The sequence below is a fragment of the Emydura macquarii genome, unplaced genomic scaffold (genome assembly GCF_026122565.2).
Source record: "Emydura macquarii macquarii isolate MOO-44397 ecotype Brisbane River unplaced genomic scaffold, CSIRO-AGI_Emac_v2 contig_1348, whole genome shotgun sequence".
NCBI lineage: Eukaryota > Metazoa > Chordata > Testudines > Chelidae > Emydura > Emydura macquarii.
In genome coordinates this window covers 9,144,900-9,215,781 of record NW_027131485.1, presented here as the reverse complement: position 1 = coordinate 9,215,781, position 70,882 = coordinate 9,144,900, and the positions used below count along the sequence as shown (strand labels likewise).

The following is a 70,882-nucleotide window of genomic DNA, read 5'->3' as shown; positions in this document are numbered from 1 at the left end:
AGTCTCTGTGATCTTAGGCAAATAAATTAGGCCTAGAGCCTCTCAGGTATTTAAGGGCCTAATGCCCTCTCTGTGCCTCAATTTCCCCATCTGCAAAATGGGGAGAATAGCATTGCCCAGTCTCACGGGGTGTTGTGAGGAGAAATCAATTAAAGATTATGAGGTGCTCAGCTGCTACAGTTTTCTGGACCATACAAGTACATAAAAGCTAGACTAAGAGATGCCAAGCCTGAAACGGAAAAGCTGTGAGTTCCCCAAACCCTACAATCTCCCCCATCCTGCCCCCCAGGCACAGTCAGAATTCCGGTACCATTCCCTATTGCTGGAACTGGAGTTACTAGCACTCCTGTGCTGCCAGAACGTGTGCAGCATTCCCTGCAGCACCTCCTGCTGCTGGCAGAGAGTGGACCTGGGTCTCACTGAGAGCTCCGCGTAGCCACAGCTGGTGACATCCAGTAGGAACATGCTGGAACCAGAATAGCTGGGAGCTGTCTACAGGAGGAGCTGCCTTTTCAGGGTTCAGCTGTGACTGACCACGCTGATTGAATTAGCACCACCGAGAATTGTCTGACCTGTGGCCCCTTGGCACAGAATCTCAACACACCTATTCAAAGAGAAAAAACACATTGCAAAATACATCCCAGTTAATATTTCCTCAGCAGGATGAAAAACAACATGTCAGTCACCACCACAGCAAGCGGTTCGGAAAGAAAAAAGACTAATAGGAACACCAACAGAGTGGAGAAGGGGCTGTGTTTGTCTAAAGAAGAGAAGCCAAGGGGGCGATCTGAACCGGGTCACTAACCCAGCTCAGACCAATCTACACACGCTGGCGAGCAATGGTCAAGTTTGGGCTGGGAAAGAGGCGCAGTGTTTGGAAACCACTTTGAAACACAGCTTTGTTTCCTGGTACAGACCATTGTTGTGCACAGGTCTCAAAGCCAAACTCCTTTGAAGTCTGGGGTTTTCTAGTGATTCTGATCCATCTCCACTGCAGACACAGGCCTGGCAGACTTTGCTATTTCCACTAAAACCCCTTCCAGTAAGGACTTGTCTCGCAAGTAGGATTCTGGGCCCAAAAGCTGATGCCTCGCTGTATAATTTGTGGCTACACTGGGCATTGTCATTCAGACCTAGGCTGCCAAATAAGCCCTGGCCCAGAATCACCACCCTCTCCGGAGGGAAGAGGAGACTTTCACCTCCAGACTCATTCATTTGCACCAAACAACTGCATATAAAATGAAGGCCAACCTGGAACCTAACCACACTTCTCTGAAACCTAGGTAAGACTACAGTCCTCTGTCCAGCCAATGGAAACACCTTACTTGGTAGCCAGACCCTGGCAAAGGAATCCAGCTTCTCACATAAGGCCCCCACTGTTCTCTTACAAGAGCCAGGGTTCCAGGAAGACAAACAGGGAGGAAAACAGACGCAGAATCAAATCTCATGATATAGACATGCCCATGGAGGGCCCTAGGCTCTAGAAGGCCACCTCTGACCTTCCCTGTTTAAATACCCTTAAAACAACTGAGTCACGATCCAGGGGAAGCCAGTATGGTTCCAAGAGAAACATATTAGCGCTGGCCAGCCTGAGCGTATTGTGCTGGGAGGCCTCCACCTAGCAGGGTCTCCATGGACAGCCTGAGAGTTTGTCCAAGTGTCTAGAAGCTTTCAGCTCCAAGTAACTTTTCTTTCTTTTTTTTTTTTTAAACACATTGGTAACCATAGCAACCATGGCTGGCAAGAGGGAAAATGCATTTCTGGGCCCTATTAGGAGACATTCCTGTCAATGACCTCACCCGCTCACCCAGCCCATCATGTCTTTCTTTCACAACAGACACAGAATTGTGGCAGGGACCAGCAGGACCTTTGGCTACTAAAACTCAGGAGGCGCACACAGCCTCCTCCTCCCCCCGCTGGAATTAAATCACAGCCCACGGACCATAGGGAGAGAGCGTCTCTAGCCGGCAGAGCCTGGAACAGTGGGGGTTCTTTCCAGCTAAGCCACCATGACATTGGGCAAGTCGCCATTGTGCCTCAGTTTCCCCTCCTGTAAAATGGGGCGATATCTCCCTACCTCATGGGGTCATGGTGAAATGTAGCAAATAATTATCAAATGTCTTCAAGACCCTCTGGTGAATGGTGCAGTAAAGTGCAAAGTATTATGATGTTTTCAAGGTGATGTGCTAATCTGCTGGGTATTGCACTAGTCTCTTGTGCATAGTGAAGTCTATGCACCATTCCTTGGGAGGGGGAAAACACACAAACTACAGTGGCTTGAGCACGGTACAAATTATATGCCAGTCTGGTCCAGTAGCTAGGGCACTAGGCTAGAATTCAGACCAGCCTTCTATTCCCAGCTCTACTACTGGCAAGTCACTTCCTCCACCCTGGTTCCTGTCCCGTCCTTTGTCTGTTGACGTTCTTTGCGGCACGGCCAGCCCCTCTCTATGTGCATGTCCATCACTTAACACCACGGGGGCCTGATCTCCATTGGAGCCTGTACGAGCCAACATAGTAGGAATACTAACATCACTCCTGCTGCCAGCATGCAGGCCCCAGCGCCAGTGGAACGGCTTGGCTGTGTGTCACAGGCTCTGCGGCGCCAACAGCACGTAGCAATTCTCCCAGAGCTCACTGAGCAGGGCCTGTGCCGGAGCTCTAAGCGGCCTGCTGCCAGGCTGTTCTGAGCAGCTGTGACGTTCCTAACAGGTCACTGAATTGTCTTTAGACTTAGTCAAGCACTGCGAACACCGGCTCCGAACTGGCCCCAGTGCAGCAAGGCAGCTGGGGCTGAATCCACGGCCCTTTCAGTCAGCCCCCCAGCCCTTGTGACCGCTGCGCTGTGCTCCGCCACCGATGGCAGGGAGCTCGAGGGGCTGGAGACGTATCTCCCAAGCTGTGCTCTGCGAAGCATCCCTAAGGCCCATGAATGCCGTGTGCAGAGAGGGACCCCCTTGTGCGAAATGAAAAGGGGAGCCGGCTCAATAGCCAGCGCCCTAAAGAGCTCTCTGCCGATCAGTGAAACCCTCTCACAGCGATTTTCCCAAAGCCCGACAAAAAAAACTCCAGCAAAGAATGTGCCGCTTGTTGGCGAATTTTCTGCCGAGGCCCCGGGGGCTGCTTCTCACACATGATTAGTGTGTTTACCCTTGTAACACGGGCAAAGCCACACAATAGGGCCTCTGAGGAGACATTTCCCGCCATTTTCCCCCCCTTGTAGCCCTTTTCTTTCCTCCTGCCCCCCTTTTCCTTCCTTCTTCCCCTTGTCGAGGAGATAAAAGGCTGAATTTGTGAATCACTTGGCTCCACAGAAGAGAATCACAAAGGCTACGAGAGCGGAGCCCTTACATGCTGGCTGTGAAAGGAGCTGGGCCTAGCCGCTGAAGAAAAGCCTTTGGCGGAGCAGATGATTTCCTCTTGCCCCCTATTGTGGAGGTACAAGGTCTGGGGGCCGGGGGAGGTGTATTGTGACACCACTGCTGGGATTCAGGCCCCTCCAGGGACAGATCATAAATAAAACAACAGCTGGGGGATTTCCTGAGGGTCACCTCGCCCAGCCAGGGCACAGGCAGCTCTGCGAGAAGCCGGCGTCCCTGCCGCTGAATTCAGCCTCTGGCTGTGCAGGGAGCCCGCCCAGCCTGTGTAATCGCAGGCAGTGTGGAAGTGGCAAAAGGAAAGGAACGCCTGCCACCGGGCACGATGGGGGCAGGATAGCAGGGGGCTGGGGGCAGGGATTGGGAACAGGATAGCAGCAAGCACTGGGATTGATAACGGGAGGGGGGGCAGGACAGCAGCAGGTGAGTCCGGGCAGAGAAGTGGGATCTGCACGGGAATGAGGGGCACAATAGGGAGTGGGACCCTGGGGGTTTGTCCCTGTGCTGAGACTAGAAGCCCAGACTGGAATGAGACGAACGATGGGTCTAGTGGGACACTAGAGAAGCAGCCAATGGAACAATAGGAGGCAAGATCCCAGCTGCTCTTGGGATCTGGGGAGGCCAGGGTTTCCCCCCATCCTCTCCAACAGAGATGTTCCTGGAACACAGAGCAGCTGAGTGGCAGCTTGCTGAAAAGCAGGTGATGGAAGGGGAACACAGCTACACCAATAATGCTTCTCTCTGCTGACAGACACCTTTCAGCACAGATCAGCATTCGCAGCCGGGCCACTCCAACTGCACCATCATGCACGTCCGGGGGCCCCGCCAGGTGTCCCCTCAGAACCCGGGGCCCGCTCCCATAGAGGAAGTGGGATTGCTAAACCCAGCACTGGCATGCAGGGGCTGCGAGAGCTGAGAGCAGAACAGCTACCAGCTCCATGCCTGCTGCAGCGCCAGCAAGTGATCGAGCCATTGATCACCAGGTGAAGAGTGACCTGGGCAGAGTGAGGCCATTACTGGGTTGGGAAGGGGAAGAATAGCTTATATGTATGGGGGACAGGGCTGGGAAGGTATATGGCACAGGACACTGGGGAAGAAGGAACAGAGATTTCAGTCTTACATAGCAATTCAAGGAATAACATAGTGGGCATGGCTGAGGAAGGATTTCTGGGGTGGGGGGGCATATTGTGGCAGAACTGATGAAGGGGCATGGTGGTGGGATGGAACAAAAAGGACACAGCTGGCAAGGGACAAAGGGTTCCCAGTTGAGGGAGCTGCAAGGTGAGGTTCAGGGTAACCTACACAAATTGTTGCCTCCCTGGCAAGCGAGTGTAGCATTTTTCCACGTGGGACGCCATGTGCATTCGCTCAGTCGCGAATGTGACAATCGAATGGTTACTCAAGTGCAGATAAGGTGGCTCCCGGGCTGCAAGGCGCTGGGGATGGCTAGGGAGCTCACCATTTGGATGGGAGGCGGGTTCCCCAAGAGTCAGTCCTTACTTGAGATTAAGATGATGCTGGCTTCTTGTCTCTACGATCACTCACTTAGGTCTGATTGCTGGTCACCCAGCAGTAAATGGCAAACACACATTGACTTCAGTGGGAGCCAGAGCAGACTCTGTGCACAGACAGCTATTCTCCAGCCTTGCTGGCTGTTTTTCACCTTGTTTCCCTTTGCTGGTGTTTGGCCCCTCCCGGCTTTCCCCACAGCAGGGCTGCTGACAGCTGGCGAAGGCACAGCTTTCCCAGTGCATAGTGACAAATTCCTGAAATTCACTGCTGCTTTACAGCCTCTGAGAAAGGGGAGGAAGGAGGGAGCGTCGGGGAGGGGGGAAGCAGCCAGTATTCAATGAGGGCAAATTAAAGACGCTTTCGCCAGCACAGAGCTGCCTCCACTGTTCTCACTGGCCACCTGCGGCTTCCAGGCTCACCTGCCTTCTTAAACACCCCTCGCCCCATGACATCCAAATTGTGCCTCTCTCAGAGTCTGATCCAATGCCATTGACATGGCGGGCATCTGCGACTGACTCCCAAGGGAGGTGGATTGGTATCTCTCTTTTCCATCCTCACCTTCTCCGGACCGGTACCTTCCTCTCCTCCGCCTGCATTTCGGAGGAGGTGAAATTGGGTTCCTGGCTCCAGACATATCTGGTAATTTCTCTCTCCAGCTAACCACAAGCATAATCTAGTCTTAACCTGAATCAAATCCTGATTGTGGATTGCTTAGCTAATTAATTAGATAACAGGCCTAAATCAACCCTGGCATAGCTCCATTGACTTCAGTGGGTTCACACGGAGGATGAATTTGCCCAGAGTCTGTGCAGCGCTTACAAAGAGCAGAGCACTGTGAAAGGGCTAAGTGACATTCACTCCACTGCTTCATTCTCCCGCCTTCCTGTTTCTCTCCCTCTGTTCCCTTCTGCAGCACATTTGTCTCACTCCTTTGCATGTCCTATTTTCATTCTCTGTCTCCTTCAGTTTCTTTGTCTCCTTCCCTCACCCACTTCTCCCTCTTTCCCCTGCTTCTATTTCCCCTTGATTTTCTGGTTGCTAGCAGCTTAATTGGCTCCACCTGCCAGCAAGAACCGTAAAATTGGAGAAGATGCCATGGCCGGCTGATTTGGATATGGACTGCTCTCAAATTGTTCAGATTAGCGTCACCCTCACTACCTCTCTCAGCACAGAACCATCATGCGGCCACGCCAACAGGCACAGGGGATACACTCAGACTCACAGACAGTGAGTATGTACAGGGAATAGCACAGCCAGGTCCTGATCCCTGACTGGCGCTACAGTGCAATACAATTTGGGGTCAGTGAAGAGGTTGGATTTCCACTTTGGCCATAGGTGAGACAGAGCAACACTGTCTCTCTGGGCCATTAGAGCATCTTACGCGAAGGAGAACTTATAGCATCACTTGGCCCATCCATTTTGAGCCCCCTGCCTGAGTGTTTTGGTACTTCCTAAATCACTCAGCAACATGAAGGCCAACTATACTCTTTAGTTCTGTTTATCCACTGCTAAGCACACTGGGTAATAATAAATAGGCTAAGTTCTGCTCTGCTGTAAGGCCAGATCCTGCGTTTCCTGAGTTTCCACTGATTTCAGCTGGATTTGCAGGGATCTGACCCTTACACACATGCAACCCCATTGATGCAACCGAGTCTGAGGTTCCAAGGCAACATGGTTCAGTAGGTAAGGCTCTGAAGTGCGAGTCAAGAGATCTGGGCTATTCCCCCCTCTGCGTCTAAACCACAGTGTGGCCTTGGTGAAGTAAACTTATCTGTATCCCTTTCCACCCTTTGTCTTGTCCTTCCAGCCAGGCTCCATCGCTCCTATAGCCCAGTAACAAACTGAATTAAGCAAAAATGATATTAGCCACACTCTTAATGTAATTAACAGTGTCCACACAAGAGGGTGGTACTGATTTCACTACATTAGTTTAGAAAACGGCTTAGTGAACTCTGTGCTATTTGTGTGTGTCAACAAGCCTGATGTTTTCATACAATGCATAGCACAATGGACCTGACTGTGGCTGGTACCTCTCAGTGTTACTGTGGGATTGGTCTCACTATATTTTCTGATACAGGGTATTTATTTTTGTGCATGTTGCAGGAGTGGATTTGGTCAAAAAATGAGAGAAGGAGAAATCCAGTTTGGAAGGGGGATGTATCAGTAGATTTTTTGGGGAAAAAAATACAGATATACAATTTCCCCCATCAGTAAATTGGTATGTACCAATGCCTGCTCTTCCCTTGCAACCCACACCATCCCAAATACATTTCTAGCACTTATATATTTAATATTTCAATACTTAATAACCAATTCCATGTACTCTGCATGTACATCACAGCCATGAGTGGGAATAGAACCCATGACCTTAGGCTGTAAAAACACCAGGCTATAGCACCTGAGCTAAAAAATAAACTGCATTCACTGTTAGTATTAAGGCTTTTATTCACAAGGTCAACCAGCACTACAGAGCAACCTAGGCACCTAGACCCATAGCCAGTATGGCTCACAGGAAGGGGGTGGGAAATAGAGCTGTTCTCCATGCTGAATGATCATCCTCCCCATCCATTGATGGCTATCTTGCTGCAACAGGCCTTAAGTTAGAAATCACCGACTGCTGGGCAACCAACAAGAACAACCCGCTGGCAATTTCTTTCCTAAGTCTCAGGCAGAGCTCACGTAGAACACACTTCTCTGCTGGCTGCACCTTCAGGCTCTGCATACACACAGTCAGTTGCTACATAATTTTCCTCCTTGGTGTAGCAACAGCATTTATAAACCAACACAGAACCCAGCCACATAAAGAGATGCAGAGAAAGAGGTTAAGTACGTTTCTTTGTTTAAAAGTTACTTTTCATCTGTCTTCCCTGATTGAATTAGGGTTTGGGTGGGTGCCGCTTTGAAATGTAGTTATGCAATTGTCTGGGTTTAGGTTACTGAGTGTTTTGGGTCCGTCTCTCTTTCATTCCAAGAAAGATCAGAATATTTTGTTCCCACGCGTAAGCAAAGGATCAGAAATGAAACATGCACTCAGCTTTGGCAGCTTCTTTGGCTCCTGCCTGTGTTTTCCTAACATGAAACTGGATCCTCACAGGAGACACTGTCTTGGGAGACAAAGCACTGCTTGCATGTTTATGTCAGAGGAGGTGAAACCCAGCTTGGGGCTGCCATGGGCTCCAGGCAGACACAAATCTAACAGCAGGTCAGATGCAAGATCTGGCTATACTTACATACCTGTTCACTTGTAAGAGCATTACTGCTTTGGGTGTGTCTACATTCAGACCCCATTTACACTAGGCAAAAAGGCATTGCAACACCCCATACCCTGCTGACATGGCGGTAGCCTGGTGTTGTGGGTCTCTTGCAGCACCTATTCCCTTGTGTTGGGAACATAGGATTTGGGGTAATTTCCAAACAGGAGGCACTGCATGCCAGCTAAGCCGCTGCAGATGAAATATTTGTAGTTTCATAGGAAGAAAACTAGTAGCCTGCACTGATTGAGTGGACCCAAGATAAAGGTCCCAGACCCAGCAAACCACCACCATTTGTAATACACCTGGGACAGCTATTGCAGAGACACAAGGTGTTGGCAGGCATGGCCAGCTCCAGGCATTCAAGCAATGGTCTGGGGCCGTGCTCTTTTTGCCTAGCGTACGCAGAGTGTTAGCGTGCCAGTGTCACAAAGTGAAACTGAGCAGTCCTGGAACCGTGAGGATGAGCAACACCATTCATTTGACAACCAAATCAATTATTGGGAAGAGGAAGAAGAGGGGCCCCAGGGTGGGTCTTAGCCACACAACTCGTATAAAGAGAAATAGCAGATCGGTACAGCTGAAGAGGGGAGTAGGATATCAGTGACACCCTTTGAGCAGTTGGAATAGGAACAGGAATTCTTGCTGACTACGCAATATCCCAGAACCTCCTGGCTAGAGAATACTAGCGCCAGCAGTAGCACTTCAGGGTGCTGAAACAGTTCCCCATGTATCGTTTAAAATCTGAAATCCTGCATCTTGGCAGGGGGTTAAACTAGATGATCCTTGCGGTCCCTTCTATCCCTATGATTCTATGATTGCTGTTGTTGTTGACTCCCACTGATAGCAATGGCAGACGCACAGGTTGAATTCTCTGTGCCATGTGGAAATTGTACCCCATCATACAGAGAAAGGGCAAATTCTCCTCTCAGAACCAGTCAATGGAGTCTGATGTGGCTATTCTCCTCCCCTTGCATGCAGAGATCTGCTAGGGATGGGCCAGCATGTGCAAAAAGAGTACAAGCTGGGCATCAATATCTGCCACATTTTTCCCCATGTGAAGAGATTTTCCATCACCCTCCACCCAGCTGTCTCAGAGGCTCATTTTAGCTGCCCCTTCTTGGAGCCCTTCAGATCTTGGACTGTTTCTTCTAGTGCTGCAAATGTCTGGGAAAATCCCATTGCTCCTACTTCCTGAACAGCTGCCAGGCAGGTCCCGTGACACCCAGAATCCTCTGGACTTGCCTACAAAGCAGGCTTTGCTAACCATGGACATCCGCTGGGAGCATTTGTAGGCCATAGGAAGGGCCCCTCTATGCCCGTTGGCCTCCTGCAGAGAGGAGAACACCATAGATGTGATGCTAGCTGATGGCTTGGCAGATTGGATGGACAGAGGGGACAAAGTCAAGGGCAGAGTCCCTCAGAAGCAAAGGAAAAACTCAAGTAATTAAGGGTCACATCAGGTAATCATCAGCCTGGCGGAAAGGTAGACGAAAACTGGCTATGGGGAGCCCAGCAGGAGGCACTGCACCGCTCAGGATAAAAGCTGCGGCTGGGGGATGGTTCACAGCTCCCCATGTCTCCGCAGGAGTCACGGCCGAGAAATGCACTAGCTGGGCTACAGAATGCAGTTACACCCCCACCACCCCTCACTCCAGCTAGAGTGGAGGAAATGCTGCCAGGCCATGCTGCCTAGGGGCCAGGTTTCACAGCTCCTTACGGCCTCCACCATAAGGGGCTGCTGCTGCGGGAGAGTCGGGGGAGGAAGCTCAGTAAATGAGTCCGACGGGGATAAAGGGACACTGACAGCAATCAGAGAGATGATGTGCCAGCAACTAGCAGCCCCAAGCAGAGGTGCAGCCTATGCTTCTCTTCCGGCTCCCCTGATTGACTCATTGTTGTTCCATCTTTTCTTAATTGCAGGTAGGCAATTTGCCTCCTAAACAAAGAGAACAGCAGCGACTAAACTGGATTCCACCCCCTGGCTCTCCTCCCCCACCACACACAAACCCCCTCCCCTTTTCCTCCCCCTCCCCCGGCTCCCCACTGTCTTCCCACATGCTGGAACTTTCCCACAGTCTTAGCCTCATTCTCAAGCCTGTTTTCATTAAGAGGGAATTCTAAGCTCCGTTCTCAATGTGACACTGCGTGGACAACCGCAACAGGTGGTGTGAGTTTCAAATCCACACACACACACACACACACACACACACGGAAAAAGAGAGGCAGCAACTTCCCTTCTTCCCTCTTCACAAGGCAGCGAGGAAATGGCTTTGAACTACCCCAATCTTTCACACAGATAAGAGCCAAAACAATGAGACCAACACCAAATCTCAGGGGGAAAAGGCAGAGTCCAACTTGTACCCAACGGCCATCCTCAGACATGAGCCCCTGATGTCGAAATGAGCCTGTCAAAAAACTGGATTTACAGGGCTCTGGTCTGCACAGACGCTACTGTCTTTAGAAAGATCCTTTTAAAATGGGAGGGGGGAGCTCTATGCTGAAATAACTTGGGGGGGCTTGTGCCATAATGACAAGCCAACCAATGCCAGGAAATCCAGAACAGAGGCCGTCATCCCAGCTGGCCTCTCCCTGCTGTAGCAATGGCCAGAGAGCAGCCTATTACTTTTGTTTCAGGCCCTTTCCTCAGACTGGACGACAACTTGAGATAAACAGATGATTTTTTTTTTTTTTAAATTGCAAAGGCTTTTATGGCGAAGGAGGTTAGCAGAGAGTCTAGTGGGTGTACGAGGATTCTGGTTCTGTTACCGACTCACTGCGTGACCTTGGGCAAATCATTTCACCTCTCTGTGACTCAGTTTCACTAAAAATAACGTCCCTATCTACCAGAGGAATGGGAAACTTAAGTGCTTCGAGATTCTTGGATGGAAGTAACAACTACCACCATGACCCTTTAACAGGCTTTGAATCCAGGACCTTCTGCACAGACCTGGAGCTAGAGGTCTAAATCCATTAGCCAGCGGCAGTAATAACCTCACCACCTAACCCTAATCTAGTGTGACCCATCCATGCCTACGGTAGCCCACCTGAAAATGCCAAGATCAGGGCCGGCTGCAAAGGAGAGCAGATTCTTTCAGAACTGGTGGGTAACACGGAAGTTAGATTCCCTGACCTGTCACAAACAGTGTTCCTCATTTCCCACACTGGTTATCAAGAAGCTACAACAAGAAATACACAGCTCCCTTCATTGCATTTCAGTCTCTGGCTCCCAATTGGCAACTGGGTCCAGTAAAGAGAGAAGTTATTTAAACTCTGTTCCCTTTACCAAAATGTTCTCCTGACACCAAAGGGTCAGCCACATTGTCAGATCAATATAAGTTTGGATCTTATCCAAAATACCACACTGCCAGCCAATCCTTTAGTAACTAAACCTAATGGTTTATTATAAAAGGAAAGAAACAAATAGTAAGAGAAATGTTAAATAGTCAAAGCAATCAGATACATACAAATGACTTCAAAAGTCCAGATATATCAGGTTCTCAGCAGAACTGTGGAGTTTGCAGGCTTGTACAGTTTCTCTAGTGTCCATCCAGTACCCGGATGGGTCTCAAGTCCTTTGTTTCGCAGCTTCAGTTGCGGATGAGTTGATCCAGAGGTAGGAAGCAGGAATTAAGACAAGATGGAGATGGTGAAGCTGCATTTTATAGTCTCTGCTTTGCCCTGTGGCTTGTTTCAAACACAAGCTCACTGCACATGGGCAGGGAAAAGCACTTGCAGCCCCCCTGACCACAGGCATGTCCCTACATGTCCTGATGACTCCTAGGTGCCATCCTGGCTTCTCTCCCTGGGCTCGGTGAGTCATCAGTGCCGACACTGATCAGCCTGGGAGGGTGTAAGCCAGTAGAATAGCAACGTGTTTGGATCCAGTTCTATCATACATATCCATAACTTACAGTACAAAGACGCTACATACACATGAACAATATTATCATACTTAGCAAAAGAAAACCTTTCCACTGGTAGCTGATGTGGCCTATCTTGTAGGAATCATTGCAATTTTGTCCTATTAAATAATATTACAAATGATCGTTCCTAATCCAGAAAACATCACATCAAACATTTTAGATGACAGAGCACTTTACAAAGGAGGTCAGTCTCCCTGGCCCCGTTTTATAGAAGGGGTAACTAAGCACAGGGTGCTAAAGGGCACCCAGCAGGCCACCCAGGAATAGCACCCGGGTCGCCCAAGTCCCAGTCTGTACCAAACCACACTGCTTCCCTGTAGGCAAGACCAGTCCACTGAGGAGCAGCAGCTGGGGACACGTGACAGACCTTGAGCGTGTTACGCTAGAGATGCACAATGTCGTCATTAGGGGGCTGGGAGGGGGAAAGAGGTTTTGGTGGTTTTATTTTGTCAAGTCCTTGAAACAGGTGACTATCCGCAGGCTAGCACTGTCTGTTGCCTGGGAACACCGTGTTATTCATATTTCCCCAGTGCCCAGAGGTGTGCTGGGTGCTTTACAGGGCAAATAGAAAGGCCCAGTCTCTGCTCCGGGCCTTGAGCCCGCAATGACTCTGGGTGGGCAGACCACAGTGCCCACGCAGGGCCCTGCTGACGTCACCAAGGCAACATATGGGCACAGGGACCTAGCTCTGTGATGCTCATTGCAGGGTCGGGGCTCAGGGTCTATACCAGCTCCTGATTTTAGACCTGCCTGGCAGGGGTTGGTAGGCCTGGGACTTCTCTTTCGCTGGGTTTGCCATCTCTTCCGTGTGGTTCCCTGCGCTGTACAACATGCTGCCGGGAAGCAGCAGATGTGTATTAGGGGTCTAGGCCCTCATCATGTGTTCCCATCTATCACCCCTGCTGGCTGCCTAGCACTCGCAGAAGGACAAGCTGCAGCTGGGGTACTCCTTTGAGTAGGTCTTTCCTATGACCCACTGGTAGCCAGACAGGGGCCATAACCAGCCATTAAGATTTCCAAATATACCACGGTGTTTGCTGGAGAAACCAGGGAGACCTTCCTCACTAGCAGGGCCTTATGACCACAGATGCGGCTGCACCCAGACCCCAAAATCTGAAGGGCAAGACGGAAAGTCAGAGCACAAAGAAAGATCCAGATTTGAACTTTGTAACTGACCCTTAATTCCAAAAGAGGCCAGAACAAAACCCATATCTGAATCCTCTTGAGCCTGGGCTACCTGGAAATCCACATCCACATTTTGTGTCCTGGGCCCATCTTTCAAAATAACATCAATGGTGAAGGTGCAATGCTCCTGCTAGCATCATCGGCTTAACTTAAGTGGAAGCACTGCTACAGTGCATCTCAGAGCCAGTGAGTCAGCAGTACAGGGTGAATCTACAGGACCCTTTGTAAGATCCAACCCTACAGGCTGATGTAGTATTTGAAGGAGTAAAAAGGGAACAGATGAATCATAACATCATTTTATCCAACACTCACTGTAGGGGCCATTCCTGGGTAGGCAAATCCCTGTGGCCTGCTGTGTAGTTACTACCATCTGCTGAGTAATTCTCTCATAGCTTCTAGTCCGGGTCTCTCAGCTCCTGGATGGTGGAAATACGGTGAGAAGACCAGACCTTGTGCCCCATCAATTCCTCTCTGGGGCATTTTAAGGAATAGCCAGTGAAATGTATGAGCGTTGAGATTTTGGACTGTTTGACTTTCTACAGACACAGACCCAGTGTGAGCATCTACTCAGCACTCGCTAAGCTCCCACTTGGCCAAGTGGATTCTCTGGAATAGTCACAGAAGAGCCTGGTCCCTAAGCCCTATTGGGCCTATAAAATTTGCCTCACTTTAGCCTGAAATGTAAGAAGTGAAAATTCATCAGATATTACACTAACCTACATTATTTGCCTACTTGGAAATGAACCCTGAAAACCAAGTGAAGTTGTTTTCAGGAACTAAATATTACACACAAGTGCAAAGAGACCCAGACAAAGAAGCTAGATTAGTCCAAACACAAAGGCCCTGTTGAGATGATTCAAGGACTATGTTGAAATCATGCATGGTAAAAACAGAAGATGTGGAACCAGAAGTTAATGGACCACAGCTGGTGTGACAGATATTAGCCTAACTGATGGAGACAATAACAAGGTGGATACACTATGCTGCCCACTTTCCCTCTTTTTGGGTTTCTTAAAAAGAGACTTGGAAAAAACCTCTCATTGCTCATCCAGCCTTACATCACTGCTTGTCTCGTCCAGCTCAGCTCATCTTCCCTGGCCAAGATAGAAGGAGCAGACCAGATGGAAAGACTTTCTTCCCAATAAGAAGGCCAGAGAGCCTTGCTCTTGTTTCAGGAACTTGAAAGTCCTGAAAACCATCATATCATCCAGCCCTCAGCCTATCAGGGGAGATACCCAATTGCCAGCATCTCAGAGGCACATGAGCTCCGGTTCTGTTCCCACCCTTTTGTGTTTCCATCTCCCCCAACACCTCACTCTCTTGGCTTTTCATCAAATCCGAAAATAGACTGCACTGCACATCAACACCGCAAGATGAGATGACCACAACCCTGCCTGCCTAAGGAGAAAACACCCAACCAGATGATGTCCCTGACCCAAGGTGCAACCAACTGGTGTCATGGTTGACCTGCCAGCCAAAGTATCCATTTGTGATTGACCAGCTGTCCAGCATTCCAAAGACATCAAGAAAAGCCATCTCTCTCTACACCTTGTCTGTCCATTAGACACAGGAGAAACTAATACCCTTTACACATCAGCCTTGAAAATAAAATTAGTCTTTTCCTTTTATTCAAAGCTTGTTCTAAAAATCAGAGACTAATGTCTTGCCTCAAAAAAGGAGAGACTTAAAAGGTTTTGCTTACATTTGTTTTACGTAATCACTCAGTTTCAGTATATATGCTTGTTTTTATTTCTTCTTCTTTCTTGTGTCTGATCAATAAACTATCAGCTTTACAATGAGTGCTTTTGGGTGTCTACCAACAAAATTGATTACACCAAGGTCTCTGTATAAAAAAACAAAACGAAACACCAGACGTCTTTGTATCACTATTTTTATGTTGGACAGTGGAAACTTTATAACACCTTTAATTGTTTTCATCTTTGACATTAATTCACAGTCTTTGCTAGGGAATCTGAACGCAATCTGCACAGTACATTGCAAGATGTATCTTAAAAGGCCCTCTCTCCCCACACATTAGCCACGGGACTGAGACTGGAGGGGCACTAAGGGTTGATTGCAGAAGATCACACAATACCTGGAATTTCCCCACTGGGTTACATATAGATCCTTTTGAAGCCTCTCCCCCAGATATCTGTGCACATTTACTAGGGACCAGCTTTACGAACAGTTCCTCCGTTTGAGAGAAGAGTCAACATTTCCCTTTCCTGACCTTGTCCCAGCCCTGCTGGGAAAGAGACACTTCTCAAAAAGCTGAGCAATCTCTCCAAAAAGCAAATCATAGAATCATAGAAGATTAGGGTTGGAAGAGACCTCAGGAGGTCATCTACTCCAACCCCTGGCTCAAAGCAGGACCAACACCAACTAAATTATCCCAGCCAGGGCTTTGTCAAGACAGGCCTTAAAAACCTCTAAGGATGGAGATTCCACCACCTCCCTAGGTAACCCATTCCAGTACTTCAACACCCTCCTAGTGACAAAGATTTTTCTTAATATCCAACTTAGACCTCACCGCCTGCAACTTCAGACCATTTCGCCTTGTTCTATCATCTGTCACCACTGAGAACAGCCTAGCTCCATCCTCCCTGGAACCCCCCTTCAGGTAGTTGAAGGCTGCTATCAAATCCCCCCTCATTCTTCTCTTCTGCAGACTGAACAAGCCTAGTTCCTTCAGTCTCTCCTCAGAGGTCATGTTCTCCAGCCCCTTAATCATTTTCATTGCCTTCCGCTGGACTCTCTCCAATTTGTCCACATCCTTCCTGTGGTGGGGGGCCCAAAACTAGACACAATACTCCAGATGTGACCTCACCACTGCCGAATAGAGGGGAATAATCACTTCCCTCGATCTGCTGGCAATACTCCTACTAATGCAGCCCAATATGCTATTAGCTTTCTTGGCAACAAGGGCACACTGTTGACTCATATCCAGCTTCTTGTTCACTGTAACTCCTTTTCTGCAGAACTGCTGCCCAGCCAGTTGGTCCCCAGTCTGTAGCAGTGCCTGGGATTCTTCCGTACTAAGTGCAGGACTCTGCACTAGTCCTTGTTGGAACTCCTCAGATTCCTTTTGGCCCACTCCTCCAATTTGTCTAGGTCACTCTGTATCCTATCCCTACCTTCCAGCGTATCTACCACTCCTCCCAGCTTAGTGTCATCCGCAAACTTGCTGAGGGTGCAATCCAGATCATTAATGAAGATGTTGAACACAAGCAGCCCCAAGACCGACCCCCAGATCATTCTGCTTGATACCGTCTACCAACTAGGTATCAAGTTATTGATCACAACCCGTTGAACTTGATGATCTAGCCAGCTTTCTATCCACCTTATAGTCCATTCATCCAACCCATACTTCTTTAATTTGCTAGCAAGAATAATGTGGGATACCATATCAAAAGCTTTGCTAAAGTCAAGATATATCACATTGACTGCTTTCCCCACATCCACAGAGCCAGTCATCTCATCAGAGAAGGCAATCAGGTTGGTCAGACATGACTTGCCCTTCGTGAATCCATGCTGACTGTTCTTCATCTGGATCTCTCCATCCAGCTTTTTATCCACCGTGAACCAGGCACACTGCTGCTACATCCAGCTCGTCGGTCCCTGCAGGTGCCTTCCTCTCTTCCAAGTGCCTCAAAATGGATTCCTTGAGAACCTGCTCCATGATTTTTCCAGGGACTGAGATGAGGCTCAATGGTCTGTAGTTTCTTGGATTCTCCTTCTTCCTTTTTTTAAGATGGGAAATCCAATCATCCAGGACCTCCCCCAATCACAATGAATTTTCAAAGATAATGACCAATGACTCTGCAATCACATCAGCCAACTCCCTCAGCACCCTCAGATGCATTGCATCCAGCCCTAGGAGTCCTAAACCTGTCTTTCAGCACTGGGGGCTGCTTACCTCCTCTCCATTCTGTGCTGCCCAGTGCAGTGGTCTGGGAGCTGACCTTGTCTGTGAAGACAGAGGCAAAAAAAGCATTGAGTACTTCAGTTTTTTCCATAGCATCTGTCATTAGGTTGCATCCCCCATTCTGTAAGAGGCCCATACTTTCCCTGATCACCTTTTTGTTGCTAACATACATGTAGAAACCCCTCTTGTTACACTTTACGTCCCTTGCTAGCTGCAATTCCAATTTTGCTTTGGCCTCCCTGATTTCACCCCTGCATGCTCGAGCAATAATTTTATACTCCTCCTTGTCATCTGACCAAGCTTCCACTTCTCGTAAGCTTCCTTTTTGTGTTTAGGCTCACCGAAGATTTCTCTGTTAAGCCAAGCTGGTTGCCTGCCATATTTGCTCTTCTTTCAGCTCATCGGGATGGTTTGTTCCTGCGCCCTCAATAAGGTTTCTTTAAAATACAGTCAGCTCTCTTGGACTCCTTTCCCCCTCATATTAGCCTCTCGGGGATCCTGCCCATTAGCTCCCTGAGGGAGTCAAAGTCTGCTTTTTTGAAGTCCATGGTCTGTATTCTGCTGCTCTCCTTTTTTCAACTCAACCATCTCATGGTCACTGTTGCCCAGGCTGCCATCCACTTCTACTTCCCCTGTCAATTCTTTCCTGTTTGTGAGCAGCAGGTCAAGAGGAGCATGGCACTTAGTTGGTTCCTCCAGCACTTGCACCAGGAAATTGTCCCCAACACTCTCCAAAAACTTCCTGGATTGTCTGTGCTCTGCTGTGTTGCTCTCCCAGCAGATGTCCAGGAGACTGAAGTCCTCCATGAGAACCAGGGCCTGTGATCTGGAAACTTCCATTAGTTGTCTGAAGAAAGCCTCGTCTACCTCATCCTCCTGGTCTGGTGGTCTATACCAGATGCCCACCACAACATCACCCTTGTTGCTCTCACCTCTAAACTTAACCCAGAGACTCTCAACAGGCTTTTCTCCAGTTTCATACTGGAGCTCTGAGCAATCATACTGCTCTCTTACACACAGTGCAACTCTTCCACCTTTTCTCCCCTGCCTGTCCTTCCTGAACAGTTTATACCCATCCATGACAGTGCTCCAGTCATGTGAGTTATTCCAACAAGTCTCTGCTATTCCAATCACATCATAGTTCCTTGACTGTGCCAGGACTTCCAATTCCTCCTGCTTGTTTCCCAGGCTTCTTGCGTTCGTGTACAGGCACCTAAGATAACTAGCCAATTGCCCGACTTTCTCAGTATGAATCAGGAGGCCTCCCTTGTTGCACCCTCCTCCTTGTGCTTCCTCCCGAAATCCCACTTTCCCACTTACCTCCAGGCTTAGCTCTCCATCCCCCAGCGAACCTAGTTTAAAGCCCTCCTCACTAGGTTAGCAAGCCTGTCTGCAAAGATACTTTTCCCTCTCTTCATTAGGTGGATCCCGTCTCTTCCTAGTGATCTTTCTCGGAACAGCATCCCATGGTCAAAGAATCAAAAGCCCTCTCTCCAACACTACCTACATAACCACGCATTTTACTTCCACAATTCGATGGTCCATACTTGGGCCTTTTCCTTCAACAAGGAGGATGTGCCACCTGTCTGCATTCTGCTCAGCTGCCCTACCTGGAAAGGAGGAAGTACAATTCCTGGACATGGTAGCCTAGTTCCCTCAGTCACAGATGTGACTAGATTTGCTTAAGATCTGTCCATCATATAGGGCCCAGTCTTGTTTGGTGCTGAAGATTCTCTACTCCTGCTGAAGTCAATGGGAGTGGAAAGTGCTCAGCACCACAAAAAATGACACCTTTAAGCCTTATCTGCCAGCTGTAGTCTGTATCCTCCAATTGCTGACAACTGGCAGGAGGGATGGGGCAGTGGGCACATGCAGATGGATTAGGACTAAGTGGGGATTCACCAAATTACACTCTCCACACACCAGACAGACTTGTCCTTCTGTAGCCCAGCTCCCTGCATCGCCCCTCCCCCCCAAGGGATTATTCCCCTTCCCATTCCTGAATACGCGCTCGATCTCAGCCCACCGCAGCAAGAAGCCAGGTGGCACCAGACAGCTGTGGACTGCACTGGCAGGCATCGGCTGCCCTGTCTCTTACTCATGGGTCTGGCTGGTCCCCCCCCGGCCGCAGGACCCAGATTCCACAATCCTGCCATAATCCGCCCCAGCTTTACTAGTCTGTAACAGCCAAGTGGCCCCGGGAGCAGAGAACACCAGGGGCATGTCATGAGAGAGGCAGCTTCAAACAGCCCAGCCCTCCCAAGCTGGCTGGAGTCTCTTGTGCTTTCTCTCATGCCCCTGAAATCTGGTCTAGTTTAGAGAGAGGACTAAATGAAACCACGCCGTTTGCGAACCCGCAGCACACCGTCTCCTGGCTTACAGCACGGCTCCCTTTTCAAGCCCTGCACCGAAGCACCAGACGTGAGAGTCCTCCCAGCAGCGCACTAGAAATGCCACCTGCACGTGAGCAGCGTGACCATCCAGAGAGTTGTCTGCAGCTCCAGCACTGTGAGCTCTCAGTACCGCCTGCTTCCGAGCCGCAGCGCAAACCTCCCTGGGGTGATGCCCATGCTCTCCTCAGAGCGGTCTCCTGCTTCCACCAGCTGAGACTCCAGCAGACCATGCCAATTCTGAACACCCCCCCGGCAGGAGCCGAAAGTGAAATCCAAAGTCACCCATCCCAGTTCAGAATCTGTTTCTAATGAGAAAGCGACCGCAGTAGGCAGGGGAGGAAGTCCGTAAGCCCCTCAAAGCTACAGGGTGTGGTTTCCTGCCGACAGAAGATTTTTCTATTTTGGGGGAAGGATGACTTTAAAATTAAAAAAAAGCCCACTAGCTCTCCAGAAGCGGAGGAATGTTAATACGTAGCAGCTGTAATTTCCATCACTTCAGCCACATCCACCACGCATTAGCCCAGCAGTTTCAGAGAGATTTGCCAGGAAGCGAAGAATTTCCGCCAGCCCAGTGGCAGGAGTTCTTAACCCTCCTCCGGGCCTAGCCCTCAGCCACAGACTGCAGTGGAGCGGCACTGATTTATTTCTGCCGGCGCCCAGGGCCCCCGTTCTCATCTATGTAATAGCATCCCTGAGAGCAAAGAGCTTCCAGCTGTCATGGCCTCTTCCATTCACTGAAACCACAGCAGGAGGGGCAGCGTAAGACAGGTGGGGTCCAGGGGCCATGGAGATTTAGGGGACCCAATAGAGCAGTGGAGTTCAGACAGATCTAGGGCCTGATATTAAGCCCACTGGAGTCAATGGGAGTCTTTTCATTGACTCCAGGGGTCTTTGGATCAGGACCTTAATGTCCCTGTATGTAGCAAAGCAAAGTAGTAATCCGCTGTGGTGTTGCATCAAGTTTACACTGAGACTCATGATGGGGAAAACCCCAAATCTTGTGCTGACATCCACACCAGGCAGCCCTCTCTCCAGACTTATGAGGTTGGACAGGACCTGAGTCAGCATGGGGTTTTGTCCCAAGATTTAATGCTGGGATTTCACAGAGTGACTCAAACCCTGGGGGAAAGCTCAGTTCAGCTCTTGTTTTATCCACACCAGCTTGCCCCTGCCTATGGGGCAAAAAGGAGGAGGAGGGAGGTGGTGCCTGCTAGGGGCCCTCGCCCCCAGAGCTCTGTCCCAGCTGGAGACTGCAACCCGAGAGTCAGAATGACATTGTCTGCCTACTTACTCCAGCCCCTTCAACAGGACCCCAGACACCATGGTATAAGCTGCCCAAAACCACAGAAGCTACCAAACTCTTTTGCAATTCACAAAGAATGGAGATGGGCCAAACCAAGAAACTCTCATCTGGCCCCCTCCATGTTCCAGGCTGGGATTCTGATCCGGGTCCCTGGATCAAAACCTGCTTCTTCACATGAGGCTAAAATTTTGCAGGAACAGCTCATAAGATCACAGCACCAGCAAACCCACCCCCCAGCCTTGACATGGCCCTGCTCTCTGGGAGGCCCAGCTCTATGGATTCAACACAGCACCACTCCTCAATGCTCCCTGGAAGTCTGGCCTAAGCCTAGCCTAGATTTGAACCCCACCTCCTTGGTCCATCTGTTACACACCTCGGCTCCTTGGCAGTGACAATGCATAGGACAAGGCCACACCCACTATCACCCAACTCCCCACATCACAACATTTTAAAAAACAATAAAAGTCAGGTTATTTTTCTTGCCTTCTGATTCTTGAATCTTTTCAAGGTTTTCTGCACAACCAAGAGGCCTAGAAACTTGATTGTTTTTCAATGAAAACAGATTTTCACATATTCACATGACTCCTGGAGATGGAGCTTTTCGAGAAACAAAATATTTTTTGGAGTGTGTTGGAGATAACTTCCTGGTGCCGGTGCTGGAGGAACCAACTAAGGGCCGTGCTTCTCTTGACCTGCTGCTCACAAAAAGGGAAGAAATGGTAGGGGAAGTGGAAGCGGATGGCAAGCTGGGCAGCAGTGACCATGAGATGGTCAAATGAATATGGACCCAGGACTTCAGAAAAGCAGACTTTGACTCCCTCAGGAAGCTGATGGGCAGGATACCCTGGAAGACTAATATGAGGGGGAAAGGAGTCCAGGACAGCTGCCTGTATTTTAAAAGAACCTTATTGAGGGTGCAGGAATAAACCATTCTGATGTGCAGAAAGAATAGCAAATATGGCAGGCAATCAGCTTGGCTTAACCAAGAAATCTTTGATGAGCTCAAACACAAAAAGGAAGCTTACAAGAAGTGGAAGCTTGGTCAGATGAACAGGGAGTATAAAAATACTGCTCAAGTGTGTATTCAAGATGGCCAAAGCACAACTGGAGTTGCAGCTAGCAAGGGACGTGAAGGGTAACAAGAAGGATTTCTACAGCTATGTTAGCAACAAGAAAAAGGTCAGGGAAAGTGTGGGCCACTTACAGAATGGGGGAGGCAACTCAGTGACAGATGATGTGTAAAAAGCTCAATGCTTTTTTTGCCTCTGCCTTCACAGACAAGGTCAGCTCCCAGTCCACTACACTGGGCAGCACAGAATGGGGAGGAAGTGAGCAGCCCTCAGTGCTGAAAGAACAGGTTCAGGACTATTTCAAAAGGCTTGACGTGCACAAGTCCATGGAGCCGATGCAACGCACTGAGGGTGCCGAGGGAGTTGGCTAATGTGATTGCAGAGTCATTGGCCATAATCTTTGAAAACTCATGGCGATCGGGAGAGGTCCCGGACAACTGGAAAAAGGTAAATATAGTACGCCTCTGTATGAAAGGGAAAAAGGGGGATCCAGGGAACTACAGACCAGTCAGCCTCACCTCAGTTACCAGAAAAATCATGGAGCAGGTGCTCAAGGAATCCATTTTGAGGCCCTTGGAGGAGAGGAAGGTGATCAGGAACAGTCAGCATGGATTCACCAAGGGCAAGTCATGTCTGACCAACCTGATTGCCTTCTCTGATGAGATGACTGGCTCTGTGGATGTGGGGAAAGCGGTGGATGTAATATACCTTGATTTTAGCAAAGCTTTTGATATGGTCTCCCACAGTATTCTTGCCAGCAAGTTACAGAAGGATGGCTTGGATGAATGGACTATAAAATGGACAGAAAGCTGGCTGGACCATTGGGCTCAGTGGGTAGTGATCAACAGCTTGATGTCTAGTTGGCCGCCGGTATCAAGCAGAGTGCCCCAGGGATCAGTCTTTGCACCGGTTTTGTTCAACATCTTCATTAATGATCTGGATGAGGAGGTGGATTGCATCCTCATCAAGTTTGCGGATGACACTAAGCTGGGGGGGGAGTGGTAGATACGCTGGAGGGTAGGGATAGGATACAGAGTGATAAATTGGAGGACTGGGCCAAAAGAATCTGATGAGGTACAACAAGGACAAGTTCAAAGTCCTGCACGTAGGACGGAAGAATCCCAGGCACTGCTACAGTCTGGGGACTGACTGGCTAGGCAGCAGTTCCGTGGAAAAGGACCTGAGGGTTACATTGGACAAGAAGCCGGATGAGAGTCAACAGTGTGCCCCTATTGCCAAGAAGGCTAACGGCATATTGGGCTGCATTAGTAGGAGCATTGCCAGCAGAGTGAGGGAAGTGATTATTCCCCTCTATTGGGCATTGGTGAGGCCTCATCTGGAGTATTTTGTCCAGTTTTGGGCCCCCCACTACAGGAAGGATGTGGATAAATTGGAGAGAGTCTAGAGGAGGCCAACAAAAATGATTAGGAGGCTGGAGCACATGACTTATGAGGAGAGGCTGAGGGAACTAGGCTTGTTTAGTCTGCAGAAGAGAAGCGTGAGGGGGATTTGATAGCAGCCTTCATCTACCTGAAGCGAGGTTCCAGGGAGGATGGAGCTAGGCTGTTCTCATTGGTAGTAGAGGACAGAACTAGAAACAATGGTCTCTAGTTGCAGTGGGGGAGGTCTAGGTTGGATATTAGGGGAAAAAAATTCACTAGCAGAGTGGTGAAGCACTGGAATGGGTTACCTAGGGAGGTGGTGGAATCTCCATCCTTAGAGGTTTTAAGACCCATCTTGACAAAGCCCTGGCTGGGATGATTTAAGTGGGGTTGGTTCTGCTTTGAGCAGGGGTTGGACTAGATGATCTCCTGAGGTCCCTTCCAACCCTAATCTTCTATGATTTTAAGACTCACAATAAAACTAACAGAGCTGACAACACTGTGACATCACTGCATTTTCTCAGTGGAGCTGCCTGGGTCCCTTCCTGCTAAAGAGTGGGGGTTTTGAGGTGGAAATGAGATTCCAAGGGAACAGCCTTCATTGCCCAGGCACTCCCTGGGGAGCTGCAGAGCGAGGTTACACTGTGGCTAATCTCGGCAGCTGGTTTACATCACAGAGCTGTAACAGATACTGTGGAAGAGCGAGACCATGGCAATCTGCTCCCAGTTGGCCCCTTCACTATACTGATTTTCTTCCCTTTCACAGTCAGGTTCTGAGTGAAAGCAAGTCTCGAGCCACCCTAAAGCCTTGAGGCCAGCTCCCCTTCCAATTCAGTATTTTAAATAAATCTTCTTCATTACAGAAACCAAAGAAAGGAAACAAAGCTATGTACACCCAATTGCATCATAATGCTCTGACAGATCTCTAGCCAGCTTCACAGATATCACTGCACAGCAGCAGAAGGAATCAGACAAGTTCTTGCCCGTTGAGCTAATGGGGAATGCCACTCACTGTAAGCAGCAGGGAAGCTGTAACACACACTTAACAATTCTGATTCCATCCATAGAAGGCAGAGTAGCACACCAGCCGTAGGAAGTTCCCTACAACAGTACTCCATAGTGCACAATTTAACATCCATACAAGTTGCCTTAACATTGACTATGACAGAACCCGGGCTACAAAGCCACAAAGATTAGAGACTAAAAATCACAAGCAGCAACAAGAACAAATCAGTTATCTGTAGCAATTTCACAGCCCTTCAAAAACCCACAATACTAATTTTAACCAATGCAGTTTGGGTCAAGGTCCATTTTACATCCCAGTTTCCTGTTTCTTTGAGAGAATGTCCCATGAAAAGCTTTGACATGGCAGCTGTAATGCATGCATGCTTCCCAGCAGTGATGAGGTTATAAGTAAATTGAACCACTCAAAGTGAAAGGGGGGGCACACCAGCCCCTGCTGACATGGATGGGAGCTGCACCTGCTTATTCTGGGTCAGAATTGCTGATGGTCTGTTAGATGCATGAAACATGTGCTTTACAGTGGATCACTTCAGGGCTCTAAGAGGGGCAGACTGGGCAAAGCCCCAGCTAATGTAGGCAGGTGTTGTACACACTTTCCCTGTGCATCAATGGCCAACCAGCTCAATTCTAGTTTGCATACCCCCAAGAGACTGCCAGTCAGTCAAACTTTGCAGTAGTTTGGTGTTGTGGAGAAGTCTGGCGGTAAGGCACTGGGCTAAGAAATGGTGTTCATTCAGGGGATGGTGTTCATTTCCTGGCTCTGCCATAGACTTCCTATTTCATTCTGCACAGTTCACTTCATTGCTCTGTGCCTCAGTTTCCCCATCTGTAAAATGGGAATAACAATAGTTCCTTTCTTCCCCACAACCAGTGCCTGTGCAGTGACCCAAACTGGGATTGGAGTAGCAGTGAACTACCCATAGTTAGAATTCTTTCATGGTTCCCTCCTAGAGAGCAAGGATGGTCCAGTGGTTAGGTCATTAGCCTGGCACTCAGGAGATCTGGGCTCAATTAATTGCTTCACCCCAGATCCCTGTTTCACTTTGGGCAGATCATAACATTGCTCTTTGCCTCAGTTTCCCCATCTATAGTATGAGGATAACATCCTTCCTTTCTCTTGTATCTTGTCTGTTTAGATTGTTCGCTCTTTGGGGCACAGACTTTTCCCTCCATGTGTTTGTACAGCTCCTGGCACAATTGAGTCTCCAGTTACTACTGTAATACAAATAATAAAATGAGAAAACATCCACTAGCACCTGCATTCATTTCTCATAGACTAAGCAGAGATTGGCCTGGTCAGTACTTGGATTGGAGACCTCTACGGTACACCCGCAGTGCTGGGGTTGGTTATTCAGTAGAGCAGTATAGCCAACTCCACATGTCCAAAAATCATGAGATTTTTCAAAATAATAATGTTGGGTTCTTTTATTTGCCTTCTGGGTTTTAAGCCTTTAAGAGTCATGTTCTGAAGATTTAAAATTGCACAATCATGAGCTCTAGAAATTTACTTTTATTTTTATGAAAGCTGACGTTCCCATCTAATCACATGACTCCAAAAGGAAGGGCTTTAAGGGAAAAAAACTACACACCCCAACTACTGTAAGATTCTCAATACAAAATCGCAAGTTGGCAACATTGTTAACGGTGCTCTTCCCTTCATGTCAGTACAGAGCTAAAGGGTTGCTGCTGGAAGTCCAATTGTTCAGGGGAGATTTAAAAAAGAGAGTGCTCCTGATGACTTGCAGTCATTTAAGATCATTAGAAAGCTGTTCACTAGAGATCCGTGTTAATCCAGTGTTCTAGTTAAATTCCACACTGTGTGGTTCCATTCTACCTACCTGAACTCCTTCCGCAGTTTCCAATCAATATAATATTCTTCTTCGCTTCCTGTCCTAACATGGTGTTTAATACTCTGTAAGTGGGCATTTGAGCCAAAACAGCAGGTATCAGAGATTCCTTTATAATCTCCTTTCATTTGTACAGATCTATATAGCTAGATCTATATTGATCTGAACTGTTTCTTTTGATCCGCAGCAGGAAGCCCAGAAGGAGTGGGACTGGGGAAGATTTCAGGCAGAGATCCATGCAAAGTAGGTTTAGAGTTAACTCTGTTATCTGTTATTTTAAGAGAGTTCCTTGTTCAGTGTTAGAAGAAAGTGACTCACTCTGATTCTTCACCATTGACGCAGCTCACTATAGTTATATGACACTGTTACCAGCCATTCCCCTTTCACAGGTCTCACACACAACACACTACATTAGCTCTGGATTAACAGGTAGCTCTTCTGCTCTCCATGACCAGGAAGTTGGGCACCTTGTGAAGGCCTCCTTGTGGCCAGTTCCTTGGACAGGAGCTAGAGCCATGCTGTGGACAGAGAGACGTTAACCTAACCCACTCACTCTCAGAAGATGATGCATTAAGGAAAGATTGACTCAGTTTAGCTCCCCCAGGGAAGTCTGCCCCAGAGCCCTCAGCTGAAGACCCGGCTTGTAGCCTCCCCTGTCCCTGTCCACCCGGGTTTGTTTGTACAGTATGTGTGCTGTAAAGCTATTTGTATATGGTGAGTGATAGGCTTCAAGCTGAGCCAGTTTGTCTAGTAAGCGTTAGGGTAATGGATCTTTCCCCACTGCAGTTATCAGTCTGTAAGGATTGCATTTCCAACCTCCAGAAGACAGAGTGGTGCTTTTACCAGCACAGGCGGAGGGCCTAACACTCTTGTTTATGTAAGCTTTGCCTCCCAAGCCCCTGGTCTCTCTCTGTCTCATGGCTAATCTCCCCACTCAGCTTTTGCGGTGTATACTGTAATCTGAAGCTGACTGTTTAAATATCAGCGTAGCCAAGGCTCAGAGGTCAGTAAAGTTAGTGCAGATGGGAAAGCCAGGAAACTCTGGGCTCTGACCTACTAAAATGGAGCAAAAGCTCCATCGCCCAGGCAGGAGCCAGGACTAGAATCCATGTCCAGTGGCTGGAAGAATCCATTGTGGGTGTTTCTCCTCCCAGTGGCTGCACAGCGCTTGGCGCCTGTTCAATGTAGGCCTAGGATCCATGTCAGGACTTTGCTTTTCATCACCGCTGAATGAAGACTGAAAGACGGTCTGTTTGCTGTTAGTCCAAAGGCTATTAGCCAGCGTCTTTCAACTGGGACAACCACAGAGGAAACCCAGACTGAATTTTAGGCCCTCCTGAAATGGGGTCTGAGTTTCACCCACCCACCGATGCATACCATAGAGAGCCAGAAACTAATGAGGGTTTTGATCCTCTCTCAAGGGACCCTTTCGAGCTGTACAGAAGCTTCCGAAACCTCTGCCTGAATCTCAACATATGTCAGGATGAGACTCACCAGACACAAAAACCGAAGATAAATGGCTGATTCGAGAGAAGCTGGTGTGAGTGAGCTGTTGATAGTGCAGGACAGAGAGGGGCAAAGAGGACTGAAAAAGAACAATGGATGGGGTGGGGGAGTTGATTAATTATGCTGGACATCGCTGAAGCATATACAGCCCTAAGCCCGAGACAGTTTGGCTGGCTGCTCTCAAGTCTACATAAAGATCAAGATTTTGTTCTTTGGATTTCTGGCCAGAAATATATTTCCTAACTAGTTTTAGGGAAAAAACACAACTAATGCATTTTCAGAAGATACCGGTAATTTATGCCTGTTCTGGTCAGCCCATCTCAAATGGATATTGTAGAATAATGACTGACATAAAGAAGGTAGCTCAAGAACATCTGTTCTCCCTGTTTCACAATACAAGAACAAAGGGACGTTAAATTTAATTGCAAGGTAGTAAATTCAAAACTGATAAAAGGAAAATAGGTGAAAAAGTAACATATAAGATTATGCAACTCATTGTCACAGAATGTCAATGAGACCAAGAGGGACTGGACAGTTCTACAGATAAAAATATCCAGGGTTATAACAGTTAGCAAAAGCAGAGTTTGCTTCAGGGTTTGAGCCAAACTATTAGAGAGTAAGATAAGGCCTTCATGAGGGGCTGCTTATACTACATCTGCCTACTGTGAGTTCTTCCTCATAATTTTCTGTCCTACAACCATCATCACCAGACACCTCCTCAAGCCCTGGACAAAGTTTGGGAGCCTGTTCAAAATGCTGACAGTGCAGCAACTGGTTGACAATTGAGAAATGTGCATAAACACAAACAAAAGTGGGCTGGAGGACCTGACCAGTGAACACAAGTTAAAAGGACAATTGCCTGGTCACACGTGTCCGACAACACGAGTTACCTTTTTCCTAGTAAAGACAAGGTCTGAGAAGGCTTTGCCTCATGTTTCGCTAACGTGATTGAGCAAAACTCCCTTTGTGAGCCAAGGCAGGGCCTGCACCGGTGGCCCATAGAGTGACGGGGTTTGCCGCCTGCAGCACAAAGGGGAATGCACAGGGTCCAAAATCGTGGGGTCTGTTGGGTGCCAGTCTCAAAGGATTAGTGGGGAGCACTACCGCTCCATGCCACTGATTAGCGCCCCTTCCCTCAGCTCCTCCCCCACTACTGCCCCGGTACTGCCTTCTGCCCCGGGACCCCCCGACATAACCTTCCCCAGTTCCACCTCCAACCCCAATACCCCACAACATAACCTTCCTCAGTTCCCCCTAGTACCCCAGCACCCCGACATTACCTCCCGCAGTGCCCCCTCCTACCCTGGGACTGCCCGGGGTTATGCCCTTAATCTCCGAGTCTGTGGTCGGGCGGGGGGGGGTCCCGCAGTCTCCCTAGGTGGGTCTCGTCCGGGTGCCAGGGGGGCGGGGGTGACAGATACCGACCGACTGGCGAGGCTCTCAGCGCCGGAACCATGGTGCCGGGACCACGCTCCGCACGGACCGCCTACCCTGTCGGACCAGACCAGACCCACCCCCCGAACAGAGCCCCGCCCCCTGCTCTTCGCCACACAGCGGTGTGCGCGCGGTGCATTGTGGGGCGCGTATGCATATGTATGTGACGGTCACTAGAACGCGGGTGGGTCAGGGGTGTCTTTTCTCACCCCAAGGGCTGTTCTGAGTTAAAGGGGCCGCGCCGCAGTTGGCCGAGTCCCCCCCGCCCGCCAGGTGTGGAAAGGGTTATTGGGGGAGGGGCGTATATGGGTACCGACCAGGTAACCGAGCCCTCGGGGAGCGGGTAATAGTGGGGGATACGGGGGGATGCTGCGGGTGAGGGGGTTATCCTGGGGGGAGGGCTGAGGTCGGGGGCAGGTGGGAGGGGTTATTCCACGGGGGTTATGTGGGAGGTCGGGGGGGGGCGGGGGGACTACATCATCCTAATCTTTCTCCCTCATTGGGAAACCAGCCCCCCCCCCCCCCCGACGTGTGTGTGTGTGTGGGGGGGGGATCTCTGCGGCCCCCAGCTGTGCGTGTGCAGTGCTTTCCATAGGAGCATGCGGCATAGGTGCCAAGTGTGACTAGCCGAATCACAGTCTCCTTCCCGTCTCTGTTTTCCCAGCCATGGATCCTGATGACTTGGCAGAGCTGGCCGGGGAGTTGCAAGGAAAGACCGTTGGTGGCTGGGGCCTGGTGCAGCTCGCAGCCGGCACAGGTTTTGCTGCCTACGTTGTGTGGGCGGCAGTTCTCATGCCTGGCTTCCGCAGGGTGCCCTTAAGGTTACAGGTAGATCGTCTGCCAGTGCTTTGTAATGGGGATTTATTCTGGCTTAAGAGAAGGGGTATTTAATGTATATGGGGGTGGGAGTGACTGAGTATTACCAGGCTTTCTTTGTAATATGATTTCCCTCTTCCTCCTCCCCCACTGCCCATTTGGTTTATAATGGCACCCTGGAAGGTACATGAAATGTTTCTTTACTGTGTTGTTTCTCTCCTGTCACACATACCCACTGGTTTGTTATTATAAGGTCACTCGTGAACTCTGGGCTGCTGGCACAGGGATGTCTGAGGCATTTGCTGTGGGACATAAAACCCCATTAGAATTATTTTTCAAACCAACACAAGAGAAAAAATAGGTCACATTTTTCATTCGTAGCAACCTTGCCAGTATCTCCTGTTGTAAGATGTGTCATTTCAAAGGCTCCCTAAGCACTTTACAAGCTCTGCACCTGAAACATAACTGACATGCAGCCATCTCTGGGGTGGAGGAGGAAGCAACCAACAGGCCTTTCCCACAGGAGTGGGGGAGAGGGGGAACCTATGATGTCAGCCCAACCGTGTCTTCCTATGAAAAGCACAATGAGCTCTTTGTTTATGTAGGATCTTGGCACCCTGTGGGTTGACAGACTCGCTGCTCTCAGCTCCCATTTGAGTCAGTGAGAGTCCAGGGAACTTGGGCCCAAGCCCTGGTTGTGAGCCTTGTGCTCAGTTTCTCTGCTTCAGAAGGATGAAGCATGAATCCTGCCTGCTGAGATTTGAACCTGGTTAAATGCGCCCTTTCCCCTGTGGCAATCTTCTGAGCAGCTATGGATGAACTGCCATTTGTTAATATGTCTTGAACAAACCCAGCCTAGTATTGTGCCATGCTAGGTAACTGTGGCATGAGACAGCAGCTCTAGAAGCCAGTGTCCGCTTTGTCATTTTGTCTCTGTGCCTCCATTTCCTAATCTGTAAAACAGGGGTATCAATGTTGACCTACATCACAAATTAATATTTGCAGAGGTGTTTTGCTTGAAAATGAAGAGATCTGTATGATAGGCTTCGTTTTTAGTACTCCAGCTCTCTTTTCTGTGAAATGTGCTTAGGATCCAACCTTCAGCTTGGAGAAATGGGTGCGGTGCCACTGAAATAATTTTCCCCAGCTGTGCAGCGGGGTCTTCATTTCCAGTTGTGGCTGAGGAGCTTGAAACAGCAACAGTGAGATGCCTAGCTCTTCTAGGTCTCAGGCCCCAGCTTTCTTACTTCAGCTGGGCTTCTCCTGACTATTTCATGCTATTTCCTCCTATTCTGAGAGACTTGTTGTGTAGGTGACCAAAGTGCAGCCTGTGGCCACCCTTGACTTCACTTTATGGCCCTGATCCTGCAGTCAAATCAATATGGGAAAACCCTTGTGCCCATATGGAAATCTAGTGAAGTCAATTGCTCTGGGCCATAACAAGTGTTCTTCTGTATAGATCCATTTTCAGGATTAGGGCCTGTTTGTAATGGATGTGCAGCCTGCACGGCCCTACATGTCCCAAAACACCATGCTTTGTAGGATGCTTTACTAAATCCTGCAATGCTGTGACACCGCTGGTCCACCGTAAAGGTAACTTGGGTTTGATGGGTTTTTGTTTCTCATTTCTCTCAACCAGGTGCCATATGTACCATCAAGTGCCAAACAAGTTGAGAATGTGATGTCACTGCTGAAAGGACGCTCCGGGAAGATGGTGGATTTAGGGTCAGGAGATGGCAGAATTGTAAGAGAGGAAAAGTCTTTGTCTCTGATATTCACAGCTGCTGGTTGTGTGCATTTTGAAGAGTTAATAGTATTAAAGGTAGATCTCCCACTGCAGGAGCATCCCCTACACAGAGCCATTGGGCCAAATCCTGCTCCCTGTTGCATCGACATATAGCCAGAGAAACTTAGTTGGGATTGCAGTGGCCTTACAGCAGTGTAACAACAAGCTTTACCCCTTAGCCTGGAAACTCTTACCTACTCCCTGCAAAGACTCATCTTGGGACTGGAGTAGCTGTGAATTGCTCCACAAGGGGTGTTGCCAACATACCTTTCCCAGACCTGAACTCCTTAATGAATCTGGGACTGGAGTAGGTGAGAGCCCCTCACAGCTATTGCTCCTGCACATCTTCCTAGAACAACTCTTGCTGGGGCAACTATAGTAACTCTCAGCCACTGGAAGGGAATCTCCTTAGCTTGTCAGGAAAAAAATTCTGATAAGACTGGCTCTGACAACCATGCTCAAGCCCTGTCTTGTCCCTTCCTCCTTTCCTTACTGTGAGTCTGAGCCTGCAAGGTGCTGCCTGCCTCCTGAGAGGTTCTGAGCACGCTGAACTCAGTGGAGATGAGAACTCAGCCCTTCACAGGATCAACTCCTCAATTTCTCTCTGTTCTACTGCCTCCCTGATGCATGCCAAGGAAGTTCCATGTTGAGCCTTGCTGGCTACCTCCCACACTGGCATCTGCTCACTAATCACCTATTCCCTACCTTCCTACCCCATTTCCTACAAGGGCTGCTTAAAGAATGCAGTGCAGGGAAACATGCTTCTTCTGGCCAGCACTCTTACCCATTCCCCACAGTGCCTGCTGCTGGGAATGGAGAAGCTGGAAGCTGACCTACAGCCACTGCCCCAAAGATTATTTTTAGGACAAACATGGAGGTTTACTGTGGTTTCAATTCCTTTCTCCAGGTATTAGAAGCATATAAACGAGGCTTCAGCCCAGCTGTTGGCTATGAACTCAACCCGTGGCTGTTGAGACTCTCCAACTATCGTGCCTGGAGGGCTGGGTGTTATGGGAAGGTTTTCTACCAACAGCAAGATCTGTGGAAGGTAACGTCTTGTGTGTAGTCAGGACTCCGGGTTTCGCAGCATGACAGTCTCCATTATTTGCCAAACACAGATATCAGGGCTTCAGCCAGGGGAGGCAAAAGATTCAACATCCTCCAACCTGCTGACTAGGGGCAAGGCTGTTGGGTTTTTCCTTAGGTGTAATTTGATCATCCAAACCTTTGTGTGCTAGAAACTGTATCCTGGGGCTTTGGCTACACTACAGAAATTTATCGACCTAAGATATGTCGACATTCAGCCACCGATAGTGGTGGCTGACGTCCACACTGCTATCCTAGGTTCGGTGGGGCGTGTACTCACCAGGACCACTTTCGCTGACCTAAGGAGCAGTGTGGGGGGATCTAAGGACGCCATCTCTCAGTTTCCGGGCACCCTGTGGGCTGTCCTCCCTCCACCAATCCCAGCTGGGACGCAGGGACTTCCCTGCACCCAGGGCGGGAGCCAGCTGCAGACCCTGCGGATTGCCTGGTCCCAGCTCATCATGGCTGCAGCCGCCCGCACCTCGTGTAGCCGGGTGGCAGCCACCCATAGCTTGCCAGCAATGGGCTTGCAGCAGGGCTACAGCCTCCTATGCCCCACTGCGAACTTGGCAGCAGTCTCCCATGCCCCAGCTGGGAATCTGGGAGTTTCCCAGGCTCGCAGCCAGGCAGCAGCTGCCTGCAACCTGCAGCCGAGAGCCCAGCATTGTTTAGCTTGGATCCCCCATCTGGTTTCCTTCTCCTGGCCTTTCTTACCACATAGCTGAAAGTGATGTGGAAAACACTGAGGTCTGGAGCCTTCCATTACGTGACATGGGAAGCCCTACAAGAGGGACAAGGGTCCTTTCTTGGTGCAGCAGGAGGGCAGGCATGAAGATGCTCCTCTAATATTGACCATCTATACCTGGGGCTGTAGATGTGCACCAAGCCTCCTAAAGATCTGTTAGCAAAAGCTGAGCTTCTCCAGACATCTAAAACTAGGCCGGAGAAAACATGCAGGGATGGACTAGATGAGCTAATAGGTCAGTCCCATCTCTGTTTTGGGATCCTAAGATTTTATTTAATCCGTTATTAAAGAGACACAACCTGCCCCTTGTCTAGTAACAGGGTTTTCTCAGTACCCTCTGATAACACACAACCCACCCCCAAGATCCCACTTGCTCGGTACTATTGACCTCTTTGGTGTTTAGAATAACTTCTGGTATGTGGACAAGTGAAGTCTATGCACAGACCTAAGACTCCACTGAGATCTTCCTTCCCCAGCACACATTGCACTGTCCCGTTACTTCTCTCTCCGTGACTGACTTTGTCCTCTTAAAGGTGAACCTGTCTGACTGCTACAACGTGTCTGTGTTCCTAGCTCCCAGTGTGGTAAGTCCAGGGACCAGTACAGGAGGTTACGGGTGAATGGCCGGTTGCCAATTTCCTACTTCGTTGGGCAAATCAAGGATGGAAGATACTCAGAGTAAAGGGACCATCCTGAATGTTGGCCAAAGCCCCTTAAGAAAATGGCACTAGAGCTATGTGTGCTGCATATAACCAACCAAATCATAGTGCATCTGCCGTAACAAGGTGCTACGAACACCTGCTATGGCCCTGTCATAGTTAGTGGGAGCTTTCCTTGAACAAGGAGCAGTTTCTCTCTGTTCCTGCACATCGGGATAGTCCCAAATGTTGGATCTGCTGAGAAATTGCCCATGTGTGCTGAGTGAGGACAGTCCCAGCCAGCCCTGCGAGATGCCACAAACTGGCCCTCCCCGTGACTAAGGGAGGTGGGTGAACGCAGTCAGCACCATGTAGCTGTACGGATGGATCCAGCAGAGTCTGCATCTTGTGAGTCAAAATTCCTATATGTTGGGTTGCTGAGCACCTGTGACTCCTGCTTATTTCAGTGGGACTAGCAAGTGCTCAGCCCCTCTCCACATCTGAGCCCCAGTTCAGAGAGAAAAAGAAGCAGAAGCCCTGCCCATGTGATAGATGGGCAATATCTAGAATATCTTCCTCAGTCAGTATCTTGCAACGGGCCCACGGACCTCCATCCCAGGCAGTGCTGAGCTATGTTTCTCTGCCATGTAGCTATTACTACCAGAGAGTAGATCTTGCTGGCATTGGTGTCTTTGGCTTGGTTTAGGGTGTTTACGTCTCAACTCCATGGAACCACCCCACCTTCTGCTGGGCCATGAGTGTTTATTGGTGAGATAAAATGAATTTTTTAACATAAAAGCAAACATCAGTGAATGGTGCCTGTACTTCAAACTCTCCAGGGCAGGGGCTTTGTCTGTACCATGCCCACCATGACAGGCTCCAGGTCCTGACTGGGGCCACTGGATGCTGCTTCAATATCAATAATCAAACTAGCGACCCTGCTAACCAGTGGCAAACCTGCAAAAAGTCTGTAGAATGCACAACACGCACAACTTCCTTCTCCTCTCCCCAGCTACCTCAGCTAGCCACAAAGCTGCTCGCAGAACTGCCGGACGAGGCCCGTGTGGTGTCTGGACGTGTCCCCTTTCCCACCTGGATGCCAACCACAATTGTTGGAGAGGGTTTAAATAGAAGCTGGGCCTATGACATCAAGACTATCCGGCAAACAGGACGGAACAAACTGGAGAGAAGCCCAGAATGAGTCATAGTGCATGGCAGCCTGGGCTTTACAAGGCACCGCAGCATCAGCCTCTGCGGATGAGGCTTTGTCACCCCTCAGAACTGCTTTGGAGGACAAGTGCAGCCCGGCTGACTGCTCACCTGAAAGGCACAGGGAGGGGGTAATGATTTGTCAGACTTTACCCCAGGTGCTCTGGCTTCCCTAGAACCAGAAACCTGCGGAGTCAGGCTGGCAATCCCTGAAGAACCGTCACAAGATTGACGAGCTAAATCCTTGGGTCCTGTTTCAAATAACTCATTTCTTTTATTAATGTATTTGCAACTCATTTTATACCAATCAGAGGGCTGGGGGACTCGGTTCAGCCCTCCTGGGGTGGGGTGCTTCCGTCACTGCAGCCAGAGCCATTCCCAGAAAGAGGCAGCAACTGCTCCTGTCTTTGGCCATGTTCATAATTCTCGGTGGGGAAGGCTCAGTAATGCAGCGTCTCCCGCTTTCTCTGTGCTCCCTGATAATCAGTTCCCTTTAGCTCCTCCTCACATAATCCCCACCCAGCGGCTCCTTCTCCATGGAAACTGTCCATGCATGCAGAGACTAAAGTCTCCCCAAGGCCCTGTGCATAAAAGCAACTGAGCTCCTGGTGGAAGGGTTCTAGCCCACTGAGCCCAAATCCTAACCTGAACCCTACCTCTCCTCTGCTCCAGCTCAGCAGGGGCTGAGGGGTGCAGTTTGCACCTGTGAAGCACAGCACTTTGCAGCTGTTACAATGCTAAAAGCAACTGTCTAGCAGAAGGTGAAGGGAACCTGTTAATTCAGGTGCACAGTAAACTGAGTCCAGCAGCTCTGCAGTTGGGGTCAACCCATCCTGAGGTGCCAGCAACCGTGCTGTGCTGCTACGGAGCATGTGTGCAGTGAGCAGGAAACATTCCTGGCCTGCCGGAGGGAGGGAAAGCTGACAAAACGAGCAAGAGGTTTATATCTGATTTTAGTAAATTTGATTCACCTCTATAGGGTCAAATGTATATGGCTGCCTTCCTGGACCCCAGTTTGAAGAGCACTTGCTGAATTGGATTCTCTCTGGGCGTGACAGAACACAATACTACACCCAGGCGGCCAATCAGGTTTACATCCTTGGCTTTCCTGTGATAAACTAATGGCTGCTGCTTCTCAGGCCTGTGCCAAACAGCTAAAGTTCATGGCTGATGGTCCTTTTGGATCTCTGCAGTAACTGAGTGTCAGAAGCCCCAGCACTGAATGCTCGTGGTGCCTCGCTCCCTACAAGTTTCCTTAACCTCAGGATTTCCTGCTTGTACCTGCAAAGAACATAGATCACAGAAAAGCAATATTAACCTGGCATCAGCTGTGGTCATAAGAACCCCACTGGGCACTGAGATTCTAAAGCCAATGTAAGACTGTAGCCAAGTTCCCAAACACTATTAATCCAAGGGAAAACTACAGCGAAGGGCAATGCTAGATTTGTCCCAGCCCTTCCTGTGAACTGATGCGTAGGAACTCACCCAAGGATTCCATCAGCAACAACCCTAGGAGTTCCGCCAGGTGTGATTTTGGCCCTCTATTTAAGAGTGATTAGTTGGAGTTGTACAAGCTAAATTTCCATGTAATAGCACCTCCTGGTAGTGGTAACACTAGCAACTTTTCTCCCTTGCTCTGAATGTAATGAACAGTGGTTGACAGCTGACATGTTAAATAATTTGCAGAGTGCAAGGCTTTGAATTCTAGGCAGTCTTCCCCACTCACCCCTCCTTAGCCTCCTACACAGCTTTCATCATCACCAGGGTGGGCTGTAGCCCAGAGGAAGGAAATATGTCTTTGGACTCCCTTGATCAGGCTGAACTACTGCTACAGCCAGCTGCTCACACAGCTGGAGTCACTTTCAAACATTAGCTGGGCTGCATTTGGGAATGCAGCAGCTAGGTCAGGTGTCCACACTGCAGCAGTTCTCACAGTGCTCTCTGCACTAACCCTGGAGGTGAGCCTTGTACAGAGGGCAGATGAAGGCTTTCTCACCTTGCAAGATGCTTATCTACGTATTCCTGCAGCTCCAGCAATTGCTCCTCTGCCACAATTGCCCGAGTCAGCAGCTGGCTTCTCTCCCTCTCCAGATCCTCCTGGGGGGCAGAAAGAACAAGGAGGAAATGAGAAGTGTGATAAAGGAGTGCCTTGGACTAGTGCTGACGTCTACCCTCTGAAATGGTCATCAAAGCAGAGGCTCCTGAATTTCTCAAGCACTCATCACCTGGCCCTCCAATTCCCAGCCCTGAGATTTTTGGGCATTGAGCTAGATAAGCTGCCTGTTAACTGAAAATCAAAACAACATTCAGACACATGGACCTTCCAAAGAGACTAACCACAAGGGTTCAGTGCCCAGAAAGCCATGGCAGCCTGCCAGAGCAGCCAGCTTTGAGACATTCAGTCAGGTGCATTGGGAGGTGACGTGCTGTTTAATACCAGAGCCTCTGTTTAGACGACCAACAGGAAAGAGTGCTAAGGCCTGTCCTAAGACACACCAGTTACCCCACAACCTACTCTCTCCATTAGGGCACTGGAGGGTTGATAGTGTGGCTTCCAGAAGCACAACCTTGGCCTCCATCCCCTCCTCCTGCAAGAGTTATTAAAAAGAACTTCCCTTTTTAATAATAATATCTGGCTCTTTCTAGCACTTTTCTTCAGTAGATCTCAAAGTGCTTTATAATGGAGTATCTTTATTCCCATTTTATAGCTGGGGAAACTGAGGCACAGAGTGGCACTATGATTTCCCCAAGGTCACCCAGTGGCCAAGCTGTCTATGTCTCCAGAGGTTCTAATCCAATGCTCTATCTGCTAGGCCACATTATCTCCCTCCTTTAGTACTTGTCTAAATGAAATTTAAAAAATACCAACCATGTGACCACAGAATGTTATGGTGAATTCTTTGTAATGGTCTTCACGGCTGAGGCTGTGAGGGTGATTCCCAAACCTGAGTTGTTCTTTTTAGGTGACAAATCTGAGGAACCGTCCCAGATTGAGGTGTCATTAGAGGAGGTTTTGGAACAAATTGATAAATTAAACAGTAATAAGTCACCAGGAACAGATGATATCTGCCCAAGGGTTCTGAAGGAATTCAAATGTGCCATTGCAGAACTACTAACTGTGGTATGTAACCTATCATTTAAATCAGCTTCTGTACCAGATAACTGGAGGCTAGTTAATGTGATGCCGATTTCTTTTTTAAAGGCTCCATAGACGATCCTGGCAATTACAGGCCAGTAAGCCTAACTTCAATACCAGGCAAATTGGTTGAAACCATAGTAAAGAACAGAATTATTAGACACATAAGTGAACATGATTTGTTTTGGAAGAATTAACATGGTTTTTGTAAAGAGAAATCATGCCTCACCAATCTACTAGAATTCTTTGAGGGGGTCAACAAGCATGTAGACAAGAGTGATCCAGTGGCTATAGTGTATTTAGATTTTCAGAAAGCCTTTGACAAGGTCCCTCACCAAAGGCTCTTAAGCAAAGTAAGTGATCATGGGAGAAGAGGGAAGGTCCTCTCCTGGATCAGTGACATTAAAAGATAGGAAACAAAGGGTAGGAATAAATGGTCAGTTTTCAGAATGGAGAGAGGTAAATAGTGGTGTTCCCCAGAAGTCTGGACTCAGACCAGTGCTGTTCAACATATTTATAAATGATCTTGGAAAAGGGGTTAACAGTGAGGTGGCAAAATTTGCAGATGATACAAAACTATTCAAGGTAGTTTAAGTCCAAAGCAGACTGCGAAGAGTTACAAAGGGATCTCACAAAACTGGGTGACTGGGCAACAAAATGGCAGATGAAATTCAATGTTGATAAATGCAAAGTAATGCACATTGGAAAACATAATTCCAACTATACATAGAAAATGATGGGATCTAAATTTTCTGTTACCACTCAAGAAAGAGATCTTGGAGTCATTGTGGATATTTCTCTGAAAACATCCACTCAATATACAGCAGCAATCAAAAAAGCTAAAAGAATGGGAATGAAGAATGGAATCATTAGGGAAAGGATAGGTAATAAGACAGAAAATATTGTATTGCTTCTTTATAAATCCATGGTATGCCCACATTCTGAATACTGCATGTAGATCTGATCACCCCATCTCAAAAAAGATACATTGGAATTGGAAAAAGTATAGAAATAGGCAACTAAAATGATTAGGGGTATGGAAAAGCTTCCATATGAGGAGAGATTAATAAGACTGGGACTTTTCAGCTTGTAAAAGAGACAACTAACGGGGGGGATATGATAGAGGTCGATAAATCATGACTGGTGTGGAGAAAGTAAAAGGAAGTGTTATTTACTGAATAACACAAAAACTAGGGGTCACCTCACTAAATGAAATTAATGGGCAGCAGGTTTAGAACAAACAAAATAAAGTATTTCTTCACGCAACGCACAATCAACCTGCGGAACTCCTTGCCAGAGGATGTGAAGGCCAAGAGTATAACAGGGTTCAAAAAAGAACTAGATAAGTTAATGGAGGATAGGTCTATCGATGGCTTTTAGCCAGGATAGGCAGGGATTGCTGTTTACCAGAGGCTGGAAATGGGCAACGGGATGGGTCACTTGATGATTACCTGTTCTCTTCATTCCCTCTGAAGCACCTGGCATTGGCCACTGTGAGAAGACAGCATACTGGACTAGATGGACCATTGGTCTGACCCAGTATGGCCATTCTTATGTGATTTCTCTTGACTTGTACAGACAGAAGAAATCATGATAGGAAGGCATGTTTTTGCTTTGGTGTCTATAGCTAATCTAGTCTAGGAAACTGAAGCCCTGCTGAAAACGCTTTTAGCAGTGGTTCCCCCTAACCCAGCAAAGTGCTAGAGTGCGGCAGGCAACAGTGTTTCAGAAACTGTGCTTGGGGTGTCTACAACAGCCTTTCTTCCCTAATGTTTCCCTCCTCTGTAATCACCAGTGGTAGCAATAAAGGGAGTGCTAGTGTTTTTAACTGCCATGTCAATCAGCCCTGCTCAGAGCAAATCTAGACAACGTGATAGTAAAACTGTCACTGGCCACAAGCAGCTTGTCCACACTGGAGCTCCCAGGGGTGTTATCTCCCAGTGGAGCTGCACTGAGCTGGTGCACAGTGGGAAATGTTATGGAAGAGCTCCAGCATGGAGCAGCATGTTTGAAGTGCTGGGACTGAACATGAGTTACCGTTAGAGCAGGTGGGCTTAGCCCCCTTTTCAGTGTGCCTCAGAACAGAGCATTTACCTGGGTGGTATGTGTGAATTCCCGGAGCTGCTTCCTGATCTCTGCCCAGCCCTCTTCATCCAGCTTGCTAGGACAGAGCAGCAGATTTTAATTACAATCATGTATACAAAGCCAGACCATCCCTAAGCCATGGGTTGCTGTACGGCCGCCAGACAGGCTGCTGCCTTTCCAGCATGCAAGAAAGCATAAACTTCAGACCCTCTTCCAGCCTGATTTACTGTACAGCTGCAGAGCACACATCTGCTCTTCACCTGCCTGGGCAATGAGAGTCACAGGTCCTACCACCTGGATCTCTGCTGGTATGGCTGGATTTGTCCAGAGTTTACACTATCAGACACATGGGGGAAGGGACTCAGTGCAGAAATAATCATTAACCTGACTCAGCAGGGTTGAACACTAGGGAAAAGAGGTGCGAGGCACGCTAAATGCCAGACCCCAGCACTTAATTCTTTTTGTGCTTCTGCACAAATCCACTCATTCTAATGTGGAGTGTAAAAAATGGTGACAGGTTAGCTAATTATGAAGAAATATGCAGCCAAACCGTGGGAAAGTTCTTCCTCTTCTGTCCTGGGTTGAATAAGCAAAATATAGGTCACATCTGATGTTCAGGGAATTTTGATTGTATAGAAAGAATGGTATGAACTGAGGAATGCATTGTGTTCAAACTCTGTAGCCCATATGTAAGATAAAGGCTTAATTGGGACTGAAAAGCCTATGTTAACAACTGGGGAAAATAGATGACATTCTGGAAGAAGGGAATTGTAGTTTTATAGAAGTAAAATAGTTAAGAGATCAAAAATAACAGCAAAATACATATGTCTAAATAGTAATGGGAAATACAGCAATGACTCTCAATGAAACAATTCTGTTAACAGGATGTGAAACACACAAGGTGGGTGAGGTCATATCTTTTATTGGACCAACTTCTCAAAAGCTTGTCTCTTTCACCAACAGAAGTTGGTCCAATAAAAGATATGACCTCACCCAGCTTGTCTCTAACAATATGCACTGTCAATCTAGTAACAGGAGGGAGAGCATGGCAAGGATTAACACACCAAGATACAGAGAATAATGTCATTACAAGTGGGGATAGGATGCAGATCTCGATAAGAAACTGAACAGTGAGAGGCATCATCAAGGTCCAGATTCTGTTACTTTGGTCCCTTACTCCTCAAAAGTCCCACTGAAATGAATGGATGTACTCAAGGGTTAAAGCACTACTCAGTGTGGGAAATGGTGGCAGAATCTGGTATGCAGCTAGCGCTCATTCTAGAGCCACCTGGTAGCTGGAGCTTTCGGTCTGACTTTGATTCAGAAGGGTGGCAGGTTCGGATCTCTTTAAAACTGGATTTCGGTTTGAAGTATGTCACACTAGAGACTCCATGGGCAAGGCTTTAAAATAGTTTAAATTATAAACTGAATTCTCTCTCATTCACACACCTCAATTTCCTGGGGAGGAGAAATGATTTCCACCTAACATAGCTCATGTGAAGTCACTGCCCAGAAGAGAGTTGTTCTGGAAACTGTCAGGTTAATTGGACAAGTATTCTGTTTGCTATAGGTTCATATCCCACCCTCATCTCTGTAGGATCTGAGCACTTTCCAATAGTGCATTAAGAAATGTGACCAACATCTATCACGTACGTCTGTGCTATCATCCTCTCCCCAAGGAGAACTGTGTGTGCAGTGGAGTGATTTGCTGTGGTAGGGTTTACAGTAATGAGGCAATGAAGAAGTGGGAATTTTTTTCTTTTCTGAAAATTATTCTGACTTTCTTTTGTCCACTCTTAAGTCCAAAGCAACTTCATCAAAGAACTTCTTGCTGGTGCTATCCTCTAACCTGCAGTGAGAACCTTGAACAAGCTGGAGCAGAAAAGCTGTTAGTCATTAGAGAATGAGAACCTGATACTCCACTGCCCTGCCCCTTGTGCCACCATGGACACTGTTCACAGCAAGTGCCGAGGGCATGGGAAATGGTACCAAATCAGAGGAAGAATGTTTTACACCCACTTTGTTCTAGTGTCAAAGACTGCATGAGGAACAGGACAACAGCAATACAGGCCCTGAATTTGTTGGTCTGCTATGTAATAGCTATTGTGCGGGATCTAGTCCAAGCTCCACTACGTGTAATCTAAGCTTTCATTGAACAAGAAATACACTTCTAGCCCTCTGTGTGGGGAAGGGAGTCCTCTAGGCTTAGATGTTTATCAGGGTGAAGTTACCAGAAATGAATAGGTTATTCATGGTGGAAAAATCAGTCCCACCCAAGTTACTCTCCCTCTTCCCTCAACTGCCTATCATCAGAGTTGCTACTGATTCTTCAAGTTCCTCATATTGAGTATCTTTAAACATACTCCCACATCATGGCCAGTCCTGGGGACACAGGCAATGGCCAACCCTTCCCACCCTGTATATTTCCCTGCTCTTGACTGCAGCATCTCCTCTTTGTTCCTGAGTCACTATTGCTTCCTACCACTACTGCCTGGGAAGATGGATCCCTGAGAGTGAAGAGAGGGCAGTGTCTTCTTTAGACCCTGAGGACACATGGCTCTGTGTTTCCTACAATTACTCTGCCACCTGCAGGAGGCATGTTTCTAGCCTATCATGTTCTCAGCCCTAACAGTTTTGTACTAATGTACTCTTGCGCTGTGACCTAGGAAATTAAAAGCTCAGTAGAATAACTGAGTAGCGAGAAAAGAAAAATAACTGATCAAAACTATATAATACATGCCAAGAAGCCAAACCTAGGAGGTACCAGACACAGCTGTGGCTCACCTGAACCAGCCCATGCTCTACTCAAAACTCACAAGCATGTCCATGTACTGTGGGGAAGCAGAAACAAGAATGCCCTGATTCTGTTCAATTTGCTCAACTAAGTCCCTGATCCACCAAAGCACTTAGGGACGTGCTTCACTTTAGGGACACGGGTAGTCCCATTTAAATCAATGGGACTACAAGTAGATCAATGGATAACTCATTTCCAGACCAACATGTTGCACCTGACAAAACAAACTTTCCCACTCTCATACGCTTTTGTAGATATTAAATTATTTCAGCCAATGCTGACTCTCCTGTCCCTGTCTATTACCTTATCCCCAAACAGCTGAAGCAACTCCTGAATCCTTTGTGTAACGCAGAGAGATGAAGGAGGCAGCCATCTTTGACACTGAGATTACAATAGCAAGTCAATACATGGAAGTACTTACTGCTGCGGAGATAGCCCTAGTGCAGAGCTTTCACTCGGTCTTGTCTGTAGGCAAAGGAAGAACAACATCTTTGTGAGCATTAACTCAATGGAGTCCCTGTTCTTTTCTCTTTGTGTTGCAAATGGCCCTGCCGACACTAACAAGGCCTGCTCTGCAAGGCGCTCTTCCTCTCCACTGTGCAGTAAATATAGCTCATTGGAACGAAGACCAATGGGACACAACTGCTCTTGGGCAGAAGGAAGGGGAGGAAATGGATAAACGGGACCCTTGCCAGGTATCGTCTGTCAGTCAACTCCTGGGATAATTTTATTTTGCCTAGACAAGAACAACATTTTTTTTGCCACTCCATGGACAGTGAAATCTTTGCTCTGCCCTCTCTTGCCTCCCTGGGTTTCCTCCAAAAAGTGAGGCTGCAACTACAGGATCCTTATGGAAGCTGTGGACTAGCAGGTCTCACTGCTACCACAACAGAACTCCTGTGAGAGCAGCAGTACCTGCTACTGAAGTTGGCTCCTTCTCCCCATCCTAGTCACTCTCTGCCTTCCTCCAGGATCCCCAGACTGAAAAATAAACAACCGTCTCCCATATATCTCACCATCTTTTTAATCTAGTATTTAACTCATCCTGACAACCTCCTCCCCAGGGTGCAAGCCTACACACCGCAGAGGTCCAGCAGCTGCTACTATACTAGACAGGACAGCTGTGGTCGGGTGTCCTGACTCTTCACAGATATCATAAGGAGAGGCAGTCTGGATTACAACAAGCACTAGAGCACCAATTCTCAACCAGGGGTCTGCAACCCCATGGGCACTGCAAGCCATTTCAGGGGGGCCGTGCAGCTCTGCCACTGAAGCCTTGAACCCTGGTGCCCCCCTGCAGAGCTAAAGCCCAGAGCCACCAGAACTGATGCCCCTGTGGGGCTGAATCCTGGAGCTCCAAGCCCCAGCACTCTCTGTGGGGCAGAAGCCTGAAGACCATGGGTGAAGTTGGGGAGGAACAGGGGTGTTGCCCCCCAAATTGCACTGTCTTACCTACTGCAGGGAAGTCCAGGGGTAGCTCTACACCCCCCCTCCACCTCCTTCTCTCCCCCAGACTCCGCAGGCCCTGCCCCTGGCCAGATCAGAGGCAGGAAGACAGAGATAGGCAGTGTGGGGCAGTTGCTGCTCTGGCTGGTGCCATGAAGCAGACAGCTGCAGCGTTCCCCATCTCCTGTGGCTACTGGGCCTGGGGTTCTTAGAATCTTAGAAGATGAGGGTTGGAGGCATCTAATCCAATCCCCGGCTCAAAGCAGGGCCCACCCTGACTAAACCATCCCAGCCAGGGCTTTGTCAAGCCGGGCTTTAAAAACCTCTAAGGATGGAGATTCCACCACCTCCCTACGTAACCCATTCCAGTGCTTCACCACTCACCTAGTGAAAAAGATTTTCCTAATAGCCAACCTAGACCTCCCCAACTGCAACTTGAGACTGTTGCTCCTTGTTCTGTCATCTACTACCATTGAGAACAGCCTAGCTCCATCCTCCTTGGAACCCCTTCAGATAGTTGAAGGCTGCTATCAAATCCCCCCTCACTCTTCTCTTCTGCAGACTAAATAAGCCTAGTTCCCTCAGCCTCTCCTCATAAGTCATGTGCTCCAGCCCCCTAATAATTTTCATTGCTCTCTGCTGGAGTCTGTCCATTTTGTCCACAACCTGTAGTGGTGGGGTAGCACCTGCTCCTCAGCTCCCACCCCCTTTGACTGCTCATGCAGCTGATAAGAGCTGCCTGGGTGGGGGGACCAGGCTCTGGGGGGATGGCAGAACCCTCAGAGAGTAGCAATTGCAGGGGGCTGTAGGACCCTCCTGGCACACAGCCCCTGCTGCATCTTGACTGGTTTTCAAGATCTGTGAGCTGAGCTCTCCCCCTTTGAGTTATAATTTTTGGCTATGTTCCGCCCCCACACACACTCAGACAGGCTGGGTGGCCTGCTGAGGTGAGTTGGAGTGGGGGTGATACTTCCTCCCTAGGCCCCACCATGCAGAGCTGGCCTGAGCCCTGCTGGGCCATGCTCCCCCAGAATAGAAATCAAACTATGCCTATGCCTGAGTCGCCCACTCCCGCTGGGCCCTAGAGGTTTTTATAGCATGTTGGGGGAGAAAGGGGGGAAATCAGAAAGAAAAAGGTTGAGGATCAAGAAGGGGAAATGAGAGCTCCAACTGACCCTCCCCTCCACCTGACACATCTACTCCCTGCACAACAGCAATGCAGTGAAGCATGTGGTAACCTTCGCCTGCAGGTCATGCAGTTGGGCCTCTAGTTTTGCTTTGTCCTCTCGCAGCTGGTTTAGCTCCTGGGTTGTGCTTGTCAGCAGCTCAGAATCGGTGATGGTGAAATGGAACTCAGGAGGGCCTGGGTCCATCTCGCTGCTGCCCTGAGACTGGATCTGCACGCGCTGCATCCTGAAAACAAGCCAGCAGGATTAGTCAACCAAGTAATAATGATTATGGAGGCAGCATCAGCTCGGTAAATTATTCTCCACTGGTTTCTGCATATCTGACACCAATGAGTGGCCAACCCAAACCCTGAGATGAGTCAACCAGCAAGAAGCATTCATACTACTCTTTAGCATATTTGTGCTGACAGCAAGGACTAGAGGAACTCAGAGTCCCACCACAGCCGGTGTATCTCAGCCATTCCCTACAGCCCCATCTGCTAGGAAAGACAATGGTGCATGATTGTCAGTACTGCCAGAAAGGGCTGTATGAAATGAAGTGGACACAGCATCGAGTATGGAGCGAGTGTTGCATGGAAGGTTTATGTAGCATGATTTAACCCAGGTTAAGAAGAATTAAAGTAAGAGCTGTGCATTTACTCAGCATCTTTTTTCCGCAGAGCTTTACAAAAAGTTTAGCAAGTGTTTTAATTCACATTTTACATAGTGGGAAACTAAGGCACAAAGAAGGCCTGAATTTTGAGAAGTGTCCCAATTTTGGGTGCACAAGTTCAGAACCTTGCTCCTGATTTTCAAGAGTGTTTAGTAAAGAAAAAACAGAACCCAAGTCTCCAGACCGCAAATTCTCTGCTCCAACTGCCAGCCTCTGGCTGCCTCTCCACCATTAGTGGAAGATGGTGTAGTGTTGTACTGACGGGCTATAGAGTCCAAGTTGTTCTAACCAGTCCTTCTTACCTGGGTGCTTTAGAGGGATGATGATCTTTCATGGCTACAGAAAAGACTCTTAACACCCCCTGACCTACCTGTAAGCAATCAGCAGGTTTTCATGCCTCTTGACGAGGTTTTGCATGCGCTTCTTGTAACCACGTGCAGCTCCAGCAAGCTGCTCCTCCCGAGATTTATGGGCAGCCCGGATGTCCTTCAGCATGCTGTCCACAAAGCGCTTCATGTGAGCATGGTCAGTTGCTGCTTTGCTAGGCCCCTTAGAAGCATTTGACTTGCTGTCCATATATTCCTTTAAACACACAGGAAGGAAATCAGCACAAGCAGACTGCTGGACACAAAATGGCCGTTTCTTAAGACACAACCAATGCATTAGGATGGCTACTCCCTCTCCTGCCTGGATGCACACAGGAGAAATCATCATCAGAATGCTTAATGTTCAGAGCACTTTCCAATTTCTAAGTGCAGTACAAACTAACTAGCCGCCAGCAGATGGGGACAACAAGGAACAGAGACATTATGCCCTGGACAAACAGTGAGTCAGTGGCAGAGGTGGGGGTATTGGCCTCTACTCCTTTGCTCACTCCATTAGGCCACACAATCTCTGACTCCTTGTTTGTTCAGGGGATCGCAGAGCTCTATTAGAAATTGATCTTTTCTTCTTAGCTAAGATTCCCCTTTGACTGTTCTCTTGATCCATCACCACACTGCAATATCTTGAAGCTGCTGGCAAAGACTCTGTCCTGCTATCTAGGGTGGAGAGATTAACAGATTTCTTCCACGCTACTGCCAATTTTCCTCAGTGAATTGTCCTGCAGAATGTGCTCAGGGATCAGTGTGGGTCCTGTGCCGTGAAGTCTGACACTTCTGCAGTGCACTGAGTCCTCATTGATCCTCTGTACTACTGGCTGCATGGCAGAGAAGTATATTCCTATAGTAGCCTCAGGCCACTCATGTTACAAGGTTCTGTGATACAGCAGGCAAGGTGAAGGGGCAATGGGTGTCAGAGTTTTCTGCTGGAGGATTCTGTTACCACAGACCATGGAGTCAGCATACTGAGTTGGCAGTGAACATGGAGCCAAAAATGGTACAGCCTGGCCTGCTGAGAGAGGCTTCTAGGGCACTGGGATTAGAAGCCACTTGCAAAGTAGCCATAGTAAATAAAATGAACATGCAATGAAAATAACCTGACCATGAGAGAGAGAGACATGATGGAGACTCAGTGATTGTTCCAGGCTGTCACATGGGAAATCTGGAGTAGGGAATGATTTGGGTACTCCTGCCCCCAGACCCACGGGCTGCAATCAGACCACATGCAGGACACAGTTAGGCTTCATAAAGAGGGAGAAGAGATCCCCTAGCAGCCATCAGACAGAGTGGTATTACTGCATAGCAGCATGTTCCACTCACCTTCACTGCAAAGAGGGAAACAGTAGTGGTTTGAGAGAAGTGGACAGTGCCCAAACTCAACTGTCTGCCCCGTCAAAGCCGAAGGAAGAACCAAACCCAAAAACGTTAATGCAGCTGGGATGACAGGGATCTTCACTCACCGCCAGGTCCTTGATGTACTGAGTGAGACGGCAGCGATATTCCTCGTTCAGCTCCTTCAGCTGAAGCTGCAGTTGGGAATTCTCAACCTCCACCTCTTTGAGCTGGCTCTGAGAGGTGAGCAGCACCTACAGCACAGAAAACATACAATCACCCCAGGGAGCCAGACTCTTCTCTGGGCCTTAGATGCACCAGCAGAGCTTTCATCACTAATACTCAGCAGGAAAAGGAAGGTTAACGTAGAAACTTTATTCTCAAATAGTCCACTTTACCAGGAAAAAGTCACCATTAAAAACAGGGCAGAAGAGATCACAAGAGAGCGTTCACAGGGGGCAAAGCGGGACGAAAGGTTCTGCTGTCATCCAAGAACACCCCGGGAAATGTTTATTGCACACATTTCTGTGCTGCCCATTCCCCAAAGAATCTCAGCCCCAACTGAGCATTTCATTGGCACCTTCCCTCTGGTGAGCTCAAAGCACTTTACAAGCATTGGACTGAAGTCTCATAAGCTTGTGAGGGAGGAAATTCTTATTGCCTCTGTTTTATCGATGGGGAAACTGATGCACAGAACTGTTCAGCGACTAAGAATTGGACAGACTCAGCAACTCATTTACATGGCCCCTTAGGATTGAAGAGCCAAATCTTCCAGGTACTAATGGGGCTCATTTATCCAAGGGAATTGGTTGCTTCTAGCTTCCTAGAGACAGAATCACAAGACTTGACACATCCATGAAAGAGGAGCTGGCCCTGCTCCCTTGTGTTGCATTTGCAGACACAAATGTGCTGGACACAGGGGTTTCTCCTTGATACAGTCTGACCCTGCTATGGGAAACGGCAGGCGAGACTGATCAAGAATGACATATGCTGACAAGGCCGTCATGGAGGGGAGACTTCCAGGTCAGAGCCTCACCTGTCTTGCTCCTGGCTCCAAGCTACCAGTGTGTGGTGCTTACAACCAACGGAGGAGCTGACAATCTAGGCGAGTCAGTGTCAGGGGATGGGTCCTAGAGATCTTACCGCTGACTGCTCCGCCAGTTTGTGCTGAGTATTGCGAATCGCTCTCTTGGCCTCCTGCAGCTCCTTCCCCATCACCACCCTGAATACACAGAATGGGGCACATGTTTACTTCGATCACTGGGCTGCTCCTCCATCAATGGCTACTCCATTGGCCCAGAACACAGTCCAGGCCATTTGGCATACTATAGTGCTTAAGAAGGCAAGGAACCAATAGTATTGATCAGAGGCAGAGAAAGCACAGGCAGGAGCTGTGCACCTGTCTTATCCCACAATGGCATGCAGCTCTGCTAATGTACATCCTCAAGGCTGACCAGCCCAAACAAGCCTGATCTCCCGGTACAGGGATCTCCTAGGCAGATGCTTCCAACTGTGCTCCACTATATGCTAAGCTGAGACCATTAAACTCAGTTCACTAGAAGCCAAAGGCAAATTTCATCCCAAGCCTGCTAATGTGATGGGGAGTGCAAACCTCTTTAGTCCCAGGCTCCCTCACTCTCTGCCTATTGGAGGAAGGAATGATCATGTGCTCAAGACACTGGGATCCAAGAGACCTGGGTCAATTCCTGCCTCTGCCACATAATCTGTGTGTGATCTTGGGCATGTCAGTTAGGCTCAGTGTTTCAAAGGGGCATAAGGGATTTAGGTTCCCAAATTCCCCTGACTCTCAATAAGAGACAGGCGCCTAACACACACAGGGTCCCTTGAGACTCCCATCTTTGTCTCTGTGCCTCGGGTTCTAGCTGTAAAATGGGGATGATAATCATTTCCTGCCAAATGAGGGTAAATTCGTTCCTTTTGGTGAGGCCGAGGTATTCCAGTACTGGAGTACTGGAGAGATACCCAGCCAGCCAGCTGTACTGGGGGGTGATGGCCTCAAACACTCACACTCTCTCTTCCAGCTTCTGTTGTTGAGAGTCGTATGTTTGCTTCATTTTTTCAATCTCAGCTTTTATGTGATCCTGGTTTCCAAGCAACTAAAAGACAGGAATGAATGGGAAGATGAAAAGGGCCCTGCAAACAAAATGACTGAACTCCAGAGAGCTCACAGAGACTGAGAAGAAATTACCAGATACCTAACAGATTGCCACTCACTGTGAAGAAGTGTGCTAAAGGAGGTGAAGTGAAACACAAGGGAAAAAACAGACTGAGTAGGGAGCAACTAATACATACGATACAGCTAAAGCAATAGGAAGGTCCCATTAAATCTATAGTGCACTGCTATAAACTAGGGACTGACTGGCTAAGCAGCAGTTCTGCAGAAAAGGATCTGGGGGTTACAGTGGACAAGAAGCTGCGTATAAGTCAACAGTGTGCCCCTTTTGCCAAGAAGGCTAACGGCATATTGGGTTGCATTAGTAGGAGCATTGCCAGCAGATGGAAGGAAGTGATTATTCCCCTCTATTTGGCACTGGTGAGGTCACATCTGGAGTACTGTATCCAGTTTTGTGCCCCCCACTACAGGAAGGATATGGACAAATTGGAGAAAGTCTAAAAAAATTATGGGGGCTAGAACACATGATTTATGAGGAGAGGCTGAGGGAACCGGACTTATTTAGTCTGAAGAAGAGAAGAGTGAAGGGAGATTTGATAGCAGCCTTCAACTACCTGAAGTGGTTTCCAGGGAGGAAGGAGCTAGGTTGTTCTCAGTGGTGGCAGATGACCAAACAAGGAGCAGTGGTCTCAAGTTGCAGTGTGGGAGGTCTAGGTTGCATATTAGGAAAATCTTTTTCACTAGGAGGGTGATGAAGCACTGGAATGGGTTACCTAGGGAGGTGGTGTATCTCCATCCTTAGAGATTTTTAAGGCCTGGCTTGACAAAGCCCCAGCTGAGATAATTTAGTTGGGGTTGGTCCTGCTTTGAGCAGGGGGTTGGACTAGATGACCTCCTGAGGTCCCTTCCAACCCTAATATTCTCTGATTTTATAGCTGCACAGATATCGTCACACTATGTGTGGACTCGGGTGAGATGTGGATAGGAGGGTCAGATTATCATGAGAAACTAAAAGGATGGTATTGGAGCACTGGTCAATATCACATAGACGATGATGCACCTGAGGCAAGAGACTATCCCAGCCCCCAATCTGGGTTTGCTTCATCACCACCACCTCCAGAGGGTCATCTAGCAAAGCTCTCAAGATCTGTCTTATTCACACCATCCTTTCAGCCAAGGAATGAAGGTTAATATTCCCTTAACTAGCCAGACAGATCACTATTGAGCAACTTGAGACATCAGCAGAATATACTGCTGGTGTAAGCGGGCATAGACAGCTCTGTTGACCTCAGTGATTTCCTTGCTCTTTTTTCCCCAGTGGGTACTATGTGGATTGACTGTGCAGTTCTCCCAGCCCTTGGGGCAAGAGAATGGGACAGAGGTTGGAGCCCAAGTGTCCCGCACAGCAGTGCAGAGGTGCTACCACTGAAGATTAAGGTGAATGTACACTTAGTAGGTAATACAGGCACTTCCTTTAAAACTCTTGCCTATATTTGGCCAGTGGAAATGGCTTGGGGAAGCTCCCAGCTCCTCCAGTCACAGCCTCTCTTTGCAGGAGTCATTGTATAAAACAATGCAGAGCCAGTTTTCTAACAAAAAACCCAAAGAGAAAGTACGTGCCATTTGATAACCACACAGCTTTCAAGAAATCTAGGTGTAGACCTTCACCAAATTCAGTCTGAGACACGTTTGCATGGGAGAAGAAATGGGGGAAGGGCCAGTAAGGAGGATAAGCCCCACACAATAAATAATCAAGGACACAGCTCAGATACACATGCAATGTTGCACACTCACATGTCTCTCCAGTTTTCGACGTTCATGTTCAGAGGCAACTATATCTTCCAGCTGATTTAAAAAAACAGAGAACAAGGAACTGGTCAGATTCTGGTCTTTCGGGGGAAGCGTGGAGATCAGGCTAACTGAGGCCAGACAAGTCCATACCTTCACTTTCTTGGCAGAAAGGCGGTGGACCATAGCCCGCACCCTTTCCAGCTCAGCCGAGGTTTCATTGGCCAGAGCTTGGGACAGGGAGTGGCTATTCCCTGGCTGAGGAAAGGAGCTCCTGGTGTTGACCAGGTTTAGCAGCTCTATGCTCAGCTCTTCATTCTTAGCAACCTGCAAAGTAAAACAAGAAGGGAACTGTTTCATTTCTTAAGATTTTCCCTCTCCAGCTATTGTATGTATTATTCAGCATGCACATGCAGTTCCTTATATCCACTAAGCATACACTTTTATCCCTCTGGATAGCATCTTTTTTCTCTCACGTCTGAATATGCTAGTGAACTATTTATTTCTCATGAAAAGGCAGGATTGGTGCCATTGACTAAAACCAGCTAGAGATAGCAGAGGAGTTGCTGTGTGATATTTTCCTCACACACCTCTGCCAGTGCACCTCATTCAGGATTTCCTGCTAATCCTTCTGTCTCCCCCAACACTGCCAATGCCCCTCACTTCTGACCCGCAGCACCCCCTATTATTCCAGTCCTGGAACTTTCATGGACGAAGCTGCCAACTACATCAAATTGTGCCAAACTGCATGGCATCACAGAAAATGGACAAATATCCTCTAGGAACTAGGCTGATGGCACCCCAGTCATTTCATTTTGTATCTTTATTATAGCTGAACACAGATTGCCAGAACTACAACAGTGCAAGAAAATCCAGAAAGCATTTTGAAAACTTCATTTTGAAGCACTTGCAGGAGAGGAAAGTGATCAGGAACATTCAGCATGGATTCACCAAGGGCAAGTCATGCCTGACCAACCTGACTGCCTTCTCTGATGAGATAACTGGCTCTGTGGATGTGGGGAAAGCGGTGGACATGATATATCTTGATTGTAGCAAAGCTTTTGATAAAGTCTCCCACAGTATTCTTATCAGCAGGTTAAAGAACTATGGGTTGGATTAATGGACTGTAAGATGGACAGAAAACTGGCTAGATCATTGGGCTCAACGGCTAGTGATCAATGGCTTGATGTCTAGTTGGAAGTAGGTGTCAAGCAGAGTGCCCCAGGGGTCAGTCCTGGGGCCAGGCTTTTTTCAGTATCTTCATTAATGAGCTGGAGGATGGGGTGGATTGCACTCCCAGCAAGTTCGCAGATGACACTAAGATGGGGGGAGTGACAGATACACTGGAGGGTAGAGATAGGATACAGAGTGTCCTAGACAAATTGGAGGATTGGGCCAAAAAAATCTGAGGAGGTTCAACAAAGACAAGTGCAGTATCCTGCATTTAGGATGGAAGAATCCCATGCATTGCTACAGACTAGTGATCAACTGGCTAGGCAGCAGTTCTGCAGAAAAGGACCTTGGGGTTACAGTGGGCAAGAAACTGGATATGAGTCAACAGTGTGCCCTTGTTGACAAGAAGGCTAATAGCATATTGGGCTACATTGGTAGCAGCACTGCCAGCAGATCAAGGGAAGTTATTATTCCCCTCTATTCTGCACTGGTGAGGCCACATTTGGAGTATTGTGTCCAATTTTGGGCTCCCCACTACAGAAAGGATGTGATCAAATTGTAGAGAATCCAGTGGAAGGCAACAAAAATGTTTAGGGGGCTGGAGCACAGGAGTTATGAGGCGAGGCTGAGGGAACTGGACTTATTTAGTCTGTAGAATAGAAGAGTGAGTGTGGATTTGATAGCAGCATTCAGCTACCTAAAGGGGGGTTCCAAAGAGGACGGAGCTAGGCTGTTCTCAGTGGTGGTAGATGACAGAACAAGGAGCAATGTTTTTAAGATGCAGTGGGGGAGGACTAGGTTGGATATTAGGATAATCTTTTTTCACTAGGAAGGTGGTGAATCATTGGAATCGGTTATGTAGGGAGGTGGTGAATTCTCCATTCTTAGAGGATTTTAAGGCCTGGTTTGACTAAGCTCTGACTGGGATGATTTAGTTGGGATTGGTCCTGTTTTGAGCAGAGGTAGGACTAGATGACCTCCTCAAGTCTCTTCCCACCCTAATCTTCTATGATTCTATAATTCTAAATAGATTAACCCACAGCACCACCTACTCATTCAGATTCAGTGCAGTGCCAGTGGGAAAGTTGACACATTTCAGAAGGATAAACAGCATCTCAACTAGAAAGGTTCAGCTACAGGTGATCTGGAATGAATATTGAGGGAATTCATGTCTCAAGGGAGGATTCCTGTGTAAATAACTAAGCTTTGATAGGGCTTATGACTGGGGAGAAGTTTGAGTAATTGTTATCAATGCGCTGAATCCTGTAGGATGTGACGCTTTGGTAACCTTAGTCATCCATTTAAATAATGGGTGATCAAAAGATAGCATAGGGTGGGCTGAGGCAGTGACGGGAGGAGAAAAGAGAGACTGACAAATGGATGAGAGATACAGCCTTTAAAAGCTGACAGGAGCTCCCAAGGGACAGACATCTTGTTCTCTAACTAAAATGATCCATCTGCATCTCTGTCAGTTCTGACAATTTGATCAAAGCAGCTACATGAGATCTTGCTTTATGTGAATAGCTACAGGAAAACATAGGTCCAGAATTTGCACAGGGCTATTTTGAGGGAGTTGCATAACCCACCACTGCCGCTGAAGAACCCACCCAGCACCTTCTGGTAGATCAGAAGTGTTGTATTTATTTAGATGGAATATATGGGCCAAAGGTGTTAACACAGTCACTATCCAACATTAACAGTGTTAAACAAGGTTCGGTATCTGGAGACCTCAGACGGCTTAGTACCCTGGCAAACACACAACTCAAAATCCTTTTCACCTTTGTTACAGATAAAGAAAAGAATGAAAACCAGGTACAGCCTTTGAAATGTAAAGTATTAAATAAGGCTTTCATCATAACAGCATGCCTGTTCTCTTTCCCTTAAGTTGGTGACAGTTTTCGAAGAAATGCCAACTCTGCCTTGTTTCACAGTCTCCTAGGGGTATTACAGATACTGCCCCTTTGGGAGAAAAAATAAGTTAGTTGAGATGGGTTGGAGCTGCCACTGGCCTTGTCTTATGCCAGCAAAACTCATGTTGCTCAAGGGCGTGTTTTTTCACACCCCTGAGCAACAAAAGTTTTGCCAGTATAAGCGCTGGTGCAGTCTAGGCTGTTGTTGTTACAGTCCAGTCCAGGTGGTGTTTGGGATTCATCTGGAACTGATAGATGTGGCAATATCATCTGAGTCTCTCTCTCTGGCCAGTCTGGTCAGGACCTCTCCGAGAATTAGGACAGAGAAGGTCCAGAGTCCCAGGAGACAGTGGGGATGGCAGCCATGAAGGTGAAGCTCACTCCAGTAGCCCCCATCTGCTCTTCCATATTTTCCTCTCAAAGTCTCTTTCTTCAAAGATCCACAAAGGGTGTGATGGATGGAATAACCTATTTCCCTCCATTATTTTGTTCACCAATTAGGCCTAATATACAATACATCAATTTTGGTTCATTGATTTCTGGATCCACATTTTCTTGTTTACCAACCATGATCTTCACACAGTCTTTCAGCTATATCAGAAACCCTTTTTGTTTAAACTAATTCAGTCTTTTTGTCTCCCTTTTGCACCTTTTCCCATCATCATTTGTTATTATTGAGTTTTGTGACATCTTATGAACTTTCATTTATTTTTTTTACAGTTGATCTCACAAATAAGGTACATTTGTAGGCCCAATTATCATAACGGAAGCTCCTCCCTGTCTCCCTTCCACAGTAGTCCTGACCATCTCAGGGTGGATGGCTCAGTATGGAGCCAGTTTACGTGACCATGAGCAGGGATGCCCTCCTGAAGTCCCTTTGAACCCTAATCTTCTATGATTTGGGGGCCTTGCAATGGCATCTGCATACCAGCAACATCAAAATCTACATCCCACATCTGCAAAGAAGGGTAGGGCTGAGTGCCGGTCACAGAGTAACTGACCTGAAAGAGGAGGAATTACAATAAGTTGAAAACAGCTACAAAATGACTGTAGCTGACATCTTAAGGGATGGTGAGATGGGGAGGACTAGGGTCCAGAAACCCCCCTGCTGGAGGCCTCAGAGCACTGCCACACTGTGCCACAGAAAAGAGCAGAGGAAGCCTAGAGTGGCTGCAGGGGAAGCAGCCAGTCAGAGGGGATGCTGGAGCAGCCAATCAGGGGCCAATTGGCCATATAAAAAGCAGCAGCAGAGGCAGACAGAGCAATCAGTTACTGCCTGGAGCTGGAAGAAGGAAGACTGGTCTGACTGGCTGGAAGAGCAGCAGGACCAGGAACAGCTCAGTGCAGGCAGGACTGGGCTCAGAGAAGGCTGCTGAAGATCGGGAGAGTGAAGAAGGAGCTGCTGGCTGGCTGCAGAGCCAAGCAAGGACTGAGCCCAGAGCCTCGCCAGACCAAGCGAGGTACTGTGATTGGGCCCTGTTGATCTGGTTAGTGGTTCCCAACCTTTTTATCCTGCACCCCCCTTATCCCTGTCAGCACCTCCCCCCTCCATACCTTCCCCCAGCTGGGGCTGGGAGTGGGCCATAGTTGGGGCCAGGGGCTGCGTCTGGGAGTGGAGCCACGGTTGGGGCCTGTGATCAGGGCCGGGGATCTCATTTGCCTTGAATGGACATAGCAATTTCTGAATAGAAACACAGAATTGTTTTCATAATGCTTCCAAGACTCTGACTATTATTTTACAATGAATCATGAATGAGCTCACAGAGCTGCTTTTGGGCCAAGCAGCCACGACAACACATTGGCAAATTCACAAGGAGAGCTTGTAATTTGAAGTGTCAGATGCTCAGTGTCTCCTGTGGAGATCACTGGGGTTTTGAATCTTAGGCTCCTTTTGAAAAATCTGTACAGAGAAAATAATGAGCAAAAGCACACAATGTGAGTAGTCCCAACTTGCTGATTCAAAATATCTTGCTACCGGCAAGTCCACTGAGTCCAGTGGTTAAAGTAGGGAACAGGAAGTCAAGAGACTACAGGTGAAATCTTGGCCCCACTGACTTCAGTGAAACCAGGATTTCACTCTAGTTTTCATATCCTGACTCTACCACTGACTTGCTGTGTGACTTTAGGCAAATCACGTAGGACTTGTCTACACTTGTGGTTATGTCGTCAAAACTTTGTCGCTCAGGGGTGTGAAAAAAACACACCCCGAGTGATATAAATTTTTCTGGCATAAGTGAGTGTAGCTGTATTATGTCGGCAGGAGAGAGTTCTCTCGCCGCCATAAGAAAACCACTTAAACAAGAAGTGGCCACTATCTCTGCAGAGAGCGTCTCCCACCGACATCGCATTGTCCACACTCAAGCTTATGCTGGTAAATCTTATATTGCTGGGGGAACCAGGGGATGTTCTTTTTCACGCCCCTGAACAACAAAGTTTTGCTGGCACAACTGCGAGTGTACACAAGCTCTTAAACTCTATGCTTCTATTTCCCTAGCTGTAAAATGGGCCTATTGATACTTACCTACCTTTGTAAAATGCTCTTAAATCCTTAGAGGAACAGTACTAAGTATTATTACTATACTATTAAAATGATCATTTAAATTTTAAAGGGACACTGTCATTTTGAAAATCACATTTCCTTCTGAAAATTGCATACTTCCTATGGGTAAAAAACAATTAAGATTACTAAAAGAAAGTAGCCAAAAATCCCTCTCCATTTGTTCAGTATGTTTACGTAGACAGTATTTTATGTCTAGTTAGTTGCACTGTTTTGTTTATGGTCCATTGCATATCCTGGTTCATGCACTAAAAAATACACTGCTCTGAGGAGCTCACATCCATACTCTTTCCCAGGCCCTACAGGAGGATGTTCATCAGCAGCAGCAAAGTGGCAATTAAAGAGGCAGAAGGCAGGCATGTGCACAAAGAAGGAAGGCAGCAACAGTGACAGCAAAGCCTGCACTGTGAGGAAAACTTAGCGGGTTAGCACCCTCACTCACTTCCCGTTCATGTTCTTTGCCCAGGGCCAGATAATCGCTTTTCAGAAGGATGTACTGGTCCGCCAGCTCCTTGCGATTGGTCTCCACAGCATGCAGGCGTTCCCGTAGGGTATCACGCTCTCCAGTGACCTTCTCATCATGGAGCTCCAGCTCCAGAAGACGGTTCTCCAGGGTCAGGATCTACAGTGTGCAGGAGGCACAATTAGACTCCATAACAGCAGTGTAATACTGCTAGATTTTAATTTGGCAAAACCGGTTCTCATCAGGCTTAGCGCATAAAATGACAAGTTTGGGGGTGAACTTCAATGCTCATGAAGTGAAGGGAGACTGACAGCTCTAGCAAGAACAAGGGATGAACTGTAGGTATGAAGTGAACCAAAGGTTCTAGGTTCTAGCCTTGGCATCAGTGTGTCTGATAGAGGATGAGCATGAAGAGCAGCAGGGATGAGCTAATACATACAGAATTGTAACGCAGTATTATAGTGCCACATACCATATTTTTCAGTTCAAAGTTCTCTGCCTCATACTGCTCTCTTATTTTGTTTGTCTCAATCTGCAGATCAATGAGGTCCTTGGAAATCTAGGAGAGAGACAAATGAGACTACACTGTAATCTTTGGTACATATTTCCACAATAGGAAATTCCAGTCTCCTGACATTAGGGGCTACAGAACATAAGTGAGGTTTCAGGGACAAAAAGAGGTAAAATTTATTCAAAATTTACTTTTGAAATGAGAGTTTTTTACTCTAGAGTCTGTTCAAGAGACTGACTCCCCTTTCAGCGTGAAGGTGGTACATGCCTCTCCCAGTTTGCCAGGGTAATGTCAGACTAGCCAGCCTGACAAGGATTTCTGCAAAAGAAAAGCCCTCGTATTTGTTTCCAAACTATAAGCCAAATCCTGCAGTCTTTATTCAGTCCTCACTAAGATAAATGCCCACTGAAGACAATGGGAGTGCTGCCTGAGCAGTGACTCAATTGGGACTAAGGATTTGACCAAGGAAAAGCAGCCAAGCCCCCAGCAATGGTCTGGAGCCTCAGTTAAAGCTCAGGGACTGCCACTGAGGCCAACACTTGGTTCTCTGTGTTACCAATTATGCCAACAGATCTAGACCAAAAAATATAAGCACAAAACTGATCTGCAAGAGATGTGCCCCTTGCAATCTGAGCACCAGCTTATAATGGAGGCACTGGCCATGGCTCCATAGTTAAAGCTGAGATGAGTTTTGCACCTTGTGATCTTATTAAAATATGCTGACAATGAGACACATCAGCTGAGAACTGTGGAGATGCCCAAGTCTGGATTCCCTTTAACCCTAAAGAGGATAAGTATAAAGGGCAAGTGAGAGCTGTAAAATTAAGTGATACACAGTCTGAGATGTCTCAGCCTTTTCCAGAAGGAAGTGGTGTGAGATACTGGTTATCTGGAAGTTGACATAGTGCACCAGTCCTATCGTTCCCCAAAAGAAGTAAATATAGAGAATAAATATAATAGCTCTGGTTGTTGGGGGAGTGCACGTCTTTACAGACCTACAGGGAAAATATCCTTTCCTTTCCCAAGGATTCTACATACCCATATGCTTCTGGGCTCAGTGGGGTTCAATAGCTCAGGTATCTCCAGCTTCCAACATGCATGCATTACCTTCAGTTTCTCCTCCTCGCTGAAAATCAGTCTGGATGACAAGTCCGTTTTGGAACCAGCCAACTTCCCCATCCTCTCCTGCAATTCTCCAAGCTTTGCATAAAGCCTTTCGTTCCTATCCTGCAGCTGCACCTGGGAACACAAAACAACTCCATGGCTCTCTCTGCTGAACAGAGACAATATCTTTTCCTCTGTACACAGCACTGCACAGATAGGCAAGTTGGGGAAAGGGAAGAACAAACAGCTTACATGATGAGAATACAGCTTGCTGCATACAATGGCTTTAACAGAGTGGAAAGGCGGGTTGTCAGCTGCCATTTTCAGCCTGCGATTAGGACCAAGTTTTCAAAAATCCTGGTTCAGTATGCAGGAAAGGGACTGAAGACAAATTTGCATTTCACACTTACATTTTCATTGGTGAGGCAGTGGACCTGTTCTCTGAGGGCGCTTATGCTCTCACTCTCCCTGGCACTTGCAAGATCCATGTGCTCAGATGGTCGGTGCTGAAGGGCCCGGATCTTTGCCTGGTACTGAGTAAGTAATGACTGAGGAGCAAAGAAAGAACCAGAAATGGGATCTTAGTGACCAAAATATCTGCCAATAGTTCTTTCCTCTATATATAGCACAAACAGGGTTGCTATCAACTCAGGTTGCTAGAGGGTGTGGTTTTCACCTTGTTTATGAGGTGGAGCAAATGACTGCAGCTGCTCATAGGAACTGCCAAAGAGAAAGTGATTAATGACCACCCAGTCTGGTATCCTGATTAGAGCAATGGCACATACAAGAGGTTTCAAAGGAAAGCTCAACCGGTCATCCTCTTTGCTGTAGCAGGGTCTCAGTAATGAACAATACAAACATCTCACTTGTATCTTTATTGTATCATTCCTGTAGTCTTCCTATATGATCATATTCTTTTAAATAATTAAATGTTGTTTGTCAGATTATTGTAACCCTTCTGTTACTGGGCAAGGATAAGACAGCAATCTATACATGCAACAAAGACAGGGGTTGTGCTGCTTCAGTCTCAAGGAAGTGATTTGCATTCTGGTTTCACTCACAGACCAATCCTAGAGGCATGTCATTCCTGAAATTTAGAACCCCATGATTAATTCAGTGTGAAGATGAACATTTCCCCTGTACTTCTTCAGAACCAGTGGAACACAAAAGTTATTCTGTACTGAGATGTACTAATCTGGAGAAATGAGGCTAAACAGACACATACAAAACTGGGACTGCCCATCCATTCCATCTTCTTACTTGGCCCTTGCTGGTTGCCAAGCATATGCCATGGGACTCTCATTACACCGAAGGAGTGAGTCAGAATATTTATTATGAGGGGGACTCACCCACCCCCTAATCTGAAAATACTGTTCTCCCTGCTTTAGAAAGTACCTCCAGCCCCTCCCTATATACAAAGTAAACCCTGTGTCTGGAAGCGAAAGGATTCTTTGGAGGTTGAAATGCTATTCCATTAAATAGCCACCAGGGGGTAGAAAAGAGCTTTGCCTCTACCTCTGGACAGAGCATCAGCTCCAATGTTCCCAGCCCCTGCTGGTCTGAGAACATTAACGCTGGGCAGTGGGCGATATCAAAAGGTGTTGGGTTCAGGTTTGGACTTATCTGCTAAATTCAGAAAATTCAAATTATACATGATCACACAGCAGTGCCCTCCAAGCAGGGCTCAGGCTTTTGGGATGGAGAAGAAGTGGCAGGAGAGGAAGCACAGCAGGGGGAAAGTAGCCAACCTTCCCATCTTTTCTGTGCGCTGGTCTCCCACAGTGCAAACTGGCCCAGGTCATCATCACAACATGAGGATCTAAAAGGCAGGCACCACATTACCAAACTCAAACACCCAGTGGTTGAATTTAGTTTGGCTGATACGAATCCCGCAGGTTGAACATAGGTTTGTATCTTTTGGTGACCATTAAGCCAGCCCCGTTTTTAACTCAACGAACACCATATTATGAACCCTACCATCATATCAACCTAGATAATGCAGTTTAAACAGCCATTAATATTTAGCTTTCAACAGTCTAGCCCTATTAAATGTCTAGATTCCTCCCAGAAAAGGTCCAGCTGAAGCCAGAATCTAGGGGATTTGGGATCTACACTGTACCAAAGTAGTCATTTAAAACAAGGAAGTTCTTAACTTGCAAGAGAGCTATATAGGTCTTCAGCACAGCAGTTAGGTGCCAAGAATCTGGTGTGGGAGACAGGCAGCAAATAAAACCTGGTTTTGCTATTCCCACCCAGGGCTTCTTCCAGCAGGTGGGTCAACTTGGAATCATTGTGGGGAAAATAAAATAAAACTGACATTGGAATCTATTCCCTGCCATTTCTGAAATGAACTGGAAGGTTTCATCTAGTGCCAACTAAAGGCAGTCAGATGGCAAGATCCACTCTCACCTCCAGAGCTGAGATCATCAGCACTCATTTGACTTGTGAAAATGTAATAAATTATTTTGTTCCTTTGTCTCTTTCTAGCAGCATATATCACCAGACATCAGATCATAGGGAATCCTTCATTTCACTGCCCCCAGCATGGGTGTGTGTTAGGCAGGACCTCAGACACCAGGGCTAGTGATGAAAGCTAGGTTTTTCAAAGAAGCCTCAGGGAATTAGATGTCTGAAATCCCAAATCCTACTGAACTTTAATGGGAGTTGGGTGCCTAACAGCTGGTTGGCAATTTTTTGACTGAGCATATTTCCATCAAAAAATGCCCATTTGTCAAAATTGAAACCGTTTGTGGGAATGTGTCCATTTCAACAAATTTCCCATTTGGAAAAAAACTGAAAATAAGTTTCCAAATTGTCGAAATGTCCTGTAAAATTCAGGTTTCTTGGTTCGAAATAGCATTTTTATTTTGAAATTGAAATTCATCCTAGTAAAAAGAATTTTAAAAAAATTCAATAGGTCAAAATTGAATGGAAACATTTCATCTGACCCAAATCAAAATATTTTCTGGATTTTCGGTTTGCAAAATTTTTTGAGATTTTCATCCCGATTTGAGACAGAATTTTTTTTTCCAAATCTCAAATATTTTCCTGGGATGGGAAAACCATTTCCCATCCAGTTCTAGTGCTTAATTCCCTGGAGCTCCTTTGACAATCCCAGCCTAAGTAAACAACCAGCTTGTCTGAATGGGACACCTATTTTATGATTTATGTCCATCTGTTTTGGACTATTTAATCTCTCCTATCCCATTTCAGTTAGCTGCATCACTGCACATGTGTTATCCCAAGTCTTTCTGGCTACACTCCAGCAGCATCCTCCGGAGCTGGTCTGAGGGAGATTGCCTTCTCACCTCCACCCTCTCCTAAGTGTCATCTTCACAACACCCCTAGTTTCTGCCTCTCAAGGAACAGGCAATATATTGCTCCTAAGTTGAGGCCTTTTGCAAGATAGTACAATACTTTACTCACTAGGCCCTCAGACCAGACACGAGTTTTTACTTAAACTGCTTGTATGACACCTCTCATGCTGCTTATGCAGCCCTTTAAATAAATGCAGGGCATTCCATTAATGCAGACCATAGTAATAGTAAAGGCCTGCACGATGCAGCTTGAATCTGTGAGCCAGATTCTCAGCTCAGTCACACTAGTGTAAATCCACTGACTAGGACGGAGTTACACTGGCCCTGAATGAAGAAACATGGCCACTAAGAAAACATTCACCTGTAGTTGATCATTCGATCTGAATATGGGGAACCAGCTAGCTTATTCACAACCTGGTAGAAAGTCACCAAGGATTTTTTCAGCAGAGGCTTCTCTCTTTAACCCCCACCTCGCAGGTTCTCAGTCAGGTTCTCTGCTTTGGGGAGATCCACAATTTTCAGCCAGGATCTGACTGGATAAGGCTCTTTATGGAAATGCTGCAAGAGACACAGGAAAAGTCAGTCCGAACACAAAGAACTGAGGCAGTAAGTTTGAGGCACCAGGATCTGAGAGTCTCCAGTCATGCAGAGGAAGGTCCTTATCTGACTCTATAGACTCTGCTACCAGAAGCTAGGTAGACAAAGAATTGGCTCACAGTCTAAAGAGAGGCTTAAGCATCAGGAACAAAGGAAAAGAGTGAAGTTTTCAGATGTGTTTCTTGCACCTTCCTCTGAAGCACCTGTCAGGCACAGGATACTGGAGTGGATGGACAATTGGTCTGAACCAGTGCAATGCCTATGTCTAATCCTAGCACTTCCTTGATTAACATCTAGCAATGGTAAGTTGGCTACATTTGAACATTATTTCTTTGTCCCATATAAATTAACGTGAGAAAATACACGAAGACACAGATGTGAAAACCCAGACAAGGAAACCATAGGTCCACACTCACCACCTGCAGGTTAAAGTAAGTGATGATGCTGAAGCGGTTGGAAGTCGGCTCATAGTCGCTCATAGCCCCAGTTCTGCATGCCCAGCCCTGGCAGAATGCTGTGCTGGCTTCTGCTGCTGAGGACACCGTCATGTGGGACAGCCCCTGACAATCAAGAAAGCACGATTGATCAACATAGCTGGTCTTGGAGTGCTGGTAACTGCATGGGCTAGAATCATAGCCCCCAAGTCCTCTGAACCACATCTGACCCAAATTATGTGGCAGGAATCCCAGTATCATACAGTTCTAACTCCACAAGGCATCCCCCATGACTGTCCTCACTCCAGGCCAGGCCGGTATGACTGGGACAGTATCCCTTGCTGTTTGTTTACTGGGATATTAAATTTACTTATTTCTCTCCCACTTTGATAGCTAGGAGAGAACCTCCCAAACCTATCTTCTTCTAGCTGAGCCGAGGGGTGGAAAGATTGCCAAATTCTTAAGTAAGACATATTTTGAAATTAGCTCTTCCGAAAGCCATTTACTTGCCCAAATTAAATGATGACCCAGGAGATGTGAAGGCCCTCCACTGCCCAACAGCCGTTTGACTAGTGATGCTGTTCAAAGGGTGTCCTTTCCAGTCCGTCTCAGCCCTTATTCACACTCAGGAACAGCCCCAGTTCAGCCATTAATGAAGAGGCATTGTTGCTGCCTCCTAAATGTAGACAAAGACATGAAGAGTTTCCACCAACTGAGCTAGTCAGTGTGTACCCATGGATATAAGTGAGATAAATCCTGATTAACTCAATTGGTGCCAAATCTGGTTTGCCCGTGTCTACCTGGTACAGTTACACTGATTACTGGCCATCAATGGCTGAGTTGGGATGATACTTAAATCAGATTGGAGGTTGTGATGTGAGACCATAAAGTTGGAGTGCAAGATATGAGGGTTAAATCTGGGAGAACTTGATGGGTGATTTTCAAGAGTTAAAGAAAAGCAAGTTCTTAATCCCCATGTTTTGTGTTCTTTTTCATCATATTTATTATTCCTGTTGGTCACATGGGTTTAGATAAGAAGCTGTCTCATGTGTAATAAAATACAATTGTCTGAGAGAGCCACAAGTCTGAGCAACTTCTCAATGTCTGTCCAAACCTAACCCAAAATGACTGGGAGTGAAGAAAAGAGAGGAAGAGGGAAGGGATGGATACCTTGATGTAGGCTCCATCTTGAGCAGAATATGCCAGCTCTATGTTAGTGGCATCTGGTCCAGGCTGCTGGAGAAGATGGTTCAGCACCTCACTGAGGATTTCTTACATAGTAATAGAAAGGGACCAAGTGGCAGAGCCATTCTGCAGCTTATAGGAAGAACCTAATGAAACATGCAATCATAGCTTTTTCTTCTGCAGAAACAACTGACACCACTGAAGTGATTTTATAAGATGATTACAACAGTGACAAGAATTCAGTCTCTTCACACCTACAGCCACATACACATACACACAAACTAGTACTGGGATATAAAGAAGCTGTGACAGTGGGTGATTCTGTGCACTAATGATGAGACCCACATCTCCATCCTGCAAGCATACTTGGTCCAGTTCTACACCTAAAACTTACATTGACCTAATTACATCACCAGGGGGTGTGAAAAATTCACACCCCTGAGAGACATAGGTAAGCCGACCAAAGTCCCGGCATAAGCAACCTATTTTCTGTCAACCTAGCTACCACCTCTTTTGGGGGTGGATTTATTACAGCAATGGAAAAACCCCTTCCGCAGCTGTAGCACGTGTCTATGTTACAATGCTACAGCGGCATAGCTGGAGCTGTGCCGCTGTAGCACTTGTAGTGTAGACATAGCCTTGGATTCTCATGCCAACCTCTGAGCATAATCAGAGGCCTGGTCTACACTAGAAAATTAAGTCGTCATAACTACTTCACTCAGCGGTGTGAAAAATCCACACTCCTGAGCAGTGCAGTTAAGTTGACCTGAATCCCCATGTAGCTAGCACTAGGTTGATGGAAGAATTCTTCTGTCAATCTAATTACTGCCTCCTGGGAAGGTGGACTACTTATGCCAATGGGAGAATCCCTCTCACTGTAGCGTTTTAAGTGTGGACAAGTCCAGAGTCACATACCCAGATACCAATTCTGGGATGCGTATGAAGCCTTCATTCCCACATCAGTGCTCAAGTGATTAACACTCCGCTCCCATCCTCCAATCACTGCACAATCCACATAAAAGCACCAACATCCTCAGCCTCTGAGGTACATCTACACTGCAAAAAGAATCCCTGGCAGCAAGTCTCAGAGCCTGTGTCGACTGACTTGCTCTCATGCTAACAGGGCTAAAAATTGCAGTCGTTTGCGCTTGAATGGAAGCCTGAGGTCTGAAACACTCTGAGAGGAATAAGTCTCAGAACCCAGGCTCCAGTCCAAGTGGGAATGTCTACAGCGCTATTTTTACCCCGTAGCTAGCGTGAGCCATGCAAACCCAAATCAGTTGACCCAGGCTCTGAGATTTGCTGCAGCGGGGTTTTGGGTGGGGTGTTTTTGCACTGTAGACGTATTCTGAGAAACCAGATTCTCAAGCCTATGCAGTACAGCCAATAGTGCCACCAGTTAAGACAATTTCACCAAACTACTTCATAAATGCTTTAACACTTATGCTGGGTTGGATGCTTCTGGTTCAACTAGATCTCTTTGTTTTTGCTTTATGTCACTGATGCCTCAAAATGGCATAACGCTGAAAACACAGACATTATGTATCATGGGGTTTAATAACTGTATGTGTTTTAAAACCTTTTAACTGAGCTTCCAGGGACCTTACAAATGGTTTTGCCTGTCAACTGTGCTAAGTAATTTCTTTCTTAGTTTTGTGAACTGGTATATTGTGACAGTTAAATACTAGGTGAGAAGATTATTTTTATTATTACTATTATTTATTTTTGTATTAGCACAGTACCCAGGACTGTCCTGATTTACACCACAGGAAGTAAATCAGGGCAGAATGTGTCCCTTTGTAGACAGAGCATTTCAACATTTAATTGTAGATGACATTTCCACCCACTCTCAAGTGCAAAAAAAAAAAAAAAGCTAATTAATGTGTTTTCTCCCTATCGAGAGCTAAAAGCTACGTTTTCCTATTGGGCTTTCCCTCCTGCACTGTGCTTTTAATTACAGTCTTTTCAAACTTACAGGTAGTTTCAAATCAAAATCTTTGATCAGAACACCAACAAACTTTTGGGAGGAGATGATAAAAATTCAAACCCAGATATAGATGTGAAATTTGCAAATGGCCCTTCCCCTTACAATGGACTGAGCCAAAACCTCAGAGAGGCACCCTAGCACAAACTTGGAAGTGTTTGAAATCTACATTCAAATGTCATGGCCTGCACCCATCTCCCTGCTCTTTTCTTCTGACCTAGTTTGCTACACACACCTAAACCCTATGAACACATGAGAAGGAATTCTGAAAATAATGTGTATCCTCTTTGCATTTGCAAATGGGTTTGCGTTTTCTGTTAACAATGGAGTGTTTGCTGGACTCAGTCATATTGAATAGGAACATTTGCTGGGTGGGACCCAGATAACTGGTTCATTGCTGGAGCAGTTACATTATTCCAAGTTCTTTGGTGCTCTGTTCAAATCTCCAAAATCATCAGCTGCCAATCTTTTCTCAGTCAACTGCTTCCCAAAGAGGTAATTGATAGCCAGAGGGATAAGGCCTAAGCGATCACTCCTGTCACCAGAAAATAAATGTCACTTCCTGGAGTCCAACTCTCCAAAGGTCATGAGAGTCACGTTCATGCCTTTGGAAAACACACTCAGCAGCAGCTCCAGGGTCTTGGAGAAGACAGCTCATGCTGAGGCTCTGCCATCAAAAAGCTCCTGGAAACTAAGCACAGACAGGGAAAGAGCAGAGGCAATTGTTTGGGGGACCATTCATGACAATGATGGGGGCTGTCACAGCTTTCGGAACTCATGTCTCAGTTAACAAGAACATGTGGGAAAGAAAAAATAGCTATAAAGCAAGCAGGCAAGTCCTGGAGCATGAGAGCAGGGTTCTAATGCCAGGCTTGCACCCTGGATCCCCAAAGTGAGTGGGCTGGAAGTCCTGTGAAGGTAAGAATCAGCTTATTAAAAAGTGAACAACAGCGACCCTTTGAGTGACAATCTTTTCTGGATCTAGGCTAGTGAAACAGGAAAAGAAGTTTGAAGGTGAAGGCCCTGTTAAGAGACACATGGAATATTGGATCCTGAAGGTATCACAGCAGTTGAGAGTGGCAGCAAGGTAAGGAACTGCAGAACAGAGAAATGGTCCCAGTCTGCCAGAAACAAAGAGATTTATTGTCCTTACCCTTCAGTGGGCTTCCAGAGATGGAGGGATTTACTCTTCCCTTCCTCCACAGACCAGGTGGCAAAGATAATTCCTGCACCCAAATGATCCCAATTCAGCACTGCTGCTGGCATAGAAGGATCTTGTGTTCCTCCTGCTCCCTGTTTAGGGTAATAGAGTGCCACAGCAACAGGCCCAGCAGATAACTGGCATGATGAAAGAGAGAGGAGGCTAGAGAAAAGAGAAGGCAAAGCATTGACTCCACCATACCTAAAGGCAAACCCTTCCCCAGCGGGGGCTACAGACATGGCCTTTCCTGACCAGGAAGTATGTAGACTGAGATCCTGCCCCCATTGTGGGCTCAGACGGATCTTCCCGATTACACCAATATCACCTGAAGGCTCTGGTGGCCAGAAAAAAAAGAAAGAAGCTGGTGCTGCCAACAGGTGCAGTTGCAATCTGAGGAGCTACTAGGAGATTTATATACAGCTCTGAAAACAGAGGCAAAACATATCAGACTTTCTTTTCTTAGAAACTTTTCATAACTCCTCTGGCTGTTGTACTAGATACTCTTCAAGGTGATGAGGCTTGAAAGCCAAATTTCAAATTATGGGATTTTTTTAATAAGTGAGACTTTCCATCCCCAGATTTGCATTATGCTTAGTTATGAATTATTAGTCATTATTTGTACTGTGATAGTGCAAGGCGCCTTGGAGCAGGACCCCATTGTGCTCGGTGCTGCACACAGAACCAAAAGGCAGTCCCTACCTCAGGAAGCTGACAATTTAAGTGCACTGCCATTTTTAAGACTACAAGGCTGTGTCTACATTAAAATTTCCCATCATCGCTAAGAGTAGTGCTGCTCCACCAGTGGTAGCAACTATAGGAGTAATAGTATAGCTAAGACTCCAGGCAGCTACAGGCATTTTGAGCATGGAGTTATCTATTCTGCTCAGAGCAGGTCTACACAACACAGTGCTTAAAATGCCAGTGGCCATCAGCACCTTGTCTACACTACTAGTTGCTACCTCCAATGGAGTTGAACCAGTGGTAGCAATGGTGGGAAATTTTAGAAAAATATATCCTACTCTGGACACGCCCTAACCAATGTTACCAAAGTGATGCAGTGGATTAGCAGCAGACCCACGAATAGATTCCAGGACTATGCCTCCATTGAGAAAAACTGGGACCCTTAATCTTCCATGGATGATAGCAACAGCGAAGGCTGTAATGCGGTTGTCTTTGAATGTGTTATCTGCACACGGGTGGCCAGCAAGCAGTGTAGCAGCACCAGTGCTGATTCCTTAGGGCAGATAATGGCAAACTAGGGTTTGCACCAATTGAACTAACCAGGGATTACTTTTGTCTGAAGTTAGGTCCAAGGGCCAAATTGACTAGTGAAGGATTCAATTCCTTGCCTCCGACAAAGCATGGCAGAGTGCATGGCTGGAGGGAGGGACCGCAAGATGTTTTCTAGCCCAGTCGCCCGCACTCAGGGCAGGGCTAAGCAGCCCTGCCAGGGAGGATCTCGATATGGCAGACTCGGAGTCTAAGTCCTGCCTTGAGTGCGCGGCGCTGCACTAGAGCTCCCAGCTCCCTCTCGCCAGGCCTGCGCTGCCATGACTAGCTAGTCCATCCCCGACAGGGCAGAGGCGTGTCTCACCTGCCACTGAAAGTCCCCAGGGGTGGTGGGTGCTGGCACGCGGGGACATCGCCACCGTGGGGCCACCAGCGCGGACCAGGCGGGGCGCTTGGGGACAGCCCCGGGGGCCGGGAGTCCTCTGCTGCGGTAGCTCCGGGGCGTCTTCTCCCGCACGCGCCCCTTCCTGGGCCACCCCACCGGCCATGCCCGGAGCGTAGCGTCCCTTCTCCATGACAACCCAGGGGCTGGGCACTTCCGTGAGTGGGGCGGAAGCTACGAAAGTCACTCACGTGGCAGGGCATCAGGGAGGACGGGACGGGCCGAGGGACAAATAACTTCACGGGCCGGGTGCTTGTCTTCCTAGTAGCAACGCGCGTGGCGGGAGGAGGCGGGGCCCAGGCTGCATCATTCATTTCCCCTCCCCCACTGCGGGAACGAGCAGCCCTGCCTCTGCCCCTCATAGGGACCTCCACCTCCCTCCCACACGCACAAGCAGCGCCACCGCCCCGCCTACCTGTACCCCGC

At 47.6% G+C, this 70,882-nt stretch overlaps 2 protein-coding genes and 1 long non-coding RNA gene across 11 annotated transcripts; 2 read left to right on the top strand and 1 right to left on the bottom strand.

Annotated features, from left to right (window-relative positions):
• Window positions 1–29,276: 29,276 nt before the first annotated feature.
• ANTKMT (adenine nucleotide translocase lysine methyltransferase) lies at window positions 29,277–37,210 on the top strand. 9 transcript variants are annotated; one of them, XM_067551084.1, is made up of 6 exons: window positions 29,277–29,407; window positions 29,799–29,962; window positions 31,590–31,772; window positions 32,644–32,784; window positions 34,101–34,151; window positions 35,218–36,199. In XM_067551084.1, exons 2-6 carry the CDS (start codon window positions 29,801–29,803, stop codon window positions 35,404–35,406), a joined length of 726 nt encoding a protein of 241 aa, XP_067407185.1. In that variant the 5' UTR covers window positions 29,277–29,407; window positions 29,799–29,800; the 3' UTR covers window positions 35,407–36,199. The 9 variants fall into 9 exon arrangements, with proteins under 9 accessions (XP_067407185.1, XP_067407187.1, XP_067407186.1 ...); XM_067551086.1 differs by having other exon boundaries at window positions 29,287–29,293; XM_067551085.1 differs by having other exon boundaries at window positions 29,303–29,318.
• CCDC78 (coiled-coil domain containing 78) lies at window positions 36,205–63,844 on the bottom strand. Its single transcript, XM_067551081.1, has 16 exons — window positions 63,745–63,844; window positions 60,477–60,614; window positions 60,070–60,201; window positions 58,924–59,010; window positions 58,431–58,610; window positions 52,502–52,675; window positions 52,355–52,405; window positions 50,455–50,543; window positions 49,570–49,648; window positions 48,555–48,680; window positions 47,085–47,296; window positions 46,114–46,288; window positions 43,851–43,894; window positions 40,645–40,711; window positions 37,411–37,511; window positions 36,205–36,695 (listed from the first exon to the last, which is right to left on the bottom strand). Exons 2-16 carry the CDS (start codon window positions 60,552–60,554, stop codon window positions 36,569–36,571), a joined length of 1,722 nt encoding a protein of 573 aa, XP_067407182.1. The 5' UTR covers window positions 60,555–60,614; window positions 63,745–63,844; the 3' UTR covers window positions 36,205–36,568.
• LOC137155096 (uncharacterized) lies at window positions 56,719–61,399 on the top strand. Its single transcript, XR_010920350.1, has 2 exons — window positions 56,719–56,891; window positions 58,990–61,399. It is a non-coding gene; the product is annotated as an uncharacterized lncRNA (long non-coding RNA).
• Window positions 63,845–70,882: the final 7,038 nt, after the last annotated feature.

Coding starts and splice junctions, on each gene's coding strand:
- ANTKMT (XM_067551084.1), top strand. CDS start 29,801: ATGGATCCTGATGACTTGGCAGAGCTGGCCGGGGAGTTGCAAGGAAAG. Junction 29,963..31,589: donor GGGTGCCCTTAAGGTTACAG/GTAGATCGTCTG, acceptor TCTCTCAACCAG/GTGCCATATGTACCATCAAG. Junction 32,785..34,100: donor AACAGCAAGATCTGTGGAAG/GTAACGTCTTGT, acceptor GTCCTCTTAAAG/GTGAACCTGTCTGACTGCTA.
- CCDC78 (XM_067551081.1), bottom strand. CDS start 60,554: ATGGATCTTGCAAGTGCCAGGGAGAGTGAGAGCATAAGCGCCCTCAGA. Junction 58,611..58,923: donor ACTTTGAACTGAAAAATATG/GTATGTGGCACT, acceptor TGCACACTGTAG/ATCCTGACCCTGGAGAACCG. Junction 40,712..43,850: donor CTAGGGCTATCTCCGCAGCA/GTAAGTACTTCC, acceptor GCTCTGTCCTAG/CAAGCTGGATGAAGAGGGCT.